This window comes from Alexandromys fortis, unplaced genomic scaffold, assembly GCF_014885135.2.
Source record: "Alexandromys fortis isolate MF-2015 unplaced genomic scaffold, M_Fortis_MF-2015_v1.1 scaffold_5, whole genome shotgun sequence".
Classification (NCBI taxonomy): domain Eukaryota; kingdom Metazoa; phylum Chordata; class Mammalia; order Rodentia; family Cricetidae; genus Alexandromys; species Alexandromys fortis.
Window position 1 is genome coordinate 30,978,239 of NW_026067924.1, and position 64,621 is coordinate 31,042,859.

Consider the following 64,621-nt stretch of genomic DNA (forward strand, 5'->3'; position numbering starts at 1 on the left):
TAAATAAATAAATTAATTAAAAAATTAAAATATTCTATTTTAAAAAAAAAAATAAAGAAAGAATATGGGACTACACCCTTCCTCCTTCAATTCTCAGTGTGTAGTTCAGTCATGCTCACTGGCCTAAGCATGTGGACCACTCTTCCCTCTTCTTCACTGCTACAACATTTTTTTTTATTTGCAGATCCTCGATCCAAAGGGTTGTGCCCAGATTTGTTACCAAACTGAGGTCTTGGCTGTTTGCTGTTTGAAAGCCAAAATTTGGGATCCTAAAGTTAGTCAGAGTAATCCTGCTTGTACAAGGACAGAATTTTTGATAAATGAGTGGCCACCTATCTCAGATATTGTGGAATTATGGGCACAATGGGTTTGAGCAGAGAACAAGGCAGAGTGAGACAATGGCAAGGAAAGTTAGACTGGGGCAACCAGAAGTGAATGTCTTTCTGCTGCCTTCTCTCTCAACTCTTTCCAGAACATTATAATAGAGCTCAACCACCCTGAGCTATTTATTGCATTTTATTAAGACTAACATATGCTGGTGACACAGCCAGTCCAGCATTAAACAATATGGCAGAAAATGTCCATTATCCTAGCATTCAGGAGATGGAGGCAGGAGACTCCTTTCCCGGAGTTTTGTGCTTTACCAGGTCACTGCCCAGCGTTAAATCAAATCAGTTAAATTTCTCTGAACTTCAAATATTTATACAAATCTAGAATCACTTTCCTGTTTCAATAGGGAACAAACATACATACGGTGGGGGGGTTGGAGGGAGAGATACATGATTGATTTTCCTCACTATTTTCCCTTGAAATAATTGTTTTTGGACTGAACTTCAAAGAAAAACTTGTTAATCATTTGCTGCTCAGACAATTCCTTATTGTTCCCTCTCTCTCTTTCTCTCTCTCCCCCCTCTCTTCTAACCTCTCCTCTCCCTCTTCTCTTCCTTCCGGTAGTTGAATGTTTTTCTCTGTCCCCCTGGAGAATTTTCTTTCCCATTTGTGCTTGTGGCTTTTCACAGTCATTTATGAAATAACTCTCTGAGACTTAATATCAATTACAATTGTTTGGATCAAGCATATTACTGGCAAGCTCTCACAATTAACCTATTTCTATTAATCTGTGTTTTGCCACAAGGCTGTGGCTTACTGGCATGTTACTCTTTCAATAACTACATGGCATCTCCCTGACTCTGCCTTCCTTCTCTCTGCATCTTTCATTGAGGGGATTTCCACCTAGGTATATTTTTCCTGACCATTGGCTGAAGAAACTTTATTCATCAACCAATAAAAGCAATACATATTGGTAGCATACAAAAAGACATCCCACATTACCTTCTTCCTCATCAATTACTTGCTCTCTCCTCCTTCACTCTGATTATTGTGTGTACAAATATCTATGCAAATGTGTAACTCTATGGAAGCCAGAAGAGAGCATGGGGCATTCACCTCTATTACTCCTCATCCTGGTCTTTGAGGCAGGGTCTATCTTTGAACATTGTGCCTTGTTCAGATGTCTTTTGTTGTCTAAATATGTCTTTATTGAATATCTGTAATCATTTTCTGACCAGGAGCACCTTTTTAAAAAAAAATGCTAAGTGGGTATGAGTAGGACCAATTCCATGGCCCTGCCTGTTTTCTCCACCCATTCCAACATGGCAGAGGCATGTTCACTGCCTCTGCTAGCCATGCTCACTGCCACAGTTCCAGGGATTCAGTGGGTTTATGTCACCATTAAGCAATTTTAAGATGCTGCCCACAGACCCCATTTTAGTGCAAGACCCCCAGAAAGAGCCAGAGTTTGTTCTGCCAGCATGAACCAGGAAGCCAGATCTTAAAGAATCCCTAAAATTTTTTGTCTTTAACACTGAGTCAGGAAGACTTCTCCTAAAGGAGCTGTGCCCCTTGCTTGCCACCAGCAAACAGAGTTAATCTGAAAAAATGTTGCTACAAAGAAGCCATGCTTAACTCTGCTCTTTTGTGTCTAGAATTCTTTTCCAAGCTCTCTCAGTTTTTATGTGGGTGTAGTTGCCTCACATTGGTGCCATTTTGTAAGCAGAAACTGTTCACTCAGACCTGAATAATCACACAGATACTATATTAATTACAACTGTTTAGCCAACAACTCGGGCATATTTCTAGCTAGCTCTTATGTCTTAAATTAACCCATTTTTATCATTTTGTATTTTACCATGAGGTTCATGGTTTGTTACCTCTTATTTCTTGGGCAGCTACATGGTGTCAGCTTCCTTCTACAACTACATGGCATCTCCCTGACTCTGCCTACTCTCTCTGTATATTTCTGTTTGAATTCCGTGCCTTTCTGTATTCTGCCCTACCATAGGCCCCAAACAGATTCCTAATCAAACAATGGTATTCATAGCACACAGAAGGGAATTCCACATGTGACTGTATCAGTGAGGAAACAAATCCAGACACTTACTTGTGCAAGGTTTGTCTAGGACCATCCCAGAGGCAGTACCCTACAATTGGCAGTAGGACAAGAGTAGAAAATAGGACAAATGAATAGACTGAGAATATAAATATAATTTGTAAGGTCAAGTACTTGTGGATTCGTGATTTTCTGGGAAAGTCTTACTGGAACTTATAAGTCCTAGAAGGATTTGAAATGCAGGCATTAATGCTTTCCAGAATGTGTTTGGGATTTTGTTCTTTTCTTACCTCTTGCTTGTTAACTGATTATCTCGCTTTGATTCCCACCACCCATCAAAACACTCTCCTGTACTTTAGGATCATAGTTTACCCATATCATTATTACTACCTAGAGCCTAGGAGAAAGGCAAGCCCCCACTGTGGCACATCCAGAAGACTACTGCCATCCATCTGTGAAAGATGATTCATAGCACAAAACAAAGGATGTAGATTTACTAACCTTTGTCACATTGGGGAGAACAGCAGATAAAGGGATCTAGCAAACCCAAATCTGGTTTCTGGGTACTGACACATAGATTTAGAATTAAATAGAGGAAGAGCTTCAGCGGTTGGTGAGAGGTAGATGTAATAAACAGTCTTGATCAAAGTGTGATTAATCAATTATTACATTAGTTCTGGTTAGCCAGGCTTCTGAAGGAATTACCATTGTCATCTATTGTGTGATACTGTACTCTTTTGTCATTGCACGGGCACACAGTCCAGCTCACAGATAAATCACACATGGATATTTATTCTTAGCTGTGAACATCTGGCCTTAGCTTGGCTTGTTTTGAGTCTACTTTTCTTAAATTATCAGGACTACCTTTAGCCTCTGGGCCTTTTCATTTTACTTCTCTATATCTTACCTTCACTCTTACTCTGTGGACGACAGGGTAACTGGAAAGTTAGCCCCTGATGTTCTCCAGTCCTTGTTGTCTTGCTCCTCTGCCTTAGCTCTCTTTCTATTTATACTCTCTAGGTAGAGACTGCCTTGCTATAGATCATCAGTCTCTTTACTAGGATTATTCTCTTTAGATAGACAAAGAAACACACCTTCACAATTAATCGAATGCAGCATAAACAAAAGTTAAAGATAATTTTCTACAAGTCATAGCTGTGGAAACTCCTTCAGTTAATGGCCTTTGAGATTCTGGACCAGGATGGATGTGGCCTTGAGTACCAACAATGCATGCCCTTGCTCACTCACTCTCTCTCTCTCTTGGCTGCTGGTTTCGATTCCTGTTCCCTGCTCATGCAGAGTACTGTGATCTGTGAGTCTGCCTCCTAAATAAAGAATCCTTTATTATACTAAATTCTGAGCTAGTGTGGGACTACTCTATCCACATTCATCTACAAGTTGAAAGCTTTTTCTTGGAGAAGAGCAAGCTGTGGTGCGGGAGAATTGTCTGTATTCTGTCAATCATGTTATAAATAAATGCTGATTGGCCAGGCAGGAAGTATAGGTGGAAAAACCAGACAGAAAGTAAAAATGATGTAATGAGAACAGAAAAATTCTAGAAAGGAGGAAGTTGATTCCTCCCACTTCTGCCCAGACCACCAAAGCAGCAGGATGTAATCTGCCCCCACTGAAAAAAGGTACTAAGCCACATTACTAACATAGATTAAAAAGAGGGGGGTTAATCAAGATATGAGAGTTAGCCAATGAGAGGCTAGAGCTAAAGGGCCAATCAGCTTATAATTTATAGAGACTTATGTGTGGCTTTCATAACACACATAAACAATTATGGGGTACTGGGTGGGACAAAAAAACACAACAACAAGCCAGCCCCTCATGTTACAGGCTGTTCTGGAAATATACAACTAATTAAGCAAAGGCAATATTCCTGAGATTGGTCTGTGCTACTAATATAGTTTTCTTGAATAGAAATTGTTAAAGAAACAAAATAAAGAGTATCTGAATTTTGAATAAATCCTTAAGAAAGGGAAAAAGATAATTAGATAACTAAATTTAAAATGAATATTCCAAAGGAATTTTGTTGTCTGTGTGCTTGGGTTCAACTATCAAGCTTTGTTTGAGAAAGTATTTTCATAAGATTTATAAAACAAATAAAAGGTAATGAAATTTTAAAAGTTCTGTGGTGGAAATCATGTTTTGAAATGAACACCCTGATGATCGTTTTGCATTTTATTTTATTTTTTTAGCAGAATTTTTAGCTTTATTGGGGAGACATTTCAGAGCAAGAGGGAGAGAGGAACTGATGTGTTTTTTTTTCTTCACAGGATATTTTTCCCCTTCTTTTTCACCTTTTTTATTTTTATTATTTATTTATTATTAAAGATTTCTGTCTCTTCCCCACCACTGCCTTCCATATCCCTCCCCCTCCCCCAATCGAACCCAAAGAAAAACATGTAGGCATCCTCCTGGATATTAACCTTCATCAGGCGATGAAAGGAGACAGAGTCCCACATTGGAGCACCAGACTACAACCCCAAGGTCCAAATCAGGAGCAAAAGGAGAGAGAACACGAGCAAGGAACTCAGGGCCATGAGGGGTGCACCCACACACTGAGACAATGGGGATTTTCTTTCGGGAACTCACCAAGGCCAGCTGGACTGGGTCTGAAAAAGCATGGGATAAAACCGGACTCGCTGAACATAGCGGACAATGAGGACTACTGAGAACTCAAGAACAATGGCACTGGGTTTTTGATCCTACTGCACGTACTGGCTTTGTGGGAGTCTAGGCTGTTTGGATGCTCACCTTTCTAGACCTGGAAGGAGGTGGGAGGTCCTTGGACTCCCCACAGGATAGGGAACCCTTTCTGCTCTTCGTTTTGCATTTTATAAAGTCTGTCTGATGTAATTATCAGGGGCAGATTGTCACAGCTAGATCTTCTGTTTAGGAGCTGAAAATCCAACACTTTCTAATACATAAACTTTCTGGGTATATTTCCTATAAGATATTCTTATAGAGACATGAAGGGGTTGATTATAAGAAAGCCTATGGACTCACTGCAGCTTTGGAGCCTTTGTAATATTGGCCCTGCCTATCATGACAGAAATAAATAATGCTGGAGCTTTGCCTTTTATTCAGTTCAGGTTAGTCAGGAAAGAAGGACAAGAGTCAGACTTTTTGGTCTATGGACATCATAGATCTCAAACAAAGACAAACTTTTTAAAAATTTCTATGAAAATCCACAATCATTTCATTCATGTTAGTGCTGAAGAATTGCATGACATAAAGTAGCAGTGGGAATGAGATCACACTTCTTACTAAACACATTTTGTACCCATCCAACGGATCATTGTAGTGAACTGAAAGGGTCTAACTCTACTTGCAGTTAATAGAAGCTTTGGGGTGACTATGTGACTTTCACAACAAAATAGAGACATTTGAAGCATATATGGGAAGTTGTTAATATGACAATGATGATGACTATGATGATGATGATTAAAACAAAGTTTCATGTATTCCAGGCTGTCCTTCAACTCACCATGTACATAAGGATGCCCTTCACCTTCAGGTCTTCCTGTCTAACCATCTCCCAAGTGCTAGGATTGTAGGTATGGGATACCCTATCCACTTCCAATACTTTCTTGTGTAATGACTGTCTTCTCTACTTCTTCTCAGTAACCTCATAAAGGAGGGGAATCCAGTCCTTTTGTACATAGAAAAATATCCAGTACTCTAGAGCCTAACATAGTATTGGACAAAATTAAGGCACTCAGTAAATGCTTACTGCATACGTGTTGAATGCCAGGATCTGAAAACTGAAGACAATAAAAGAATCCTCAGTGAACTGAAGAGTGTATTTCAGTAGAAATTGAGAATGAGGGGTTATAGTGTTGATAGAGGTTTCTCTCCCACCTGGTCCCACAGTTGTTCAGTCCCAAAGAAATACACAGAAGCCTACATTAATTATAAACTGATTGGCCTATTAGCTCAGGCTTTCTTTTTAATTTATTTATTTATTAAAGATTTCTGCCTCCTCCCCGCTACTGCCTCCCATTTCCCTCCCCCTACCCCCCACCAAGTCCCCCTCCCCCGATCAAGTCCCCCTCCTCATCAGCTCAAAGAGCAATCAGGGTTCCCTGACCTATGGGAAGTCCAAGGACCACCCACCTCAATCCAGGTCTAGTAAGGTGAGCATCCAAACTGCCTAGGCCTCATAAAGCCAGTACGTGCAATAGGATCAAAAACCCATTGCCATTGTTCTTGAGTTCTCAGTAGTTCTCATTGTCCGCTATGTTCAGCAAGTCCGGTTTTATCCCATGCTTTTTCAGACCCAGTCCAGCTGGCCTTGGTGAGTTCTCGATAGAACATCCCCATTGTCTCAGTGTGTGGGTGCACCCCTCGCGGTCCTAGCTCAGACCTTATATCTTAGAGTAACCCATAATTCTTTTCTGTGTTAGCCATGTGGCTTGGTACCTTTTATCAGTGAGGCATTCTCATCTTGCTTCCTCTGTGTCTGGGTAATGAGTACAGACTGATCATTTCCTATTCCCAGAACTCTCTTGTTCTCATCACCCCACCTGTACTTCCTACCTGGCTACTGGCTGATCAGCATTTTATTAAACCAGTACAAGTGACAAATCTTTACAAGTTACAAGACAATTGTCCCACAGCATAATAGGAGCTCATTTTCGGATATTACTGCACATATACCTATGTGTCTGTACAACTGTCCTATCTACTGAGTGCCTTAGAATTTTTCTACCAATATTCAGCTTTCCTGCGAGATAGTTCCTTCCAACTGATCTTTATTGAATGAAATTGAATCTCCATGATTCATATGAATTCCACATCACTAATTTTATTCAGTCAAGATTTAGAAGTTAGGTTTTGTTTGTTTGTTTGTTTTTGGTTCCCAGATGGTTTATATCATCAAACAAGATCAATCATGGATTTGGCAGCAACTTGGAAAAAATTCTACAAAGAAATAAATCACTTTTTTTTCTAAGTTGGTCACATACCCAACTTTTCCTACTCTTGTTTCAAAGATCCCCAAGAGCAAGACTACTGAGGTCACCAAATTGGCAACAATGTAACTTTCATTTATATACAGGCCCTTTGAAACAAGATGGCAGATGGAACTGTCATGAAGAAAGATTTATTCTACACTGCCAAAGTGAACACTTGTGACCAGAATGGTTGGAAATCATTATGAATTCTGATTTGTTACTGGGTAAGGAGACACCATCCCTTTGGTCTCAGTTTGAATCATGCAAAGTTAAATAGAATAGTTAAGTGATTAACTCTGCATGAAATCTGAGAGACCCCACAGGCAAGACTTCTTAAAATGCTCATCCTCCAGTCTTCAGGAGATTGAAGTTCAAGGATTTCACTGTCTTCTATTGGCCAGAGTACTCCAGGTTGTGGAGATTTCTGAGACTCCAGTGGGAGTCTCCATCTCTGTAGAGCATGTTCTCATCTATTTCTATCTGTCACCCTAGGACACAAGAGTCTGAATTTAGTAATGGACAATTGGGCTTGGGCTCCTTTGAGCCTCATGGTTTCTTTTTCTTATCATGGTACATGTTTGCTGATCACATCTGAAAGATTCATTAACTCAGAAGTGAGTCATCATAAAGTGGAACAAAAATTCATGATTAATAGAGACAGGGAACCTTGATTGCTCTTTGGGCTGACGAGGGAGGGGTACTTTATTGGGGGAGGGGGAGGGAAATGAGAAGTTGGTGGCAGGGAAGAGACAGAAATCTTTAATAAATAAATAAATAAAAAGCCAGCCTGGTCTACAGAGTAAGTCCCAGGACAACCAAGGCTACACAGAGAAACTCTGTCTCAATAAATAAATAAATAAAATCAATAAAAATCATTTTGTTACTACTTAAAAAAAATAGTTACTGTTCTATCCTTTACATTATTCTGTCATTGGGATGTGAAATAAATTCCCACTGGAAGAGCCCTCCTAATTGGTGAAATTTAATGCTTCATTGGGGTCTATGGGGAAAGATGTTCTGGTATAGTCCTTTGGATAATTTTTGTTTTCCTTATCCTGAGTCTCCCTTTAAAGACACATGTGCATGTACGTCTGTGTGTGCACATACTCAATCACACAGAGTGATTAACACAATATCCTGAATTTTGGACGAATTAGCTCATTAGGCACTAGACATTGACTATTAGAGAAAGTTTTGTTAAGTTCTCTTTTCTCTGCATTCTAGCCTGGAGAGGAACTTCTTCCAAAGGATGCCAGTGGAAAAATTATTTTCGATGTAGTGGATATTCATGATACATGAGAGGTATATACTGCCACAGATACCATAAGCACTGTGTGGCAAGAGAGGAAGCAATTAATGAAGAATTACAAGAGATAGGTTTTGCTTCATTAATTCATTAATTAGCAAGGCTAAGGCATAGCATAATGACTAGTCTTGTAGTGACTTAATATGCCTTATTCAATTGATATCTCTCAGAAGCCTGCTCATTTCTGTAGGAAAGTGAAGAAGGAGTGGGTGTGGAGCAGAGGGGATATGGGGAAAAGGAAGTGGGAGGAGTAGAGGGTGGGGGAGCTATGGTTGGGATATTGTCGGGGTCCTGCCTTAACCGGGTTCACATATTCCAGGGTAGGGGCATGTTGATTAGAAATCTTAGGCAGAAGGAACAGAGATACAAAAGAAAAAGACAAAGACACAGAATAGAATTGGGAGGGCAATCCAGTGAATACTGAATTCACCCATCTTTATTTCTTAATATATTTAAATTTCACAATCCAAAAGACAAGAAAAAAGAAAAATACTTTTTTATCATAATACAAGAAACAAACAAAGTTATTAGCATCTTAATACCCAAAACACCAAATAACCACATCATAGGTAAGGATATCTTTGTTAGTAGCCACACCTTAAACCAAATCTCTTGTCAATAACCTTGAAGGTGAAAGAATAGACCTGAACTCTCTGACCTCCAGTCAAAGTGGGACAGGCCCACTTATGTGGGCTCCCACATATTCCTCTCTTTTTAATTTATGTATAAGAGACTGTGCATCTGCTATAGAACAGATGACTCTGCTCTGTAACAGATGTCTTAGGCTTTTTTATTCCACTTTTAAGATTTACCCATCATCAGTACATACACTACATCATGCAAGCTCTGTCTTAGTTTACCCGGAGGGAAAAAGATCTTACCTGTCATTGACTATGAGCATCTGTTAATAAAGGGTTAAGGAAAGGTGTGTAGCTAGGCACTGTGCACCTCTGAGCTAACTTTTCATTGAGAGGGTTCACAAACACCTAGCTATTCATAAGCAAGCAGATAGTGTTTTACAATACACATGCTCCTATAGCCACAATATCTCCAAATAAAGGAGTGGAGGATGACAAAAATTAAATGGTCTTTTTAAATTGGCCTAGGATGTCTTTAACAGCTTTTAGCTGCATCAAAATTGAAACTAGTCTTATTAAGCATACCAAATCATAGAAATTATTGGCATCATATCAAATTTTTCTCAGATACGTTCTAACCATTTTCTAGCCATAAACATCTCCATAGTGAACCAAAGTAGTTACAAATATTAACTGGTCAATACCATAATTCTTGTATGAAAATTAACAATAAACACACAATTTGTCAAATCACAGTTTTCTTAAATATGTTCTAATAAAAAGACAAGAAATGGTTTCTTTGATGGCTGAACTATGAGTCCTTTTTCTCTTCTATAGTCCAGTTGCAAATCTGTTTCTAACTTTTAAAGATAAGTTTAAACTGTCCCAGTCTCTGAGTAGCAGCCAAAAAATGTTATGCCGTTCCTCCTCATTTTCTGAGGAAGGCCTTCAGTCACACATTGCCTCCATAATGTTAATGTGGAGTTAGTGCCTCCACAGTGTTCCATTGTCCTAACAAGTCTCCTCCAGAAGAGAAACTTCTGAGGTCTTAGTTTTTGTCTTCTGTTTCAACAGCTGATTGAACACTATACTGGCAAAAATGTGTTCTGTATGGACAGATGGTAAAACATTCAGTCAGCATTCTTGGGCTGGTTTCAAAGTAAACAGGATTCTCTTAGGTCTGGAAATTTGTGCAGTAGATCTATCAGAAAGTTGAGAATCAACAACCATCACTACCATTTCCTTATTTTCTCAGACTGTAGCATGATGCCACCAGAGAGTCAGGAAAACAGGTTCACAATCTCACTCCAATTCCTCTGAGAAGGCTTCATTCAGCAGCTACTGTGTCATCAGGGTTAGCAAACTTCTGCTTCACATACCAGACCAGATGTTCAGAAAATCACTGAACCTCATTCTCATCCTCTGATAAAGCATAAACATGCCCTTGACCTCATATTAAAATGGGCTTAGGTCCTTTCCTTAATCCAGTGCAAGAGTCTTTCCATTTTGCTTTAGCAAAGGTCACTCTGGTGGCATCATGGCAAAATCTGTCTGTGGGAGATTGTTCATGGATAACCACATCCAAGAAATTCAGAGTAGAAAGGACACGATGTAAGGTATTATGTAGTGACTAAAGATATAATTCCCCCATTTTTTTTTTATCTTTTGAAGTTGTGTTTTCAAGCAGTGATGGGCATGCTCCACAACTTCTTGTCCTTGAGGGTTGTAAGTAATGACTGTTTTATGGTCAAAATCCCATTGGACACAAAATTGCTAAAATGCTTTGCTAATATATCCAGGTACTTTATCTGTCCTTCTAGTTTTAGGAATTCCAATCTATGAAAACCAGTTTAAGCACTGAGTTGTCACATGATTAGTGGCTTCTATGGTCTGTGCAGTAGCCATTAAGAAGCCTGCATATTTATTATTGCATCAACATATCTTAATGTGCTAGATTCTACAATACAAGTAATATCCATTTGGCATAGGTGATTAGGAAGCAGGCCTCGAGGATTTACTCCTTGATGAAGTACAGGTAAATATTGTAGGCATATGTAACAATGAACAACAATCTAATGAGCAATCTCTCTTGCTAATCCAAATTGTTTTCTTAAACTTTTACTATTTTGATGATGTAAAGTTTGTGGTTGCTGAGCAAGCTCAACCTGAGATAAAGTGATCAATTGAGTAAGTTTATCAGATAAAGCATTTCCTTCGGGCTATGGACCAGGAAGATTCTAATGTGCTCTAATACAGCCCACAAAGCCTGTAAATTTTCTTTGATGAAATGGCATCTTGAATTTGCTGGAACAGTATTTTAACTAGATTATTACTAGTTTTAATACAGGGAACTGTTTTTATTACCTGAAGAGCTTTAAAAATGTAATGACTGTCACTATTAAATTAAACGTCTTATTTGAAAAAAATCTAGAATACAGCAGTAACAGCTCACAACTCAACTGTTGCTGAGTTGAGGCCAGGTGTGTGTGCAATCCAGACTGTAAAGTTCTCATTAGTTTCATGGTCTAATTAACTTCTCTAGAATCTTGTGTCAATTTCCATTTCCCTGATTTATTTTGAATCACAAAAATAGGAGAACTCTGGGGACTTGGAGGACATACTGTGACCATTATTCAGCTGTTCCTGCACTAACTGCTGGGCAACTTGTAAATTTTCTTCTGTTAGAGGTCACCAATTTATTCATATAGGCTTGTCACTATAATTGGGTCTGCATGGAGTGCAAGCTTTTCAGTGACCTCACCTTAAAATACCCTAAGCCTGCTCTGGGAGGCCTTTTACTTAGATCTGATAGGATCAGTCCGTCTCTCATTCTCCTTGCCCAGCCCTTGATTGGGTAACAACCCTTGTTGGAACATTTGATTAGCAATAACTGTGTTGGGGCTATATAAATATACCCCATTCAGGCTATAATATCTTGACACCATAAATTTACAGGTAAGTAAGGAACAATGTAAGGCCAAACATTCCTTCATGATCCTCTTCATCTCTCTAGGAAAGTTCATTGTTACTTTGTTCAGGATTTTGAGTTTGACTAATCCCTTGTAACTATGTAATAATCTCCATTTTAGGCCACCTTGAAAGCCATTGACTAGCAGTTATAACAGAAATATCTCCACCAGTATCCAGAAGAAAAAAAAAAAAAAAAAAAAAAAAAAAAAAAAAAAAAANAAAAAAAAAAAAAAAAAAAAAAAAAAAAAAAAAAAAAAAAAAAAAAAAAAGCTTTTTCTATTTGTAAACAAATTGAGTTCTGGTACTGTAGAACCACGACTTGTAGAAATAGATAACAGAGGAACCAAATTCAGTCTATCCTCTCTCACCTCTTTTAACTTGATTTCTAGTTTGCATTTGAGGAAATAAAATTAATTGTGCAAGCCTCTGACCTGTTTTTTACCACAGAAATTACATTAGGTAATTTTCAAAATCAGCATCAATCACTCCAGGAGCAACAAAAATGCCTTGCATTACTATGCTACTTCTCCCCTATGATAATCACGCAGTGCCTTCTGGTAAAAGTTCATAAGCCCCAGTGGGGAGTTACATCCCCATTTCATGAGTTAAAACTGTGTAAATGGAAGAACTGAGACAGAGCCCTGCACTGCCTGGTGTTGCTCTGCAAAGGTCCTGAATGGAAGTCCTTGTGGGTGAATAGGCAGCAGTCTACTAGGTTAGGGCAGCCAGCTGCAGTCTCTGCCACTTGGCCATCCTGCCTGGAACCAGGGACCACGGATCCTAGATGACTGTTGGGCCATGCAGGATGCAGCTGCATTCTTCATGGCTCAGTGGTCATGCTGCACACTGGAGACAACATGGGGGTGGTCACCTCTGCGGTGACTCCAAGGCCGCAGTGACTGAAGGCCTGGCCACCTGGGAGCTTAGACAGAGAGAGACAAACCGCTTTTACTTTTATGAGTCCAGGAGCAGACCGAAAGCGTTGGTGGTTCCTGGAGGCCATGGCATGGAGCCCTCACAGGCCATGCACCACATGCTACCTTTGCTCCTCTGCATGCACAGTGGTAGCAGCAGCTGTGGCATAGAGGAGGCTGCACCTTTGCCTGCCCAAGTCCTGGGGCAGTCCAAAAATGAAAGTGGCTGTGCTGTCAGCATGAGAAACATGGGGGGGGGGGACATGGAAATTTTACAATATCTACAAACTCTAAAATTAACTCCATTTGTTTCTGCTCCACCTCAGCTCCTCTGGCTATCAAATTGTCTGCTCCTTCCTTGGACTATATCTACAATTATATACAATCTTTACTCCCTATATTTCCCCAACACTTTTATACTTTTGTTTATTATTTATCTGAACTCTAATTTTTTTTACCTCTATACCTGCAGTGTGATATTTATGCATGGGGTCCATCACATTTTCCACCTTTACAACTGGCCATACTTCTGATCAGCATCCCAGGATTGAGCAACATAAGTTGGGGTCCTGCCTTGATGGGGTTTGTATATTTCAGGGTAGATGCATGTGGATTAGAAATTTTAGGCAAAATTAACAGAGATATGAAAGAAAAAGACAAAGACACAGAATGCAATCAGGAGACTATCCAATGAATACTGAATTCATCTTTTTTATTTCTTATATTCTTTAAATTTCACAACCCAAAAGAGGGGAAGAAAGCAAAAGACTTTTTTACCATGTTCCAAAGAACAAACAAAGTGATTACAATCTTCATACACAACACCAAGTAACCACACCCTAGGTCAAGATGTCCTGTTAGTAGCTACACCTTAAGTCAAATCTCCGGTCAATAACTTTGAAGGAGCAGGAATAGGCCTGAACTCTCTGACCTTAGTGAAAGTTGAACTTCTGTGGGCCTTCTTAATACCCAAAACATCAGGTAACCACATTATAGGTCAAGATATCTTTGTCAGTAGTCACATCTTAAGTCAAACCACTTGTCAATACTGTTGAAGGAGCAAGAATAGGACTGAACTTGCTGACCTCCAGTCAAGCTATACTAGAGAATGAAACCTATCTTTATATAACCTATGTCGTATATAGTTTTTCAACATTATAGAAAATAATAACAATATGCTTTTACCTAGAACAAGATCTTAGAATTCTTTGTTTTTGACTATGATGGCATTTATTGAAGAACCATTGTAAGCCTGGCATCACAACAGATGCCACTGACGAGGGTGGGGAAGGTAAGGGGAGACTTCTATGTACTTGCTGTTCTCAATGTGCATGTAAATGAATGAGCAGACAAATGTGTATTCATTGCAAGTGAGTGCCTTAGGCAAGGCTGTATTCAACTGTCAAAATTATTTCGAAATTGTGACCAAAATTCTGTAAGTAAATGGTATTATTATGTGAGTAACTGAAATTATCATTTAAGTGTTCAAAAAAAAAACCAAGGAGAATCTCCAAGGGCAGAGCACAAATAGGATTAACTACATACCTTCTTCCTCCCCAGGCACTGGAGAAGTGTAAAGACTTAGGTTTAACCAAGTCCATCGGGGTGTCCAATTTCAACCACAAACAGCTGGAATTGATTCTGAACAAACCAAGGCTAAAATACAAGCCCACTTGCAATCAGATGAGCTCTAGTTCACCTGGGCTGTGCCTTACCTTCTGTTCTTCAAAAACTGCTTCCTTACTCGATACTCCCCAAATCTCTGTTTTGAACCAACTATTTAGGTTATAGCTATTTTCACTGAGACAGGAAACATCCATGACGGCTCAGGTTGGCTAGAGTGGGAAGAACAGGACAGGGGAAGGCAGTTTGACTAAAATCACTGCTCTTCATAGAAGGAATACCACTGCTCAGTAACACTCACAATGTGTGCTGTGTTGGAAATCATATAAAATCTTAAAAACAAAAACTTGATTGAAATAATGCATAGCAAAATTGTCTTGCTGTTGTATTGTTCTCGTGGCACCCTAGGTATTTTGTGGTGGTTTCTTTCCTAAATTTAGATGGAAAATACTTTTTAATAACTTTCAAAATTATAACCTTTGCAGAATTTAAACCTACAAGAGGCACTGAGAATTGGGTAACTATAACTTCCTTCACCAGTACCCATCAACACATTCAAGCAATAATTTCTCTTTTCTACAAATTTATATATGTATATAAATTAAATATATATTTAATTTTACATAAATATAAATGCATAAATATATAAATGTAAATTCCAGGATGGTAAAGGAAGAAAAGTTTAACAAATTTTGGTGAGGTTAAATCTAGTATTTCATCTACATTGAAAATTAATTTGGGAGTTACCTTTTCCCTGTTTTACTTAAGAATAGAGATTGATGAGTCTTTTGTGAAGTGGATCAAAGTAGGAAAGGAATGGCAAAGGAGGGGGCTGAAATGTACAGCCAAATGTTCTGAGATCTAGACCATCTGGAGGCCAATGGTAAATAAAATTCATCCCTGAAAGTCACATGTGTTGCTATCCCCTTTATATTTTCAGGCCAACTCAATAGTTTATTTATTTATTTATTTATTTATTTATTTATTTATTTATTTTTCTGTGAATCTCTCTTTCTATGTGTTTAGTCTTGAATGAGTCTAGTCAGAGGACAAGAAAGTGATTGAACACCTCCCCAGAAATTTTTCATATGCTAAAATGTCATTGAAAATAATGCCTCTAGACTGCTTTATAGGTTATTTGCTTTTTGTAACATGGAAGTGAGCCAGGAAGATGTTCTATAGTATCTAGGAAATGATCTATGTGTAGCCAAGTTTTTGCTTTTGAATGAGTGAATTTATTACAAATATATAAAACAATCAAAGTAAAATTATAAGTAGCAACAGATATAGATAGATATATAGATAGATGATAGATAGATAGATAGATAGATAGATAGATAGATAGATAGATAGATAGATAGATAGATAGATGCAAACATGATCAAAATATGCACTCAAAATATCCAGAAGTTGACAGAGAGAGCAACTTTAAAACAACGAGCCTGAGTTCTCAGTGCTGACAGAGCACAGGGTCTATTCAGGTGAGGCTTCTAAGTAAAAGGACACATGACAGCAGAAAGATTGTGTCATTAAACAACATCCAGCAGAAACCACATCGGGAAGTTGAGGCACGCAGCTATAGTTCCTTGTAACAGGAGGAGCAGGCTGCTTATCGTCCCGACCACCCAGCTAGCTTACACCTGAAATAATCACACAGAAACCCATTAGCTCTAACTTCTTATTGGCTAATTCTTAATTTAACCCATTTCTATTAATGTGTGTATTGCCACGTGACTGTGGCTTACCGGCAAAATTCTAACCAGCGTCCATCTCAGGCAGGAGATCCATGGCGTCCCTCACTCTGCCCTTCTTCCCAGCATTCCGTTCTGTCTACTCCGCCTACCTAAGTTCTGTCCTATCAACCAGGCCAAGGCAGTTTCTTTATTCATTATCCAATGAAAGCAACACATAAACAGAAGGAACTCCTACACCAGTTCCTAACAGACAGTCTTGAGTTAAAAAAAAAAAAAGTGAGCCCCTAGAGTAAGGATTCCAAGTAGAACAAACTGCAGAAGACAGAGATAACATTATCAAAATGGGTACTTACAACATCCTGCAGAAACTTGGGAAGATGTAGATTTACCAGTGATTGGTGGTGAGGAATTGAAGTCAAATTCAAGATTCTATTGAACCAGGGAATCTAGCTTATGTTGCTCAAGAATGACTTTACTGGCTTTCTAGGAAGCTTTCTTTATTCCAGACAGCTCAGAGTTTAAAGGAGGGAGAGAGAAATAATGAAAAACATTCATACTATTTCTTATGACTCTATATACTCAGGAGACAAAATATCTCTCAGTTGCACTGGAGCTGTCTGAATAAGGTCCTTGAGCACATTAAGTTGCATAGCTGAGAAGGGAGAGAACAGATCTTACCCTTGACATTCCTTGGCAGGGGGAGGCATTCTCCTCTTAGGATCAAAGAAAGTGCTGTGGGAACAGAGCTTACGCAGCAGGACAGTATATAAATGTCTATTACAGGCAGGTCAGAGGGGAAGATGAACTTCTGCCTTCTTGTCTTCCCATGGCAGGCACTTTATACTAGGGAAACCTCTCGCTGTTTTCAAAACCATGATGTTTTCACTCTTGGACTATTTTACTGCTTTTTCTTTCCCTGTCAGAGTATTTTTCTGGGGTAGGGCATGCATACCCCAGACAAATGGAAAAAAAAAACATAACTTAAGAAAGTAAAATTTTAAAGAAAAAAAAAAACTAAAGTGACCCTATTACAGGCAGGTCAGAGGGGAAAATGAACTTCTGCCTTCTTTGTCCAACCCTAGACAAGGGGCCTTGGAGGATACATTGAGACAAAAAATACTTTGGGTCTTAAATGTGGGAAGTGGCTACTCTGCTTCCAGAGACAGCTTTTCAGTGAGCTGAAACAACACGAGAGTATGAATACCATGTCATTACAGAAGACACACCTGATTTTCAGAATAGGTCTGAAAATCCCCATGAACCTCGGAAGTGAGAGAGATTTCTTCTGAAGTTCATGACATGCAGTAAGACTCAGGACCACCTCCATTTCAAAACTGCCCAAGCTGGGCCTATAGCTTAGTTGGTACAGTACATCCCAAGCACCACATAAAAACAGGCACAATACCTGAGAATACTAAGTTTACACATACACATGAGTGTATGAAAGTCTATTAGAAGAAGCAGGCTGCTAACAGAATTAAACTTGAAGCATTCAGTGAGAAATGGGGAGGGGTGCACCGAAAAGGGCTCAGAGGGGAAGAGTGTGTGCTGCTCTAGCAATGTGGACTCAGCACCCATGGCATCTCCCAACTGCCTGTAACTCCAGCTCAGGACATTTGAGTTCTTTTGGCCTCTTTGGTCGCATGAATTCATGTACACTGACCTGCCACTGCCCAGGATGTACACAAAATTGAAAAGTAAAAATAAAACTTAAGAAAGGAAATCAATAGGTATCTATTAGAAAACAATTCTGCTTGGTCACATTAGTTTTTTTCTTTAAAATTTTACTTTCTTAAGTTATGTTTATTTTTGGTTTTTTTTCTTCTTTTTCTTTTTTCTTTGAGTTTTCCTGGTTAATTATTTATCTTGTTCTCTATATCTATTTTTTTAAAAGTCAGTTCTTTGAGAATTTTATGTGCATTGTGCTCAGACTTACGCTCACCTCTTCTCAGACCCATTCCCCTTTCCTCCCCATCCAACTTTGCATTCTAAAAAAGTAACCAAACCAATCAACCTGGCAACTAAACAAATAAGCAAACAAAAAAACTCTCATGATCAATTTGCGCTGCCAAAATAAACTTGGATGTGTGGACTTCCACTGGAGTGTAGTCAGCATATAAAGGGATACACACTTAGAAGAAACTGTCACACGCACTTCTAACACTAACAATTAACATGTATTCTGTGCCTCGGGTAGGAACATATGAGTATCTGCCTGCAAGGACTTCCTATGTTGTTTCAACAGGTGATAAGTGGAGGGACTGGCTGTCTTTCATTCCACATTTATTCAAGAAGTTTTTATAATGAACAGTTTCAGTGTGTAGAGACAGTAGCTCCCTGAAAGGAAATATGACACATGTCTAAGGAAATAAACAGCCAACCTTCTTCTTGTTAAAGAGGCAGTTATGGTTACTGTCCATTGCACACAATATGGGTTCACAATACTCAAAGTTTTTCTGTTTTTACCCAACCTACTGAATGTTCACGTGCCATTGAATTATTTCACTTCGTGTTCTGGAAATGAGAAACGCAGAAACCAATGCATAAGTGACCTTATTCTGGCCACAGATATTGTCATGAGTAACAAACTCTCACTTGTCCCCTAATCCAGAGGATTCATCAGAGTTTCTACAAAACATTGCAAGCTCATTTACTACTTTGCAAGTAAGATTAAAATTTCAGATCTTCCATATTCTTGACAGTTATTGGCAGAAAATTCAGGAGGAGGAAGAATGGAGAGTTGAGGTGGAATGGGAGTATTAGGTGCTAGTTCTTTCCTTCCTTTCTTATTTTCTTCCTTCCTTTTCTTTTTGAAACAGGGTCTCTTTACAAAGCTGTGGCTGTTCTAGAACTCACTATGTAGTTCTAGAACATAGAGTTTGAGGCTGGACTCAAACTCACAGAGATCTGTCTCTGCTTTCTGAGAACTGAGTTAAAGTTGTGAGAAAATATGCTCTAATTTTTTTCATTTAACAATATTTTTTCATTGCTATTGTATATGTTTATCAGGTTAGGCATATATAATATATTATAATATAATATATAATATTAAATCATATATATCTCTCTCATACACATACATATATATTCTCAAACACTTAGCATTCCTTTTTTAAAATTATTTTTATTGAGCTATATATTTTTCTCTGTTCCCCTCCCTTTCTCTCCCCTCCCTTACTGCCCTCTCCCATAATCCCCATGCTCCCAATTTACTCAGGAGACCTTGTCTTTTTCTGTTTCCCATGTAGATTATATTCATGTATGTCTCTCTTAGGATCCTCATTGTTGTCTAGGTTCTCTGGGTTTGTGAATTGTAGGCTGGTTTTTCCTTGCTTTATGTCTATAAGCCACATATGAGTTAGTACATATTATATTTTTCTTTCTGGGTCTGAGTTATCTTATTCAGTATGATGTTTTCTAGCTCTGTCCATTTGCCCACAAATTTCAAGATATAATTTTTTTTCTGCTGTATAGTACTTCACTGGGCAAATACACCACATTTTCCTTATCCATTCTTTGGTTTAGGGGCATTTAGGTTGTTTTCAGGTTCTGGCTTTGACAAATAATGCTACTGTGAACATAGTTGAGCACATGTCCTTGTGGCATGATTGAGCATCCTTTGGGTATATACCCAAAAGTGGTATTGCTGGGTCTTGAGAAAGGTTGTTTCCTAATTTTCTGAGAAATCACCATGCTGACTTCCAAAGTAGCTCTACTCGTTTGCACTCCCACCAGCAATGCAGAAATGTTCCCTTTACCCCACAACCTCTCCAGCTTTAGTTGTCATCAGTGTTTTTGATCTTGGCCATTCTTACAGGTGTAAGATTGAATCTCAGAGTTGTTTTGATTTTCATTTTTCTGGTGGCTAAGGATATTGAGAATTGTCTTAAATGTCTTTCAGTCATTTTAGATTCATCTGTTGAAAATTCTCTGTTTAGGACTGTACCCCATATTTATTGGATTAGTTATTCTTTTGATGACCAATTTCTTGATTTCTTTGTATATTTTGGAGATCAGCCCTCTGTCCAATGTGAAGTTTGTGAAGATCTTTTCCCATTCTGTAGACTGCCGTTTGGTTTTGTTGACCATGTCCATTGCTTTAAAGAAGCGTTTCAGTTTCAGGAGTTCCCATTTATTAATTGTTTCTCTCAGTGTCTGTGCTATTGGGGTTATATTTAGGAAGTGTTCTCCTGTGCCAATACATTCAAGTTAATACAATATTTTTTATTAATTATTTAGGAGTGTCACAATGAATATTATGTACTGTGATAATATTTATTCCACTTCCAGTAACTCCTCCTATATGTATCCCAACCCCTCCCAACTTGCTCATGTAGCCCGGCTACATGTCCATCAGTTGATGAGTGGATAATGAAAATGTGTCACATTTACACAATGGAGTATTATCCAACTGTTAAGAAAATTTGAAGCAGGGCGGTGGTGGCGCACGCCTTTAATCCCAGCACTGGGGTGGGGGGGAACAGAGGCAGGCGGATCTCTGTGAATTCCAGACCAGCCTGGTCTACAGAGCTAGTTCCAGGACAGGCTCCAAAGCCACAGAGAAACCCTGTCTCGAAAAACCAAAAAAAAAAAAAAAAAGGCTAGGCTCACAACCAAAGGAGGTAGGCAGGAACCAGAAACTTCTGCGGGTCTGAGTGTGAGTCTGGGACCTCTGAAGGAGTAGGCCTGAGCCAGGTCCTCTGCGAGTCTGGGGGCACCCAAGTCTGGAAACTCTGCAGGAGTAGATACAGACCAGGGTTTACAGAAAGGGGTCTGAGGTGTTGACCTGAGCCAGAGTGGACCTGAGGCAATGAACTTCTCCTAAGGAAGCAGGTCTGAGTCAGTGACCTTGGGCTGGAACAGGCCTGAGGCAACAAATTCCACAGCAGTAGGACTGAGCCAGCATCCTGGCCTTTGAGGCAGTGATCTCCAGAGCAGGAGGGGGATTCAGACCAGGGTCATTTGTGGAAGCAGGACTGGGCCAGCAACCTAGGCTAGAGCAGGCCTGAGGCGGTGAGTTCCACAGGAGTGAGACTAAACCAGGTATGTAGGCCATAGGACTGAGTGGGCCTGATAAAACAAGCTCCACCACGGAAGCAGGTGTGGATCCAGACCAGGAACATTTGCGGAGGCAGGACTGAGCCAGCAACCTGGGCCAGAGCAGACTTGAGACAGCCCACTCCACAGGAACAGGTACCAGGGAGCAACCGCTGAGCAAGTAGGCCAGAAACAGAGACTGCTGTGGGTCCAGGAGTGAATCTGGGACTTTCAAGGGAGTAGACCTAAGCTAGGACCCCTGTGAGTCTAGGCGTGAGTCTAGGACTTCCAAGAAACTAGGCCTAAGCCAGGACCTCTACAGGTCTGGGTGTGAGTCTGAGACCTCTAAGGGAATAGGCCTGAGCCAGGTCTTCTGTGGGTTCAGGCATTGGTTTGGGACATCAATGGGAGTAGGCAGGAACCAGAAACCTCTGCAGGTCTGAGTGTGAGTTTGGGACCTCTGAGGGAGTAGGCCTGAGCCAGGTCCTCTGTGGATCGAGGTACAACCAAGCCTGGGAACACCTAGGGAGTAGATTGGAGCCAGAGTCCTTTACAGGACCAACCCCAAGCCAGGGACCTCTGTAGGAATGGATCCAGACCAGAGAGATTTACAGAAACATGTCTGAGCTGACAATCTAAGCTAGACCAGGCCTGAGACAGTGAACTCAAAGGGAGTGAAGCCTGGGAGCACTGAGTGACCTCCAGGAATATGGAGTGATCAATGGGGTAACTAGAACCATGGCACTGACTGTACCCATGAGGAACAATCATCTGAGCCTTGGATTGACTGGCACCTAGAAGATTAATCAGCAGAATCACAGACATCTTCAACCACAGCAATTAGAGGAAAAGATGGATAGAAAAGGTGTATATGCAAAAGAATCAGTCAGTATAATAAAAAATATCTATGCATCCATGCTTTTTAAAGGTACTTTTCAGAATGACCAATATATATAACCAGACTAGGTACAAATCAATGGATGAATTGACAAAGAAAACTTGGCATACATACATTGAAAGTGGAGTTTTACTTAGACCTAAGGAAGCACAAAATCATCTTATTTGCACCAAAACAGATGAGGTTAGGTAAAAATCAGATCATTAAACATAAAGTCCCAACTTAGAAATGCATATAGCTCATGAGTTCCCCATAGATAGTGTCTAGTTTTTGGAAAAGACATAAAAGCAGAAGGGAGACTATTTAGTCAGCCAGAGAGGGAACAGACAGGACCATGAAGCAGGTAAATATGATCAAGACACCATGTATTTGTGTGGCAAAGTTGCAATGAGAATCTTATTTTTTAGAAAGTAAAGGACAATAGATACCCTTTTCAAGTGAAAATCAAGAGCCCGTCATCACTTGTAGGTAACATATGACAGATCAGTTACTATCCACCAGTTTCCTTTTTAACAATTTAAAGAAGTAAATGAGGAGTGTGACAAGAATCTTTTCTTCTACAAGAATTTCATGGTTTCAGTTTCACTCTCCAGTAATTTATTGGACTTCACTTTCACACAAATGCAAACAGCCTCTAACTCTATACTCTGTGGACTATTGCTTTAAGCAGCTCCTCCCACATGCCACTGTTTAACTTTCCACTAGATATTTAAGGAGCTGTCACATTTGGCTGGACTGCACCCTGTGCAAGCAGAAGACTCAAGACCTGCTTAGTTGCCTGATTGACAAGCTATGAGTTCTGTGCCTCTGCGAATGAATCTGAATGATGGTCACTTCATCCCTGTACTGGGGTTTGGAACCACTGTGCCTGAGAAGGTAACAATTGTGTCTTGAGTATAAGGGTATATTTTAAAAAATCAAGGGTGTGTGGAAACTGAAGTGTACTTTCAGATTTGCTCCAGTTTAAAGCAGGCTCCCAGAATCTCCAGATTATGTTATCCATGTATTAGAGAAGGCAGTCTTGCTACTTGGAGATTTATCATGTGGACAGTACTGTTTATTCTAGACTCTGTTTTTCCTTTAGTTTCAGCCTGTTTGGCAATAAGTGGACAAAAGCTATCAGTGCTACTATTGTGTTTTGAGTTTGGTTGCAATGGGATTAGTGACATGGATTATTTCTGTGATTCAAGTAATTACCTCTCTCTGGTAGATGTGATCCAGATGAAATATTTTGATAGACTTGACTAGAGATATTTCTTATGAAAAATGATGAGCTCATTGCATTCTTCTGAGCAGCAGGGAATGAACACCACAGCAGAAATTCCAGACCTGTGGTGAAATAAGACTTGCTATCTATTTTCACTGTAGAAAAACTTACCAAATAAAAGTAAATATTAAACATTGTATGGGTATACTATACTTTAACAAAGCAACTCTAAAGTCATGCTCCATATTCTTATTTGAATTGAATCAAAATACTACAGGAGGTTCTCATGGGATAATGCTTACATTCTGGTTTTATCCTCTGGTTTTTCAGTGAGTGTCAAGGACAGCACTTAAAGCTTGAGTGGTAGTTTTCTCATGCAGAAGACATAATGGCAGAGATATCTTGATTTTTTGGGGTAGGAATTTTTACTTCATAGCATTCATAGCTTGATAGAGAAAGGTAAAGAGCAAAGATATCACAACAGCTGCAGTCTCAGTAAATCTGTAGAAGTCACTACAACTTAGAGGATGACAGGGCTGGGCTCAAGGGAGTCCAAAGGGACAACTTGGAGCAGGAAGAATTTCTCAGCAGATAAGAGCACTGGCTACTCTTGCAGAGGAATTGGGTCCCAAGCACCCTCATTGTACTTACAATTGTCTATAACTCCAGTTCCAGGGCATCCAACAACCTTTTCTTGCTCTTGCTAGTACCAGACAAGTGAGACATGGATATACATACAGACAGAACATTCACACATAAGATAAAAAAAATTCAAATGAAAAACTATCAAAGAAGAACATTATAATATTTTAGGAAAATTGACTACATTAGAGAAAACAATTCCTGGAAAATTATGTAGAGTCTCTGATGACTTCAGATTAATTGATCCCTAGAATCTATATGGTGTAAGGAGAGAACTGACTCTCACAGGTCTTCCTAGACCTCCAGATGTACAACACACACACACACACACACACACACACACGCACACAAGTAAGAAAAATTTTATAATTCATCTCCATTATTATTATCTTCTTTGTTAGTAAGATAAATCAGACTCTTGTATCATGGAAAACAAGCTCATTTTGATTATATTTTTCATAAGTATTTTTAAATTATGGAACATACATGTAAGTTGTGCATATAGAGCAATATCTAAAGTTCAGAATTATTCTTATCTCATTTTAAAAATAAAAAATGGTAAAGTTCAAGGTGACAGCTGCCACATTGAACAAAAAAGCATTATAAACAATTTTATACACTTGAGATGATATGTAGTATATTCCTAAGAATGTTTTATCTCACAATAGAACCATAACAAATATTTATGTAAATAGATATTTCTGTGTGACATTAGGGGGTTCATGTAACTGCTTTAATAACTAATAGCATTATTATTTTCTTTTATTTGTATTAAATACAACATTTTGTGTCCTACTTAGATTTAAATTAATATCATTTCTGGTATTTTTGAAAGATTTATTTAATTTTGATGTATATATGTATGTATGTCTGGGGGTAAAGGCATGATACCTCAAGGCTAGAAGAAGGTGAGTTATTCCATGGAGGTGGAGTTATAGACAGTTGTGGGCCACCTGACATGGGTGAAGGGAAACAGACTCAATGTTAATGAGATACAGCATCATTTCTGTGAATTATACAAAGGTATATGCAGGTCAAATTAATAGACAACATAGTATCTGCCTATATCTAGCTATTCCTGTCTTTCTATGCTGTGCAAATTTGGTAATAAAAAAATATACTGGTCAAGTTCTAATATGTCTCATTGTTTAGACTCCAGTAATGATCCAATGCAAAATGAATTGTAAACAACTACTAACCCCACACTGCATCATGAAATATTAGATGACAATGTACCTTGATGCATCTCTTAGAAAAACTAGGTTTGTTTAAGTTTCTGTTTGTGCAAGTCATTGATGAGATCAGTTTTCAACAGACTGTGGAAGCAACACGTTGAAAGACTGTTGTTCTCTCTCCTTTATTTTTTTTTCTGGTCCTGGATCAATACACAGAGAACTTTGACCATGACTCAAAGGTTTGGGCTTTCTGAATAAAGGGACATTTCAGTTAATCATTGTTACCAACTTGACCTCAGTGTTCAATAATTTTATGAGCTTTTAGCTCTTTTGTACTTGTTCAGTTATGGTTATTTCACTGTCCTCTTACAATTTATTCTACACGAAAGAGTCTTGGGTTAGAATGTAATATACTACCATAAAATTCCATAGGCCACTTGAACTCATTCATGTAGGTGTAATTGCAGAATGACTTTTGTAGGTTATATGGTTAAAAATAATTGCCTTGGAAAGAGAAAGAGGAGAGAAAGAGAGACAGAAGGCAAAAAGACATTATCACTGACAAAAATCTGAAATTATTACATAGGAAAGCATCTTTGTTTTTTCTTTATAACAATACCCGTGTGTGTGTGTGTGTGTGTGTCTATGCACATGCACATGTCTGTGTGCACATGGGTGTATGCATGAGGAGGTCAGAGATCAGCCTTGGGTGTTGTTCTGTTGCTATGCACATTGTTTTGGTTTTGTTTTTTTGAGGCTGAGTCTTCCAATGGCCTGGAGCTCTGCAAGCAGACTGAGTAGGCCTAGTTCGTCTGTTTGCCTCTGCTTCCTTAGTTCTGGGACTCAAATATGTACACCTACACCCCATGTTTTAACATGCGTTTGGGGGATTAACATCAGAATCTCATCTTGTGCAACACGCATTTTACCAACTGAGCTATTTGCCCAGTTCTAAAGCACACTTTAAAGTGTAGGTTTAAACATGGAATATTAAGAGCAAGAATAATATACACCCAAGTATGGGTGTGCACTCTTCATGGTAATGTCACATCTTTTTTATACTAGCCATATATACCATTTAAGTGGAGCTATTATCTTCAAAGGACTAAAAGGTATCTAAACGACTTCATGGAGTGGTTTCTGAAGGTCACAAAGCAGGATCACAATTGACAAAAAGATACTAGGTCACAGGGATAAAAGAAACTGGACATCTTTACCATACAAAAAGCTAACAATCTTGTTTGAGATGCCCAGAAATATGTCTCCAAGGTATAGGCATGCCAGAACTTAAATCAAGTTTATTGCCATTTAATACAAAATATCTGAATATGAAGAAATGCTGTAATATTGTAGCCATCACAGCACACATTGGTAACTGTGCTGGAATTCTTGATACTCAGCTGGTAAGAGGCTTCAACCAGACTCCAGGAGAGAGGCTCCATTTTCTTCCTGTATCCCATTCCTGTAAGTTTTCCTGTCTTTCTACACTGCCTCAATCAGGCCTCTGAGTCCTTTGATCAAATCACTGAGTTTGGAGATATGTTTTTCAGAATTTCCAGTACAGGGATGCACTGATTGCTCTGGACTGAACACATTTGGGAGACATCCACCACTCGTCCTGATTGTAAGAGATCCAGGAAAATTAGAATTGACTTACCATCACACATAGAGAGCAACTTCAAGAAGGAGAAGTTGATTCACTGGAAAGCCATTGCTTTTGTATGAAATGTCTTTCATTACACAGATACTATTTTTGCTTGCTCTTTTAGGTTCCTAAGGATGAACTTATCAAGGCTACCAAAATAGCTATAGATGCTGGGTTCCGGCATTTTGATTCTGCTTATTTGTATGGAATAGAAGAGGAAGCAGGACAAGCCATTAGAAGCAAGATTGCAGACGGCACTGTGAAGAGAGAAGATATATTCTATACATCAAAGGTATTTTGTGCATGGGATGCTTGTGAACCTTTTTAATGTGGCTGAGCTGAGGAGACAATTATGTGTTTTGGATCAATACCTGTTTCATACATCATTGCTTATTAATATACATTTTTTCACACATTCATGTAGTAAAGCTAGGATAAAAAAAAGATAAAGATGTCTTTGTTCTCACTATGGAGTTAAAATTTATGTATGTATACTGTTCTGAATCTCAAGTCAAAGCAGTGTGGTTCACCATGAAATGTAGAATCAGATAGAGCTTGACCATGACTCAGCAATGAGCACTGCTGAAGAATTGAAGTGGAATTTGCGATTCAACAGAACCAGGGGCCTGTAGGCTATGCTGCTCTAGAGTCTTTACTGATATTCTGAGGTGTTTTTATTCCAAGTAAATCAGGGAGGCCAACAACGAAAGTCAGAACATTTCTCTTCACCATCACCAATGCGCTCAGAGGACAGAAAGTCATGGACAACAGGGGCTGTTTCACAATGCCCTTGAATTCACTAAGCTTTATTGTTGAGGAGGGGCAGAAAGAGAACACATCTTGCCAGAAACATTTCTTGGGCAGGTAGAAGCCTTTGTCCCAGGCTAGTAAACAGTTTTATGGGGTCGGAGTTCACACAGAAGGATAATATATAATATATGAAATTCTATTATAATCAGAATATAGGGTTTTAAGAACCTAGTATTAAAGCAAATAGGAGTTTATTTTTGAGTAGTCATTACTTAGGAACACAGATTTAGCCTAGCTCAAATTCTACTCCCCAACATGGTAGCATTTTCATGAAGGTTTTTTTTGCACGTTTAAAATACATTGGTGAGTACACCAGGGAGGCAGGTAGAATGAGATGAGGGATCTTTTTTTTTAGGTTTCACATGCTATTGGTTTTGAAATCGTGGAAGCTAGTATTCAAATAAGTTAATATAGTCTCAACTATTTTAATCCATTGCTACAATATCTTAGTTCTGACACAGAGGTGCACAGCAATGGCTGTTCCCAGATGACTTGTCAAAGGTAAGATAATTAGCCTCTCAACCCGCAGCATTCCAACATCACCACATACTGAAGTTCCAATCAGTCAATCAGACTCTGCAGACACAGTATTTTTTCAGGAGTTTTGTTCACAAAAGGCATAGCTAAAGTACATTCAGTTAAGTTCAGCACACACTAACATGTCCCCAAAGGGTTTTTCTACAACCTTCAATTATGTATATTGAATGAGTACTGATTCTGCCTGTGTACTTGAATGGATGAGTGATTTCGACCAATCCTGAGTGTTATTTTGTAAACTCAATGTTATTATTAGAGAAGACAACCTTTCTCTTTAAATATTCCATTCCATGTTTAGTAGATAAACTGATAATAGCCAAGCATGCAATGATGTTCACGTTACATAGCTCAGTGGCAGGCACTAGACTGTACACACAATGGAGTTTGTATGTGAAAAAGAAAAGCAGGGAGAGTGTTTCCAGCTGTAGGAAAATGTCTCTTTGTTAAATAAAGAAATTGAGCAAAAGTGAACAAACTCTGAGTTTAAAATTTCGTTCTTTAATATTGGCAGCTTTGGAGCACTTTCCATAGACCAGAATTGGTTCAATCTTGCTTGGAAGCATCACTGAAGAAAGCTCAATTGGACTATGTCGATCTGTATATTATTCATTTCCCAATGGCTTTGCAGGTGAGCAATCACTGTGCCTACCATTATTTCACTAGTGGTGGCCGTATAACTAACAGTTATGTGACAATTTATGATTTATATTATTGGGTGAATGTATGGATTATTCTGATGAAAATCCTAAACAATAATTTTCAAATTCCATTTCATTGAGATATTTTTTGAACCTTGAAACAGTGTTTCCTGATTGCGAAAGAAAGCAATTTAAGCCAGGCGATGGTGACACACGTTTTTAATCCTAGCACTCAGGAAGCAGAGACAAGTGGATGGATCTCTGTGAGTTCATAGCAAGCCTGATTTACAAGAGCTGGTTCCAGGACAGGCTCCAAAACTACAAAGAAACCCTCTCTCAAAAAATTAAAATATAATAATAATAATAATAATAATAATAATAATAATAATAATAATAATTTAGTGGTCCTCTTACTAGAAACTTGGGGGGAAAAAAAAACAAAAAAATATTCAAGGCATAGTTACAATTTTTGTCCCTGTAAGTTTGTATCTTTTTTTGCTGTGTATGTTTGCATATGTGTTCACATATATGCAAGTGGACATGTTTGTAGTTGCACGTGCATGCGTGTGCATATTCATGTGAAAGACAGAAAATAGATGCTGGTGTTGTTCTTTAGATGCCATCCACAATTTATTTGATATTAGGTCTTTCATTGGCCTAGAATTCTGAACAGTCTAGACTGATTGGACAATTAGCCCCAGGAATCTCCATGTCTCCATCTTCCCAGTCCTAGGACTGCAAACTTGTACAACCACACCTGGCTTTAAATTTTGTTTCCTGTTTGCTGTTTTACATGAGTTCTGAAGGTCAAACTCATGTCCTTAGGTTTTCAAGTCCAATGCTTTTCCCACTAGGCCATGTCCTCAGTTCCCCTTAGTCTTTTGAAGGTGTTTACATGCAGATTGCATGGAGATTAATAAAACTGCCACACATATGCTTCACAATGAGGTTCCAACATCTTTCATAATTACACTTTGAAAGCAGATCTGGTGGTACTCAGTCTGTGTTGGTGTCCTGATTAGTTTTAGCTCTCAACTTGACAGGGCCCAAAGTCATCTGAGGGAGTCTCAGTTAAGGAACAGATTTGCCTGAGGTCATGTCTTTGAGGAAGTATGTTGACTATGGACTGATGTGAGTTGGTCCACCCCACTGTGGAAAGTGCCATCCCTCTGCAGGTGGACCTGGCCTGTAGTAGGAAGCTAGCTGATGAATGAGGAAGGGAATGAACCCTGGAGCAGCATTCCTCCATGTTTTCTGCTTCAGTTTCTGCTCAAGTCCCTGCCCTCAATGATAGACTGTGTTCTGAAAGTGTAAGACATTAAATAAACCCTTTCCTTCCCAGCTGTTTATAATGGCAGGAGAAAGCCAAGCAGTGCATCTGGTTCTCATACTACCTGCCCTTGGAGAGTTAGCGATTGGAGATTATTTGTCTTGATAGTTCATGGTGGTGGGGTTTTGTAGATGGCATTTAGCCATTAATAACAGTATTATGCAGATTTCTTGCTATAAAATTATGTGGAAAACTTAGGCTAGTTTGTGCAATGGAGGCTATTATATTACATAAGTCTGAACCATGACTACATTTAAAGATATGAATAGCATTAGCTTCAGACATATTTTCTCCATTCCTTATCTCTACATCTTGTCTATTTAATTGGGGGCTGTCATTTGCTATTGACAGAATTGTCATGGCAGTTCAAAATTTATGATTGGTAAAACTGGAGAGTTACTCTGGCTTTCTAATCCACATTAATCCTGAAAAGAAAGTCTGACTGATGACCCAGTTTAATTGTGCATATCCTTACACAATCATCTGTCCACTGTGATAAGGAACTGTTTTGCTCACGTCATAGTCTGTTATTGCCAGAGACCAAGATCATATAGTTACTGCATTCACCAAAAAGATAGAGGCATTTTTCTGTAGGGAAATGTAGGGGCTGAAATAATAACAAAAGCAATGCAAGACACCATTAGGACTTTGAAGAAAGCACTATTTAAGCATAAGGAAAATATAAAAGATTAGGGGATGCCAATCTTTAAAGTTTTATCCTTTGTCACTCCAATTGCAAAGTATCTAAAATAATGTCCTACTTATTTGGGAAGGTTTCACGGCCCAGACTCTGAGAGACTTGGCAGTGTGACCAAATGTGGTAACATGAGTGTGGTAAAGTCTTTAAAATGGATGATTCAATTCCAGCCTGGAGCTAAGCTATTTCCAAGAGATGAAGATGGAAATCTGTTGGTGGACCCGGTGAATCTCTGTGACACATGGGAGGTGAGTTCTTAGAGGGGAGAATATGGAGGGAATATAATGAGAATCTGAGTCAGGTATTACCTTCACCTGTGAGAAAAGAATGTACCTGGCTCAGTCTAGAAATTTGTAGCTTTAGTAAGAAAGGTTTTGATGGAATTAGCAGAGGAATTCATTATTGGAAAATAATAGGAATGGATAAGACCGGAGGGCAGGGGTTTAGGGATCTCTTTAAACAAATGTTGAATTCCACAATTTCTTATTTATTTGTTGGTTAGTTTGCTTTACATCCCAGCTACAGTTACCCCTCCCTCGTCTCCCCTCTGTCTTCCCTCCTCCATGAACTCTTTCTCTACTTCTATTCAAAAAAGTACATGCCTCCCATAGACATTATCAAAACACGGCATAACAAGTTGCAATAAGATAAACCATTGTAACACACCTCACTATGTATTAAGACTGGGCAAGGCAACTCAATTTGAGGAGTAGGGGCCTCAAAAGCCAACAATACAGTCAGAGATAGTCCCTGCTTCCACTGTTAGAAGTCCTACAAGAAAACCAAGTTATATAACTGTCATACATATGCAGAGGGCATAAGTCAGTTCCATGCAGGTTCCCTGATTGTTGGTTCAGTGTCTGTGAGCTCCTATGAGCCCAGGTTAGTTGATTCTGTGGGTTTTCTTGTGATGTCCTTGACCTCTTTGGCTGCTATAATCTGTCCTTCATCTCTTCAGCAGGATTTCCCAAGCCCAGTGTAAACTTTGATTGTGGGTCTCTGCATCTGTTCTCGCCAGTTGCTGGATGAGGCCTCTCTGATGACTATTGGATTAGGCACTAATCTATGAGTGCAGGAGAATAGCATTAGGCATCAATACATTGACTTTAACTTGCTCCAGTCATGTTTAGTTCTATCCTAGGTCTCTGGGTCATCCGGTCTCTGGGTCATGGTGTTCCAAGCAGTTCAGGGGTGGCTCACTCTCAATATGCTGGCATGGGTCTCAGGCTGAACCAGTCGTTGGTTGGCCACTCCAATAACCTGCATCACCCTTACACCAGCATATCCCTTAGGTCAGCAGGCAGGTTATGTGGCTGGGTCCCTCCACTGGTAGTCTTGTCTGGTCATTGGAGGTGGCCAGTTCAAAGTACATACCCCCTTTGTTAGGAGTCTTAGTTGATGTCTTCCTTGTACATTCCTGAAAGTTCCCCTTGCACCAGGTTTTTACCTGACCTTGAAATGATCCCTCTGAAGTCCACTCTTTCAGTATTCTTCTCCTACCCTGCCCCCACCTGATCCTTCATGTTCTCATCCCTACCTACCCTGAGACCACCCAAATCTCTTGCCTTTCCTCTTCCCAGGGATGTTGGGAACAGTGACCCCCAGATCCTGAATTTCTTGTAAACAACTTGTTTTCCTCTGCTCTGAGACAGCCTGCAGCTGCTCTGAGCATGAGACCTTCAGGAGTTCCTGATGGTAGGGGAGTGATTTCTGGTGGGTTTGACTGGGGCATGGCTATCCCTATATAAGCTGCTCCTGAACACAATAAAGGAGGCATTCTTGGGGCATTCCTGTTTCAAGGATGACCCGTGTCTCTATCTGTGTGTCTTTGTGTGTTTAAATCTCCAGGTCCTTCCCCAGCTCACGAATGGTCATGTAGGGCAGGTGTACCGCAATACAGGACCAGTACAGTACTGTCACATAGTACAGGCAGGCGGTACACAGGGAGATCCAGGAAATCCTTTGAGCCCTCATTGTTATCTAGATTCCCTGGGTCTGTGAATTGTAGCATTATTATTTACTTTACAGATAAAATCAACTTACAAATATAAATGAGTACATACCATGTTTGTCTTTCTGGGTGTGGGTTATCTCACTCAGGATGATTGTTTTGTAATTCCATCCACTTGCCTTCAAATTTCAAAGTTTCATTGGTTGTTTTTAACAGCTGAATAATACTCCATTGTGTAAATGTACCCCATTTTCTTTATCCATTCCTTGGTTGAGGGATATCTAGATTTTTTTTCCAGGTTCTGGGAATTGTGAATAAAGCTGCTATGAACATAGCTGAGCAAGTATCTTTATTGTATGATTGAGAATCCTCTGGGCATATGCCCAAGGACGATATAGCTGAGTCTTGTGGGAGACTGATTTTCAATTTTTGGAAAAACTACCTCGTTGATTTCCAAAGTGGCCTTATGAGTTTACACTCCTGTGAGCAATGGAGGAGTGTTCGTTCCCTTTGCTCCAAGTTCTCTCCAGCATAAGCTGTCCTCAGTGTTCTTGATCTTAGCCTTTCTGACAGGTGTAAGGTGGAATCTCAGAGTCATTTTTATTTGCATTTCCCTGATGACTAAGGATGTTGAGCACCTTGTTCATTGTTTTGCAGCCATTTGATATTCTTCTTTTGAGAATTCTGTGTTTAGATCTTTAACACATTTTAAAATTGAATGATTTGGTTTTTTTGATGTCTAGTTTTTTGGGTTCTTTATATATTTTGGAAATCAGTGCTCTTTCAGATGTTGCTATGGTGAAGATCTTTTCTCATTCTGCAGACTGCTGTTTTGTTCTATTGACAGTATCCTTTACCTTACATAACCTTTTCAGTTTTATGAGGTCTTACTTATTAATTTTGGGGTTTAGTGTCTCCTATATTGTTGTTCTTCAGGAAGTTGTTTTCTCTCCCAAAGGGTTCAAGGTTATTCTCCATTCTTCAGTGTAGCTGGATTTATGTTGAGGTCTTTGATCCATTTGGACTTGAGTTTTGTGCTGGATGATATATAATGATCTTTTTTATACTTCTACATATGAACATCCAATTATGGCAGCACCATTTGTTAAAGGTGCTTTTTTTCCTGTATTATTTTGGCTTCTTTGTAAAAAACCAGGTGTCCATAGGTATGTGGATTTATGTCTAGGGCTTCAATTTGATTCCATTGATCCACCTATCTGTTTTTATGCCAATACTATGCTGCTTTTGTTACTATAGCCTTATGTAGTAGAGTTTGAGATCAGGAATGACAAAACCTCTAGAAGTTCTTTTATGGTGCATGATTGTTTTAGCTATCCTGTTTTTTTTCCATATGAAGTATTGTTCTTTCAAGGGCTGTAAAGAATTGCATTGGGATTTTTTATTGATATATTGAGCTATATACTTTTCTCTGCTCCCCTCTCTGACCCTCCCCTGCCCTTCAACCCTCTCCTATGGTCCCTATGCTTCAAATTTACTCCGGAGATCTTGTTTTTCACTACTTCCCATGTAGATTAGATCCATGTATTTCTCTTTTAGGGTCTTCATTCATTGTTGTCTAGGTTCTCTAGGGATTGTGAATTATAGGCTGGTTTTCTTTGTTTTGTGTTTCAAAAGCACTTATGAGTGAGTACATATGATGATTGTCTTTCTTGATCTGCATTACCTCACTCAATAAGATGTTTTCTAGCTCCATCCATTGGTCTACAAATTTCAAAATGTCATTATTTTTCTCTGCTTTGTAATACTCCATTGTGTAAATGTACCACATTTTTCTTATCTAGTCTTCAGTCAAGGGGCATTTAGGTTGTTTCCAGCTTCTGGCTATGACAAACAATGCTGCTATGAGCATAGTTGAGCACATGTCCTTGTGGTATGATCAAGCATCCTTTGGATATATAACTAAAAGTGGTATTGCTGGGTCTTGAGAAAGGTTGTTTCCTAATTTTCTGAGAAATCACCATATATATATATATATATCTGTTGGAGGAGGGCCACTTGTTGGTTCCCAGATACAAATTAATCACACAGATCATATGGCTAACACTTATATTAATTTAACACATTTCTGTTAATCTGTATATTGCCACGTAGCTATGTCTTACTGGGTAAAGTTCCCAGTGTCTATCTGTGGTGGGTCTATGGCTTTGCTTTGACTTTACCTCCTTTCTCCCAGCATTCTGTTTTGTTTCCCCTGCCTAGATCTGTTCCCCTATAGCTCTGCTATCAGCCCAAAGAAGTTCCTTTATTAACCAATGATATTCACAGCATACAGAGGGAAATCTCATATCACCTCCTCTTTTCTGTTTAAATGAAAAGGAAGGTTTTAACTTTAACATAGTAAAATTACATATAACAAAACAGGTATCAAGCAAGAGTTACAGTTACAATATCTATATCTGTTATTTTATTTTATTTATTTATTTATTAAAATTTCCACATCCTCCCATTTCTCTCCCACTTCCCCCACTCCCCTTCCCCCTCGCTCTTCAGTCCTAAGAGAAGTTAGGGTGCCCTGCCCTGTGAAAAGTCCAAGCCCCCCCCCCCCGCTTTCATCCAGGTCTAGGAAAGTGAGCATCCAAACAGACTAGGCTCCCCAAAAGCCAGTACATGCAGTAGAATCAAAATCCGGTGTCATCATCATTGTCTTCTCAGTTCGCCCTCATTGTCAGCCACATTCAGAGAGTCCAGTTTGATCACATGCTCGTTTGGTTTTATCTTTTATTATGACTAAGAAAAACTGTATATATAAAATTCTTCAACTCCATCAAAGACTCCAGAAGGATACACTATTACCTAAGTAAACAGGAAGTGCATTGTAAGCAACTTCCAAAACTTGAGAATTAACAGAGACATCTCACTGTCTGGACAGTTACCCAAAGTTCTTCTGTACTGTTGGTGCATCCATCTTCAGCCTACTGGCCCATACATAGTATCCAGCAGACTTTTCTATAAAATAGGAAAATTCAAAGACAGTTCAACCTATATTGGCAGTTTGTCAGTCACTTCTTCTGTGTCCTGTAGAATGTCTGGCAGATTTTTTCATGTAGCAGGAACCCCAAAGGACCATCTTATTCCTTCCTTGACTCAGTGTTAATTCAGTAAAGGGCTGTTCAGTTTCCATCAAATTGTGGGTTTTCTGTTGTTGTAATCCAACTTTAATCCATGATAATTTATTAGGATACAGGGGATTGTTTCAATTTTCTTGTGTCTGTTGAGATTTGCTTTGTGATCGAGTATGTGGTCAATTTTGGACAAGGTTCTATGAAGTGCTGAGATAGGTTTTTTCTGTTTTGACGAAACATTCTATAGACGTGTTAAGTTAATTTGCATCCTAGTACTTAGGACTATTATTTCTCTGTTCAGTTTCCAATATTTCTCTGTTTATTTTCTATCTGGATGACCTGCCCATTGGAGAAAGTGGAGTGTTGAAGACTCCTAGTATCAATATGTAGGATTCTATGTGTGGTTTAAAATTTAGTAATTTCTTTTACAAATCTGGGTACCCTTGGATCTGAGACATAATCTTGGTGGCTTTTTCTTTGACAAGTATAAGATATCTTTCTCCATCTCTTTTGATTAATTTTGGTCTGAAGTCTATTTTGTTAGGTATTATGATTGCTACACTCAAATGCTTGTTAGGGCAATTTGATTGGAAGCCATTTACTCTGAGTAATTTCTATTTTTGATGTTGAGGTGTAATTCTTGTATGCAGAAGTATGTATTCTGTTTTTTTACTCCATTCTTTTAGCCTATTCTTTTTATTGGTGAATTGAGTCCATTGATAGTGAGAGAGCTTAATGACCACTGACTATTTGTTTCTATTATGTTATTGTTGTCAGTAATGCCTGTGTGTGTGTGTGTGTGTGTGTGTGTGTCTGTGTTTCCCTTCTTTGGCTTTTGTTGGTGTGAGATTATCTATAGTCTGTGTTTATGTGAGTGCAGTTAACTTCCTCGGACCTGAGTTTTCCTTATAGTACTTTCTATAGGACTGAATTTGTGGATAGATATTGTTAAAATTTGACTTTGTCATGAAATGTCTTCTTTTCTCCATCTATAATGATTGAAAGTTTTGCTAGGTATATTTGTCTGGGCTGGCATTAGCGGTTTCTCAGAGTCTGTAAAATATCTGTCCAGGCACTTCTGGCTTTTAACGTCTCTGTTGAGAAGCTGGGTGTAATTCTTATAGGTCTGCTTATACTTTACTTGGCCTTTTTCCTTTGCAGTTTTTAATATTCTTTCTTTGTTCTGTGTATTTAGTGTTTTAATTAGTATGTGACACAGGGAATTTCTTTTCTGTTCCCATCTGTTTGGTGTTCAGTAAGCTTCTCCTACTTTTATAGGTATATCCTTCTTTAGGTTAAGAAAATTTTCTTCTATGGTTTTGTTAAATATATTTTCTAGCTTTTTTGAGCTTGGATTCTTCTATTCCTATTATCCTTAGATTTGGATTTTTCTTGGTGTCCCAGGTTTCCTGAATGTTTTGTGTTCAGATTTTTTTTTAGCTCTACCATATTCTTTGACTGATGAATCTATTTCTTCTATTGTATCTTCAACATCTGAGACTCTCTTTTTTATCTTTTGAATTCTGTTGGTGATGCTTGCATCTGTATTTCCTTTGCTTACTTTGATTTTCCATTCCCTGAATTCCCTCCGTTTGTGCTATTTTTATTGTTTCTATTTTGTTTTTAATGTATTGAGTCTTGAATAATTTTGCCAACCTACTTGTTTGCTTCTTCTGAACTTTCTTGTCATTCTTTAAGGAATTTGCTGATTTCCTCTAATACTTTGGTTAAAACATAAATTTAAAAAAAATCTTTTCTAATTTTACATATCAATTCCTGTTCCTTCTTCCTCCAGCCTTCCTTCTCTCTCAATCTTCCACACATCTCACCACCCATCCACACTTCAGAGTTGATGATGCTTCCTTTCATGTGGAGTCAAGAAAATCTGGAACAACACTTTGAGACAGGACCAAGGGCCTACTCCTTATATCTAGGCTGAGCATGGCATTCCTCCAATGGGAGTAGGCTCCAAAAAAATCCAGTTCAAGCACTAGTGATAAATCCTGGTCCCAATGTCAGTAGCCCCACAGACTACCCCAGACATACAACTGTCACCCACATTCGGAGGTACTAGTTTGGGCCTATACAGGTTCCCATATTGTCAGTCTGAAGTCAGTGATCTCTCACTACCTCAGGTCAGGTTTTTCTGTGGCCATCCCCATCATGGTCTTGATCCCTTTGCTCATAATATCACTCTGCCTTCTCTTTGTTTGAACTCTCTGAGCTTTGCCTGTTGTTAGCTGTGGATCTCTGCATCTGCTTCCATAAGTTGCTGGATGAAGGTTCTGTCATGACAGGGTAGTCATCAATCTGATTACAGAAGAAGAGCAGTTCAGGCACCCTCTCTACTATTGCTTAGGGTATTAGCTGGGGTCATCTTTGTAGATTTTTGGAAATTTTCCTAGTGCCAGATTTCTTTCTAACCCATAATGACTCCCTCAATCAAGAAATTTCTTTCCTTGCTCTCCTTCTCTGTTTTTCCCCATATCAACCATCTCATTCCCTCATGTTCTCCTTCCCCTTTCCCTTCTCTCCTACCCTCTTCTTCCTCCCTCCCTTCCACCCCCATGCCCTCAGTTTTCTCAGGAGCACTTCTCTATTTCCCCTTCCCAGGGGCATTTATGTATCTCTCTCTTAGGGTTCTCCTTGTTACCTAGCTTGTCATAGAATATAGGCTGGTTATTCTTTACTTTATGTCTAATCTGTGACTAAGTACATACTGTGTTTTTCTTTCTGGGTCTGGGTTGCCTCACTCCAGATGATTTTTTTCTACTTCCATCCATTTGTTTGCAAATTTCAAGATGTCACTTTTTTTTACCATTGAGTAGTACTCCATTGTCTAAATGCATCATATTTTCTTTATCCATTCTTTGGTTAAGGAGCATCTAGGTTGTTTCCAGGTTCTCGCTATTATGAATAATGCTGCTATGAATGTAGTTAATCAAGTGTCCTTGTGATATGGCTGTGTATCCTTTAGGTATATACCCAAGAGTGGTATTTCTGGGTCTTGAGGTAGATTGATTCCTAATTTTCTGAGAAACTGTCATACTGATTTCAAATTGACTATACATATTTGCATTCTCACTATCAGTGAAGGAGTGTTCCCCTTATTCTGTTTCCTCACTGATCTTTTGGATCCCATGGTTTACCCACTTTGAGGGCTGGACTTCTAATATTCTGAATGACCTCTGGTCCAGCAGAGGGATGCTGATAAGCTTGAGGTTAGCTTTCTAGTTATATATGTGCATGACTACTGATCTGGCCAAGAGTCCTCTGGGATTCAGATACTGGCCTCGCTTCTAGTGAAGTAGAAGGCTTCTGCCTGATTTTCAGAATATGAGCTTGGTCCTTTGGGTTCAGGATGCTGGCCTGGCCTCTGATGGGTGGAAGACTTCACCAGAGGTATGGACAAGGATATGGTGATAAGGAGAAGAGGGGCAATTGGAGGTATGGTGGTCAAGCACAGCTGGGATGGGGGGCAGTATTACATAGGGTTCAGTGTGCTGGACATGCCTCTGGGGAATGAAAGGATTCAGCCAGAGTTTTGGGCTAGTAAGTGGTAATGAGGAGAGGTTGGGTGGTTGGGGTTATGCTGGGAAGGAGGGGTGGGTGGAGGGAGATTCAGGATGCTGCCCTGCCTCTTGAGAATGGATGGTTTAAGCCAGATTTGTAGACACAGATAAGGTGGCAAAAAGAGGATGGGCATGTGGGCTTATGCTGGGTTTGGCAGGGGCAAATTGGCTGGGGTAGTGGGTTGCCTGCTTTTTAGGAAGCTGGACTGGCTTCTGATGGGGTGGAAGGCTTCTGCAAGAGATGTGGTCTGGGATATGATGATGAAGAAAATTGGAGTTATGCTGTTGGTTTTCTGGAAGCTGGCCTGACTTCTCATGTTGCCTATTTCTTCAGGACATAGAATTGTTTCTTGCTTTCACTTCTTCTGCCCCTTATTTCTCTATCTCTAGACAGTCAAAACCAGCATTGCTTGGAAGCATCCCTTTTAAAACCAATTCTTGGAACAACTGCACAATTTATCCTTCACTATCTCTTCCACTACAGGCCATGGAGAAGTGTAAGGACGCAGGACTGGCCAAGTCCATTGGGGTGTCCAACTTTAACCGCAGGCAGCTGGAGATGATCCTGAACAAGCCAGGACTCAAGTACAAGCCTGTGTGCAACCAGGTGAGCCCTTTCCACTCCTTGCCCTTTTATGCCTTAATTTGTTCTTCCTGCACCACTGGCTCATATCCATTTGTTGTCTAGTCTTGTTCATTTTACCTTCATGGGATGGAAATTTTAAAAGTGGAGTCTCTCTGAAAGGACATAGAATTCTTTCACTAAAACTATGAGAAAGATAGCAGAACATTGGGGAAATCGGATATAAGAAATATATCACGGAAAGGCAATCAAAAAAGGCAGTAGTCATTGTGTGGCCACTGAGGAGAATATGTTCTTCTCTATCTATGAGAAGCAACTAGAGGAAGAAAGATGCTGTGGCGGAAACTGTGTACAGAAAGAAAGGTCCTGGAAAGAATGATGGAGCCAAAATAAAAGATGGTACAAACATGAATATTAGATGGTGGTGCTTTTGGTCCTGATTTCAAGTATATTAACCACAGTCATTGCTATAGGGAAGTTAACAGGAAGCTATCAAATTCATCTAGATTTATGAGATATCTTACTTGGTTATGGTGAAATCATGATGGGAATTTTGGCCAGAGCACTTTGAGCTGACCTTTTGCCTGACCACACACATCATAGTCTACTCCTTCCTGCTTTCTGACAGCAAGTCAGCTGTTTATACACACACACACACACACACACACACACACACAGTGGGTCACAGGAATTGAAATCAGGTCATCAGGCTTGCCAGCAAGTGCTAAGCCATTTCACCAGCCCATTTCAGTTTTCTTACATAATATTTTGATAGATTATTTAAACTTTTGATGCATCAGGATAAAAGTCAATTTTATATGAGGTAATAGTAATTATTTTACAAACTAATAGCACATATTAAAAGTTTCCCTTTGACTACCAATGTTCTAAACCCTCACAGTGAAAATCAGCATGAGCAAATGGATTTGTTTACCCTTTTTCTTTTCTCTCTGTATTATGATGGATTTATGGGTTTCCTACATTAATATGGATCCTATCAAACTGGTTATCATATGAATGTTGTCATAATACATTTCATCAAGAGCGTATAGCCAACCTTCATGAAGTGGAAAGATTATTTAGCATCCAAGAACAGGTCCATAGAATTATTTCTTCTCATATATATATATAACATATATGTGTTAGAAAAATCTTTCTATAAGAAAGAGTGATTATATCTACTTTATTAAACTGATTGTTATTTAATTTATTTTTTACTTCAAATTTTACATTATACTTTTAAAATTTTTCACATTCTTTCATTTTGATGTTTTCCTTTTGTGTTAATGCAAAGCTTCTTTTAATCTGATTATTTTCTATCAGGTAGAATGTCATGTTTATCTCAACCAGAGCAAAATGCTGGAGTATTGCAAGTCCAAGGACATCGCTCTGATTGCCTACTGTACGTTGGGAAGTTCACGAGACCCAATATGGTAGGTATCAAAAACAACAGAGAATCTCAAATATCATTGTTGAAATAGATTTAGTCCTTTAACAACTTTCTAGATCTAACTCTCAGCTGACTTAGATAAGATGGCATTTAAATTTCTGAGAAGACCTGAGGTGATATTGACTCTACTGGCCTAAGGAGAATAATTGCATATCTATGGTCTAGAGTATGTAAGAATTTTGGAAGCCTCCTATCCTTAAAATAATTTGAACTTCTGTAGTTTAGCATTTTACCTTCCCTTCCAGGGTGGACCAAAGCAGCCCCGTTCTTTTAGAAGATCCAGTTCTTTGTACCATGGCAAAGAAATACAACCAAACACCAGCCTTGGTTGCCCTTCGTTACCTGTTGCAGCGTGGGATTGTGACCCTGGCCAGGAGTTTCAATGAGAAGAGGATCAAAGAGATGATGCAGGTGATGTAGGCACTGAAACATCTGTGAAATATCCTTTCTTAGTTAGGGTTACTTATTGCTGTCATGAAGCGTCATGACCAAAAGCAACTTGAGTAGGAAAAGGTTTATTTGGCTTTGTTTCCACATCACAGTTCACCATCAAAGGAAGTTGGGATAAGAACTCAACCAGGAGAGGAACCTAGAAGCTATGACTGATGCTGAGGCCATGGATGGGCAGAGCTTACTGGCTTGCTCCTCGTGGTTGTTCAAACTGCTTTCTTATAAAACCCAGGGCCACCAGCCCAAGGATGGCTTCACCACAATGGGCCGCGCATCTCCCATCAATCAATAATTAAGAAAATACATTACATTTGGATATTATGGAGACATTTTCTTAATTGAAGTTCCCTGCTTTCAGATAACTCTAGCTTGTGTCAAGTTGACATAGACTAGTCAGCACATATCCTTAATGTGGGTCTTTTGTGATCTCTCAGAACATCTTTGTGCATATTAGGCTCCTTTAAAATTATATTCAATTATGTGTGTGTGTATGTGTGTGTGTGTGTGATGTGTGTGTGTGTGTTTGTTTGTGTTCATGCATGCAGGTGCCATGATGTGTATGTGGAGGCCAGGTGACAGCTTTTTAGGAGTTAGCTTTTCTTTCCACTATGGATTCCAGGGGTTGAATTCAGGCCTTCAGGGGTTGAATTCAGGTGCATGTGTGTGTGTGTGTGTGTGTGTGTGTGTGTTGTGTATATGGACAGAGTCTGATGTGTCTGGCTGTCAGAGAACAATCTTGGGTGTTAGCCGTCACTTTTTACTTTGACACAGAGTCCCTCTTGTACATAGCTGACACTGGGTGAACAGGATGTCCTAGTTAGTTTTCCTTTGCTGGCTTAAAACCATGACCAAAAGCAACCTGAGGGAGGAAAGGGCTTGTTTGGCTTACACTGCAACAGCACAGTCCACTCCACCTTTAAGAGCTTTATCAGCTGTTCAGATACTGATTTTCTCTTGTCTTCTACCACATTGTACAGTAGTACTATAGATTCATAAAATCATTATTCTGAATACACTGGGAGCTAGTGATGATAATTTTTATGTTAACTGATCTCTAATTTAGATAAGATCTTTGGAAACCAGTTCCTAGGCTATTTGCTGATGACTTCATTATCATTGGACAATTGATAAATTAAACTATATAAAACTTATTTTCTCATTTTTAATGGGATATAGGAGTCTTTGTCCATACATTTTACTAAACTCTGTTGTTAAAATTTAGTTTTTTAATGTTTTGTTCAGAATTCTAAGTTCATATGTCTCAATAACATCATCTCTATTTCTTTCCTAGACTTTCCTTGCTTTGTAGTTGTGTGATTCAATCTCTTATGTAAGAACATGGCTTCATTTCTTGTCTGCCTGTTGTTTCTTAATAGTGTGAATGTTGTGAATGATATCAAGAGATTTAGGCCATGTCTCCTGTATTTTTAATATTGCCTCTGTACCACTTTTTTGAATATGATTGGGTTTCTCAGACTGGCAATATGTAACATAAAAGTAATCAAATTTCTACTTCCGTGATAGGTTTTTGAATTCCAGCTGACTTCAGAGGACATGAAAATCATAGATGGTTTGAACAGAAATTTAAGATACAATTCTGGAGATTAGTAAGTTCCTTTGATCAATACATTTCTTCAGTTTGTTTTTTGAGTAGAAACGTAATGTGTTAAATATCACCTCGATATGCAGAAGACAAAAGCTAACGTGAGCTGGGGATGAGTTGCTTTGGGAGTTCTTACAGATTGTCTCTAGGGCTCTGTTCCATGGTGGAACCAGGGTCAGTTGACTTCCACGTGTGCCTTCTGCCCATCTCAAGCCACAGAACTTTCTGGATAATACAATACCATTGTTCAAACTGAAGCTCTGTGTAGGCTTCTGTTTTCTACAGCTGTGTCATGGCACATATACTTTACCATCTACCTGAGTTAAATACCTGAGCTTATACATCAGCTCCCACGTACCTCAGCATGTTTTCCTAACCAGATCAAAGATATCTTTTCAACACCATGGTCTTAGTTAGACCCTCATATCTACTCCATATGCAATTGTTAATTATACCTCTTCAATTCGATGTTTTAAATAAATCCAAGTCTCTCAATGTGCAATACCTTTTTCTAAACTCAGCCCTCAAATTCCACCTTTGCATAAAACCAGTTGTTCTTGGTGAGGTGAAGAGAAACTATTGTTTTGCATTTAAAGAAATACAGAGATCTCAGTGCAGAGGACAGAGATGTCTCAGATTAGTGAGCTAAGAACCAGAAGGAAGATCTTGGAGACATTCCCATTGTTAGATTTTTTTTTTCCTTTTTATCAAGACAGGGTTTCTCTGTGTAGCTTTGGAGCCTGTCCTGGACCTCACTTTGTAGACCAAGTTGGCCTCACACTCACAGAGATTTGCCTGCCTCCGCCTCTCAAGTGCTGGGGTTAAAGGTGTGTACCACCACCACCCGATAGCTGGGAGAAATTTGAAGCCTACAAATGGTCTCTAGTTTTCCTTCCATCTGTAAGACTGTATGAAGTGAGAAAAGACATACCCTATAAAAGAGTGTGGGCAGCAGTGTGTAATTTTTGTGCCAATGGGAATTTAAACTCACAATATAAATAATGGAATGGTGTATGAAATGAGAATAGTCCAATTCAAAATTATATGTGCTCAAGAAAATAACAGATACATCATTAATAATTTTTTCTATGTATAAAAAAATTAAGAATTAGAGGAAATAGTACAAAAATAGAGAGAATGGAAAGCATAGAGGTGTTATTGCTATACTTTATGTTTAACTATAAAAAAATAAAAGAATGATCTTTGTCAATTATATTTGTGTCACTAGTAAAGTATACAAATTACCAAATTTCAAAGCATACTTCTAGAATAAGGGTCTTAACATTGTTAAAGTGGGCATGGTGGCACACAACTATAGCCCCAACACTGGGAGATAGAGGCAGGAGGGTCAGAAGTTCCTAATCATTGTCAGCTATATAGTGAGTTTGAGGACAGCTTGGAATATGTGAGGCCCAGTCTAAAAAAAATGAAATTTTTTCTACAAACTTTGCTTTTAAATCATATGTGTTAGGGTTACCATTGCTATGAAGAAACAGCATGATCAAAACAACATGGGAAGGAAAGGTTTTATTTCTCTTACACTTACATATAATAGTTCCCTATGAAAAGCAGTGAAGGTAGGAACTCAAGCAAGGCAGGAACTTGTCTGCAGGAGCTGATGCGGCAGCCATGGAGAAGTTTTGCTTACTGGCTTTCTCTACATGATTTGCTCAGTCTGCTTTCCTATAAAACCCAGGACTACCAGCCAAGGAATGGCACCACCCACAGTGGACTGTGGCCTCCCACATCAATCACTAATTAAGGAAGTGCTCTATACTGGCTTGTCGGAAGCTGGATCTTATAGAAGCATTTTCTCAATTGAGGCTCTTTTCTCTCAGATGATTCTCGCTTGTGTCAAGTTGACATAAAACTAGCCAGTACAATATGTAACACCGTGTTTGATAGTAAAAAGAAAGTGAACTTGTTAGCAGTAACTAGTACACCTTAAACTAACCTTTAGTACTGACCAACATTTGGATTTATCCTTCTTCAAAACAAAGAAGAGTCAATTTCTTATATTAGGCATGTTTTTTTTCTAATTGTAGTTTTGATGGACATCCCAATCATCCATTTACTGATGAATATTAACATGGAGACCCTTGTCTGAATTCCTACCAGAAGATCTGTTTATGCATCATGATATGAGACAAGTCTTGGATACTGGTCATTGAACACATCACATCTTATCAGACCTCCTTGTCTTTGTCAATTCACAGTCAGCTAAAACTAAGTCCGCAGAGCTGTGTGAGAAGTTTGGAAGACAGCATCAAGATTAAAGATACCAAAATTTCTTAGATTTTGAAAGATTATTTTATTTTCTTTATATATATATATGTGTGTGTGTGTGTCCTACAAGTGTGTGGACCTTGTGAATACAGTGTCTATGGAGGGTGACAGATCACTTGGAACTGGAGTTACCAATGGTTATGAGTCACCATGTGGGTGTCGGAAGCTAAATCTTAGTCTTCTCTAAGAGCAGCAAGCCTTTAAACACTTTGCCAGTTCACCAGGTCCTGCCCTAAAGATTCTTGCCTGCTTCTATTTCTGTGACTTCAATGGTTTATTTCCTTCTGACACCAACCTGATTTGCCCAGAAGGCTTGGACTGAAGGCATGAGATGATGACCATCATTTAGTAGACATTTTTTGGGGTAGGAGCTGGAAGAAATTTTATCATTTAGGGAATTACCAGTGATAGATTATTGAGTCAATATTGCTCAAAATTTTTGAGAAAGAAGAAAGTACTCTTCTGTTAATTTGTTCTTGGTGTGGAGGTGAGGCACATCTGGCAAAAGTGACCAGGAGTCCCATGGCTTCCTTCACCAATCTAAGGACCAGAGCTGCAAGACCATGGAGATAAGATTTCCCCGGGGGAAGGTTGGGAGGTTGGGGGTTGGTAAGAAGAGAACTCAACTAAAATATCATGACACAGATATGGGGAGACAGAAGAAAGCTGAACACGTCTCTGCTTACTTGTTACAGGTAAAATGAAATCTACATATTTTATCCACGATAGAGATCTAGACTTGACATTTGTATTTTCGTGAGTTTCAGCAGTTGCCTTATTGAGCCATGGTAGGAAAAATTTTCCTAGATGTAAAAATTGATTTGTGAAATTTGATCTTATGTGTTTATAGGTAAACAATTTAGACTTATAAAATATCTACAAGGTATTAAATTGTGTTATCAACTTATTAAAAGGATGATTGATGAGACAAACTCTTTAAATTTTCAAAAATTATTTGAAATACTGTATTTGACTACCACAGTGTTTTAAGAATTGTTAAGTTTGGGCAATGTCTTTTTTGTTTGTTTGTTTGTTTTTCTTTTTATTTATTTATTTTTTATTTATTTCCATTAAAAAATTTACACTTCTTCCCCTTTTCCCATTTCCCTCCTGCTCCTTCACTCATCCTCTTCCATTACTCTCCCTCCTTAATAGAGGACAGGGAATCCTGCCCTGTGGGAAGTCCAAGGCCTTCCCCCCCCCATCCAGGCCTAGGAAGCTTTGCATCCAAATAGACTAGGGTCCCAAAAAGCCAGTACTTGCAATAGAAACAAGTCCCAGTGCCTTTATGAACGGCTTCTCAGTCAGCCCCCATTGTCAGCCACATTAAGTGAGTTCGGTTTGATCACATGCTCGTTCAGTCCTGGTCCAGCTGGCTTTGGTGAGCTCCCATTAGAACACGCACACTGTCTCAGTGGTTGGACCAACCCCTCCCTGTCCCTGACTTCCTTGCTCATCTTCTCCCTCCTTCTGCCTTTCAACTGGACCTTGGGAGCTCAGTCCGTTGCTCTGATGAGGGTCTCTGTCTCTATCTCCATCTGTCACCAGACGAAGATTCTTTGGTGATATTCGAGATAATCATCAGTGTGATAGTGGGGCAAGTTCAGGCACCCTCTGCTCTGCTGTCCAAGGACCTAGCTGGGGACATCCCCGTGGACACCTGGGATCCCCTCTAGAGCCAAGTCTCTTGCCAACCCGAAAATGGCTCCCTTAATGTAGATATCTTCTTCCCTGCTCCTATATCTGCCCTTCCTCCATCTCCACCCTCCCACTCCCCCAAGCTCTTGCCAGTCTTTCCTTTCTCCCTTCGCTCTCCCCCTCTCCCCTTCCCCCAACCCCACCCCCACCCCCATGCTCTCAACTGGCAATCTTGTTTGCTTCCAATTTCCAGGAGGATCTATATATGTTTTTCTTTGGGTTCACCTTGTTATTTGGCTTCTCTTGGCTTGCAAACTATAGGCCTAATGTCCTTGGTTTATGGCTAGAGTCCACTAATGAGTGAGTACATACCATATTCATCTTTTTGGGTCTGGGTTATCTCACTCAGGATAGTGTTTTCTATTTCCATCCATTTGCATGCAAAATTCAAAATGTCATTATTTTTACCACTGAGTAGTACTCTAATGTATATTATTCCACACTTTCTTTATCCATTCTTCCATTGATGGGCATCTAGGTTGTTTCCAGGTTCTGGCTATTACAAATAATGCTGCTATGAACATAGTTGAACAAATGCTTTTGTAGTATGATTGGGCATCTCTTGGGTATATTCCCAAGACTGGTATTGCTGGATCCTGAGGTAGATTGATTCCCAATTTCCTGAGAAACTGCCACACTGATTTCCAAAGTGGTTGAACAAGTTTGCATTCCCACCAGCAATGGATGAGTGTTCCCGTTACTCCACACCCTCTCCAGCATAGACTATCATTGGTGTTTTTGATTTTAGCCATTCTGACAGGTGTAAGATGGTATCTCAAAGTTGCTTTGATTTGCATTTCCCTAATCACTAAGGAGGTCAAATATGACCTTAAGTGTCTTTTGGCCATTTGAACTTTGTCTTATGAGAATACTCTTTTCAGTTCAGTACCCCATTTTTTAATTGGGTTAGTTAGAATTTTCATGTCCAGTTTCTTGAGTTCTTTATATATTTTGGAGATCAGACCTTTGTCTGATACGGGGATGGTGAAGATCTTCTCCCATTCAGTAGGATGCCTTTTTGTCTTAGTGACAGTGTCCTTTGCTTTACAGACGTTTCTCAGTTACAGGAGGTCCCATTTATTCACTGTTGCTCTTCTTGTCTATTTGTTTGTTTTTCGAGACAGGGTTTCTCTGTAGCTTTGGAGCCCGTCCTGGAACTAGCTCTTGTAGACCAGGTTGGCCTGGAACTCATAGAGATCCGCCTGCCTCTGCCTCCTAAGTGCTGGATTAAAGGCGTGCGCCACCACTACCCAGCTTAAGTTTGGGCTTAAGTTTTGCACAAGGAATATGTTTTTAAAAAAATCAGAGAGGAAAGGTGATCATGCTGTGCTCAGAGAAGTTCCAGAAGAATATCAAGGTAAATTTTAAAAAGAATATTATCTACTGAGTTTCAAGGACACACCTGGACTTATATATTTCTTTAATAGATATCTCAATTAAGAACTTTTTGAGACAGTTTTTCCTTATATACTCCATGCTGACCTGAAACTCACAGAGATCCACTCACCCCTCCTTCCTCTAGAATGCTGAGAAGAAAGACATAACACTATACCTATATATTTGAAGTCTCTTAAATAAAAGGAAAAAATATCAAAAATCAATAAAACTGCTACTTACATATTAATAAATTACATATTAATAAATAATATGAATCAATAACAAAATAAAATCCTATGAAATGTACCAATACAATGAAACTGTCATGTTCTTATTAATAATGGAAAAATTATATGTTCTAATGGGGAATGTGAAATTGCTTTCAGGAATTAAGCAACATGTAAAAACTAGACATTTCATGGCCCTCCCACAGCCAGAATCTCTGGTGATGTATGTGGCTCCTGATACCATTGAAGACCATGCTGATGCCAGGGTTCTGGGCTATTACTTGGAGCCATGGTCACATCTGAGCCTGGGCTGCTATTGGGGACCAAGTCTAGGTCCTTGGTCCTACCACAGTCAGTAACTGTGCTGATGTCTGTGACCCGTGGTGACACCAAAGGACACACAGGTGCCCAGGGGCTGGGCCACAACTGGTGGCCATGTTGGTGTCTGAGAGCTGTGCTGTCTCCAGGGCCAGGCCGATCTGGGTGGCCTGTACTGCCATATGGTGGCATGGTGTCATCAGGGCGCAGGCTTCTGTCACTGGTCATGTCTGGGTCTGTGGTCCAGCACTAGCCATGGTCTGGGTTGATGTCTGTGGCTCCTGCTGCCTCTAGGGGATGTGCAGATGTCTAGGGTCTAGACAGCAACCTGAGACCCTTTTGATGTCTGAGAACCTTGAGGCCACTGGAGCCGTACAGATCAAGGTGACTTATGCTCCCACTGGGGCCATGAAGACTTTCAGGCAGACCTGCTGCTATGGCCCTACCTGGATCTGTGGTCCTGCTACCACTGGTGTTTGTACAACACCGGGTCACAGGAGCAATGCATGTTGAATTCTGGGGGCTGTGCTGAGCAGTCCCCACCTTTCCCTGGCCCTAGGATAGAAGGCTGTGCTCCTAGATGAACACCGCAGCAAGAGATCTGGTCCCACCTCACATGGGAGAGCTGGCTGCAGCACTCAGAGAAATGGCCCCATCCCTCACCAGGGGCATGGGAGAGCTGCTCCTAGGGCATTGACCTAGGAGAGCTGGCTCTGTCCCTCACCTGAGGGGGGCAGTCCCAGTGGCCCAGACCAACCAGCTCAGCTACCACCAAGACACAAATTCTAAGCCTTTGGTTGGCCCACCCTAACATCTTCCCCATTCTACTGAAGTTTGTGAAGGGACAATAACTGCAGGATCTCCATGACTCACGGCAATAGCACGAGACCGAGAGGAGTGAGGGTCCAGTGATGACAGTGTGCCAGAAGCCTTGAACCAGACCACTCACCCGTATTTCTAGCACTTGGAAGGCAGAGAAAGGAAGATCAGGAGTTAAAAATCATCCTCAGCTACATGTTATGTTTAAGGGCAGCCTTTGAGTTACAGGAGAGACTATCTCAATACACACAAAACCCAAAACAAAGCAGAAATAAGCGGGTGTGACACACACCGAAATCCCAATAGTCAGGCGGCATAGGCAGGATGAACTACAAATTTGGTGCTAGGCTGGACTTCATAACTCGCCAGCTGAGTTTCATAGGAACCGATTTCAAAAACCAAACCAAAGTAACACACACACAAATGGTGGAAGTATTTGTTCATAAAGATATATCATGTAAAAATTAACATAGGATTTTTTGGAAAATATCTCGGTAAGTATTGCTGATGCTCTAAGAGGATTAATATTTAGAATATGTGAATTTTGTTGCTTGATCATAAAGACTTCAGTTTCAGAACTACATAGGTACTGTTGGCCCAGTAACTTTTCCCTGGTGGCTGTTTGCTCTGGCCGCGCCACGAGGGGGCGCTCATGTAGCACAGCCACGCAATCAACGGATGACCAGGGTATTCTGATGTCAGGTTCTCAGCAGCATAGCCTCATCTAGATTCTCCCTAGCCCTTTCTGGCGCTGCAAGTTCCATTGAGGACGAACAGTGGTAGGTTTCCTAAATGCCATCCTCTTAGCGGAGAAAGTGGCACGGCGGAGGTGGGGAGGGAGCGCAGGGTGGAGGGGAATCATAATCTGCTTAAGAAAACCACAGTCAGCTTTCTAGGTAGCACAGAACAAGGTGGGGTTTAACTCGGTCACTCACTTAGGGAGAGCTCTCTGTTAGGAATTTGACACTTTTGATACAGCTTGGGTTCTGCGAGTCGATCAGTCCCATTGGGGTCTTTGAGAGTGGCGGAGAAAGTCTGATCTAGGAGAGGCGGCCGGTGACAAGGACATATGGGAGCCAAGTAGCTAAGTCACAGTGGCCAGCGAAGGACATCATCACTAAGACTCCATACTGGGTCTTTGGGGTCTGAAAGCAACAGCTCACTCTTCCGCACTGGGAGGAGTTTCTCATCAGCCCCAAACTGCGCCAAGGTTGGCGCAGACTACAGATCCCAAAATGCACTGTGCGCACCTCTTTCAAACACAAAAAATGCCATTCTTGCCAGGACTTCTGCAACTGTGCAATTACCCGAGTTTCAGAATCTAGAACTTCACGTTCTGACTCGATGATACCTGCAGTGGTCCTATCCTACCTTTGTTTGCTTCCGTTGTTTTTCTGTTTGTTTTAATAAACTAGTATCCTATATTATCTTCAGTGCAATGCTAGCAAGATACATAATATTCCCACCTCCCCTAAAAGTCCTTCTGTATTCTTCCTGTGACTATGACTGTGCAGAAATGGCCGGCTACGCTTTGAATTGCTACTTATCTTAATTTATCTCATAAGAGACCATAGGAACCTTCTTATATTTTGGTTAACAATTGTACTAAATATACATTCTGTAGAACGGTGTAGAAGAGTTTCTCTATTTTTACTTATTTTAGAGTTTCGGGAGGCTGAAGGACACGATGGTGACAGGACACAGTTCTTATTAGGAACTCACGCCTGATGGCTCAGCATGGGAGAATCATATGCAGAGATTCCATCAACAGGTAAGAATGTAAAGAACAGCTGTGGACCAATGATGTAATTTCTTCTTAGAGATCACTACCAAAGATCTCAGTAAAACCTATATCGTCCCTGGGAGATAGTGCTTTCTTTGCTTTTCTTTGTGTCAGTTCTCAAGACAGAGAAGCAAAACCAGCAAGGCCAGCCCCCGACCAAAAACTCATGTTAGTCCCTGCCTAAACTTGTTCACAATGAAAGATTGAAAATGAAATAAATCCAGGATAAAGGTCACAGAAGGTGAGTGGACAGTGTGCTTGGAAGGATGCAGCTCAATTCCTTATGATGAAATAAATAAATCCTGTCTTGAAAAGAATGAGTGTTAGGCATGTTAGCACTCAGGAGGATAAGCAGTAAAGGAGGGTGAGTCTGGGGTCAGCCTGAACTCTGTAGTGAGTCTGAGGCTACTCTGGGCTGTATAACAAACATATGACTAAAATAAAGAATTAAGAAACAGAAAGAACTCCAAATCATAAAATATTCAAAGTCCTTAAAAGTGACTTTTAAAATATTAAATAACAAAGTAGCCACAGTCAACAGAGCTATGACATTTATTACCTATTTACTTTTAAATATGTTTCAACTGACAGGTATTTGTGTATATTTGTAGAATAAACTCCGAGACTTTGACATCTGCATGCATCATTGAAAGTGTCGATGTAGGTGGTAACATGCACAGATCAGCACCAACTTCTGTGACCATTATGAGAACAAAAGACTTGGACTTCTGGGCTCATGTGCAGAATCAGGGACAAAAAAGAAATATTTGGCCACTATAAGCTGTTTTGTGGGTTTGTCTCAAGTGCAGGCTGGAACTAGCATAAAAAAGGGCTCATGGATTAGGGGGAGGGTGTTGTGTGCATAGCCAATCTGAAGACTCCTCAAAGAAGTCTGGAATTGGACACAGGGTACCCTCTGTGCTTGACTCCAATTTAGAAAACTTTGTTATGAAGTTAGTTTGTGCCTGTGGCTATCAGGCACTGTCACCTCAAATGCCATGCTGTTTCTAGCTGTGTACACAGATTAAAGGCTGAGCTCAGAACAAAAAAAAACTTTGTGAAGTACTCTTTGTAGTGATGAGGCAAGCAGGCCTGCGTTTCGTCCCACCCGGCTCCCGCATGGCTAGCTTTACACCCGAAATAACAACACACAAATTGTATTCATTTAAACACTGCCTGGCCCATTAGTTCTAGCCTCTTATTGGCTAACTCTCACATCTTGATTAACCCATTTCTAATAATCTGTATAGTACCATGAAGTGGTGGCTTACCAGGAGAACTTCTAGCCTACATCTGTCTCGGGTCGAAGAATCATGGTGTCAGACTCACTTCCCTTCTTCCCAGCATTCTGTTCTGTCTACTCTACCCACCTATGTTCTGACCTATCAGGCAAAGCAGTTTCTTTATTAATTAACCAATGAAAGAAACACTTAGAAAAAAAGGCCTACATACATCAACTCTACGTTGTGATGAGGAAAGAATTTTGTGCTAAAGGGAAGAGAAGAGGAAGAAACCACAATAAACTTGGCCAATTCTGTCTTTATTATTTTATCTAAACATTTCTTGAGGCAGCATCTCACATTACCCAGAGTGTCTTCTACATTATAAGTAGCCAAGGTTTACCTTGAACTTCTGTTACCTGCATGCTAGGATTATAGGCATGAATTAGTATTTCTACTTCTCTAGTGGTAGAGATCAAATACAGGGTTTTGCACATGTGAGGACAGCACTAACCTAGATTCATCCCCAGCACCACTTCTGCCTTTAGGGGACCCAGATACATAGAAGGAAGGGCTGAACACAAGAGAGCTGACCTTCAATGTCTCTGGAGTTAGTTCTGATGGGACAGATACAGAATATGCTGAATAGTGCTCAGACTCAAAGTTCGAACCAGTTGTCTCTTTATATGTAGCATTTTCTGTAATGACTAACTATGGAATGGCTACCAACTTTGATCCCACATATGGTGCCTTCTTCCTCTTGAAGGAGTCACAGAACCAGTATCTGAGAGTACGCTTCAGCTATGAGGAAAATTATTCTTGGCCAAAGAATTGGAAAAGCAGGCACAAAAGGTCCACTGCAGAAGCCACAGTAAGTGAAAAGAAATGAAGGGAAGAAAAGGAAAAACATTAATGTTCAGGGTCACTGCTATACAAGTCAAGCATGGGCAGATTGGATTATGATGAAGTTGGCACTCGTCTGAACTCAGACTACTTGGGCTAACCTTACAAGTCTTTTGTCCTTTTGTTATTATTTCTTCACAAGTAAGCAAGATTTGGGTGTAGAAGAATCCAGCCAAATCACGAGTATGTAATCAGGGCAGGGCAGAATTGAGTGAGGTCATGCATGCAGTACAGATTAGAACATGCTGGAAAACAAAAACCCCTGTGGCTTCCTCAGTGTCAAGGGATGGTCCGTTTTTCTTCTTTGTCTGTGAGGCTTGGCAGAGTTGTCAAGGATTCAGTTCTGTCTTTGTACAATTGGTTGAACAACAAATGCTCATCTTAAGAGACTTAAGGAATTTTGAGTCTTACAGGAGAAGGGAAAAAGGATCCAAGGAAAGGACAAAGGAGGAGATAGGAAAGCAGGAACAGGAAGGAGAGCAGATGAGAGACTGATTACTTGAGTCTCAAGTAATACAACAATCCTGTATTTCAAATAATTAATAATTAATACTTTCTCTGATCTCATTCCTATAGAAGAGTTGTCGGACCTGCTTGGCAAGGTCTGAAGGCCTGGAAATATCTAGATTTACTACAGAGCAGAAGGGGCTTTGGCTTTATTTAAAACAATCCCTGTATGCAAAGCAATTTACTCTTGTGCACACTGGTCCTATATAGGTGCTATGAACGCAGGACAATAGGTGAAAATGGCAGGGGACCCCACACACACAGTAAATCTGTAGAGAGAGTGAGTGAGATATGATGACCTTTCATTTGACTGACGGTCTGAATCTAATGAAAATGGAAGAATGAGAAGAGGAAATGGGGCCCAATGATTACAGCTCTTATTGATTTCAGACCTCGATGAATTCAGACCTCGATGGATGGAGACTTAGTAGAAACCATAGAGCAAGAGGGCCCTTTAGTGTAGTGTTGAAATTTAGGTTTTCCTTGTGAATTAGTCACAAGCAGTAAACACATGGGTAGTTACCTGAAGTACATTTTAAGTATGAATTAACCTCCTAGGGAAGCTTGAGTTTCTGCACTAACAGTGAAAGGTGATATCAGCTTCTCCCTAGCAGAAATGTAGACTGAGAGAAGAGAATATGTAGCTAATATTTGGACTGAAAGGATGACTGAGTGTGCAAGGGTGCTTGTCATACCAGCCTGGAGTTCAAACCCTAGAATCCAATATATGTGTAGTGTGCTTTCAGTGTGTGTGTGTGTGTGTGTGTGTGTGTGTGTGTGTGATTTTAGTGAGTAAGTGAATGAGATTATATATGAGAAGATGAGTCAGTTTGTAGGAATGCATTTCCATATGTGGGTATGTGTGCTCTCTGTGTTTTAGTTGTCTATTGTGTGTATTTGTCATGTATTTTAGTATTCAGAGTGTATGACTATTATTTTATAAGTGTGCACTGTGTTATTGAGTGTTTATATAGATGAATGTCTGTAATTATAAGTGACTGTGTGAGCATGCCAGTGCACTATCATGTGTGTTTGAGTGTGTGCATTTGACTAGGTGCTAATGTGTGTGAAAGAGATGTGTCTGTTTAGTGTGTGTCTCGCTGACTGAAAGTAATTGTGTGCAACTGTATACATATGTGTACCAATGTGTGTATGTGTATGATGTATGTATGTGTGCATATGTGTGTGTTTGTGATGTATGCATGTGTACATGTGTCATGTGTGTGTACCCATTGTGTAGATGTGTTATATTTGCAGGTACATGTACTTGCATGCATATGTGTATTGTGAATACATGTGTGTTTGTTGTATGTTTAGTGGGGGGGTTATGTGTGTGTCATATATGCATGGATGGTATAAGAATATGTGTGGACCAGAAGCGAACAGAAATGTTCTCTTATTCTCTGCCTTACTTCCTCAACACAGAGTTTCTTGCTGGAGCTAGAACCAGACCAACTGTCAAGCATCCCAGTGAGCCTCATGTGTCTCTGTCTGGCAGCTCTGGGAATATAGGTATACACAGCCACACCCAGACTTTTATGTAGGTGCTGGAATCTGAGCTGGGTCCTCATCTTGTAGAGCAAGTGATCCTAGTCACTGAGCCATATACCTAACCACCTCCATTTCTTTAATTCTCTGAACGTGACTGTGTGTATGGTGTATGATAGCTTACTTTTTTTTTTTTTTTTTTTTGATTTTCGAGACAGGGTTTCTCCGTAGCTTTTGGTTGCTGTCCTGGAACTAGCTCTTCTAGACCAGGCTGGCCTCGAACTCACAGAGATCCACCTGCCTCTGCCTCCCACGTGCTGGGATTAAAGGCGTGCGCCACCACCGCCTGGCGAAAGCTTACTCTTTTTTAAAATTTATTTTTAATTAAAATTTTCCACCTCGGGGTTGGAGAGATGGCTCAGAGGTTAAGAGCACTGACTGCTCTTCCAGAGGTCCTGAGTTCAATCCCCAGCACCCACATGGTGGTTTATAGCCATCTGTAATAATTTCTGGTGCCCTCTTCTGGCCTGCAGGCATACATGCAGGCAGAACACTGTATATATAATTAAATAAATAAGTCATTAAAAAAATGACTACATTCATTTAAAAAAAAATTCCACCTCCTCGCATTTCTCTCCCCCTCCCTCCATCCCCTCCTCTTCCCCCTCCAGTCCAAAGAGCAGTCAGTGTTCCCTGCCCTGTGGGAAGTCCAAGGTCCTCCCCTCTCTGTCCAGGTCTAGGAAGGTGAGTATCCAAACAGACTAGTCTCCCACAAAGCCAGTACATGCAGTAGGATCAAAACCCAGTGCCATTGTCCTTGGCTTCTCAGTCAGCACTCCTTGTCCGCCACGTTCAGAGAGTCCGGTTTCATCACATGCTCCATCAGTCCCAGTCCAGCTGGCCTTGGTGAGCTCCCATTAGATCAGCCCCACCATCTCGGTGGGTGGGCGCACCCCTCATGGTCCTGACTTCCTTGCTCATGTTCTTCCTCCTCCTGCTCCTCATTTGAACCTTGGGAGCTCAGTCCAGTGCTCCAATGTGGGTCTCTGTCTCTAGCTTCATCCATCGCCAGATGAAGGTTCTATGGTGATATGCAAGATATTCATCAGTATGGCCATAGGATAGGGCCATTTCAGGCTCCCTCTCTTCAGCTGCCCAAGGATCTAGCTGGAGACATCTCCATGGACACCTGGGAACCCCTCTAGAGTCAAGTCTCTTTCCAACCCTGAAATAGCTCCCTTAATTAAGATATATACTTTCCTGCTCCCATATCCACCCTTGCTCCATCCCAGTCCCCCAAGCTCTCCCCATCCTCCCCTTCTCACTTTTCTCTCCCCATCTCTCCTTACCCCTACCCCACCCCCACCCCAATTTAGCTTACTCATTTTATAATGTATAACCAAGAAGGGGCTTCATCATGGCCAGAAAAACACAAGTCCAAACAAGGGAATAGAGGTAGAGAGGTTTTCAATGTAACAAATGGCCAATAATTGTTCAATTAATCTGTGATAAGAAAATTTGTGGGAAAATATAATAAGAAAATTTTTATAAAGACTAAATAATCTATCAGTATATAGTACTTTACTCTAGAATTATTTTTCTTACGAAATCATGGGGCTGGTTCCATTTCTCGGGAGCATGTGAGCTGTGTTAATGCCCTCCCCACACCCTGCTGTCTAAGGATTGGACAGGAAATGAGTAATGATTAACCTTGCCCCCCACACTTGTAGTGTATTTTCCTGTTACTCAGCACCCAGTAACATCAAGGAAAACAGAAGTGGAGCATTCCAGAATGAATCCCAAACTCTGTGCAGAGCTAAATGATGGCCACCACATTCCTGTTCTTGGTTTTGGAACCTATGCCCCAGAAGAGGTAAGGATGGCGGTTTTGGAGTTCAGAAGGAAGCAGACAGGTCTAGTGGGAGCTGAGAGTTTGACCACAAAGATAAGGGATATAATTCTTGGGTCTGCCATCATGTTCAGTTTTAAGTCTGAAACAAGCCTGTTTTTAGCTAGGTACAATAGAGAAAACTTAATAATAACCTTACTGCATAAAGGCTGGATACAATGGACATCTTGAACAGTTAATTGCTTTAACACTTTGATATCAAGTCATTAGCATTCTGTTGTTTAGGCAGTGAAGTTACCCTAGATCAAGTATCTTGAAGGCTCCACTCTCCAGGTAGCCTCATATTACAAAAGAAGTATCTGAAGTAGGCTTGCATATTCTGACCATCTATCAAGATGGAAGGGATTTACTTCTATGAGCCATTTTAACATCAAAAGAACCAAAGAAACACATCCTGAGTCAGGATGTGTAACTACCCTTGTCAACCATTTTGAGCAACCTCCAAACTCTCTGACAATCAGACAAGATGGCAATAGGCTCACATTTTGAACCTCCATGATTCCTTCCATTTTGTTAATTTTAATAAAGCCTGTGCTTTTGAAACAGGACAGATGATTGTGTCTGTCTTAGGTGAACACTTTCCCAATCCCAGATTTACCTGTCTTTGCTACATGCATTTTAATCATACATATCCATGTCTTAGGTGCCTAGGAGGAAAAGGCTCAAACCCATTTTTGACTGCAAAGGGTTAAGGGAGAAAGCACTATAGGCTGTGTATCTCTGAGCCAAGTTTCTATCAAGAGTTTATGTACAATTAGGTAATGCTTTGTGAATATAAATGCTCCTGTGGCTACAATCTCCTAATTAAAGAAGTGGAGGTTCACCAGGGCTGGGAATGCCCTGTTTTAATTGAACTAACTTTTAAAAAAAAATAATTTTAGCTGTATCAAAATCTAAATTTCTTATTAAATATGCCAAATCCAAGAACTCATCAGAAATGTCAAACTTTTCTTAACACCTTATGGTGAACTAAAACAATTACATACATTAGCAGGTCAATATCATAATTCTAGAGTAGAAATTAACAATAAACACACAATTTGTCAAATCACAGTTCTCTTAAATCCATTTTAATCAAAATAAAAAAGGGTTTTTCTGATGGGTAAGAATCCAACTACATTTCTGCTTTCAAGTAATCGTCTCAAGTCTCTGAACAGCAAAAACTTTTAGGCTACCCTCCCCATACTTGAAGAGGGGCTTCAGTCACTCCTTGTAATGAGTCTTTGTTTTTATGAGGGAAAAACTGAGATCTCAATTCTCAGGCCTTTTTAGTTTAAAGCAGATTGAATACCATACTGGCAAAATGAGTACTGTGTCCCAAAGTGTAAAATAATTAAATGTTCAGTCTACAATTTGGGGCTGACTCCAAGGTAAGCAGGACTCACTAGGTCTGCAAGTTTGAGTAGCAAGAATATCAAGGAGCTGGAAATCACAGTTGTCACCATGACCTTCTTTCCCTTCTCAGATTGAGGTGCGGTGGCCATTAAGAATCCTGAATATATATTGATTGTCACATGCACAAATCTTAATTTGCCAAACTATGTAATACTAGTAACATCCATTTGCCATAAATTAGTAGGAAGTAGTCCTTGGGGATTTATTCCCAGTTGGGGTTAAAGTAAACATTGGTAATAAGAACAGCAGAAGTTATTTCTAAGTCACAACTCTTCATTCTACAACAGTCAAGTTTCTGGAATCCACTCTCATTCAAGGTAGGGTTACATTTCATGTTTAACTTTAGAGTTTTCAATTGTACAAAAAGTTTAATAAATTAAGCAGTACATCTCTTACATAAATTTTCAGTCATTAAATAGTTGTATTTTATTATTTCTCTATAAGACTATTTCAGAATAACATCAATCAGTTATGAACCCATGTGTTAAAACTGTATTAGTTACCTCCAATAATTCTCCTATTTCTCTGTTAGGTTTCTGTCTGATTGACCTGTCCATTGGTGAGAGAGTGTGTTGAAGTCTCCTTCTATTAGTGTGTCTGGTTTGATGTCTGCCTTGAGTTCTAGTAATGTTTCTTTTATATAAGTGGGTGCTTTTATATTAGGGGCATATATATTCAGGATTGAGACTTCATCCTGATGAATTGTTCCTATTATGAGTATAAAATGTCCATCTCGATCTCTTCTGATTGATTTTAGTTTGAAGTCTGTTTTGTTAGAAATTAGTATGGCCACGCCTGCTTGTTTCTTAGGACCATTTGCTTGAAAAACCTTTTCCCAACCCTTTACTCTGAGTAGATGTCTGTCTTTGTGGTTGAGGCGTGTTTCTTGTAAACAGCAGAATGTTGGATCCTGTTTTTGTATCCAGTCTCTCAGTCTGTGCCTTTTTATAGGTGAGTTGAGTCCATTGACATTAAGTGATATTAATGACCAGTAGTTGTTGACTCTGGTTATTATTTTTTTTATAGTAGTGTTTGTGTGTTTCCCTTCTTTGAGTTGTGCTGGTGAAGGGTCGCTAGATGTCTGAGTTATTGTAGGTAGTGTTGGCAATGTTGGATTCCTTGGGTTGTGATTTTCCTTCTATTACTTTCTGTAAGACTGGAGGTAATGAATCAAATGGACTTAACAGACATCTATAGAACATTCCACCCAATAGGAAAGAATATACCTTCTTCTCTGCAGCTCATGGATTCTTCTCGAAAATTGATCACATACTCGGTAAAAAAGCAAACTTCCACAGATACAAAAAAATATTAGTAACCACCTGTGTCTTATCGGATCACCATGGATTAAAGTTAGAATTCAACAACAATGCTAATCCCCAGAAAGCCTACAAACTCGTGGAAACTGAACAGTCAACAACTGAACCACACCTGAGTCAAGGAAGAAATTAAGAAAGAAATTAAAGTCTTTCTTGAATTTAATGAAAATAAAGACACAACATACTCAAACCTATGGGATACTATGAAAGCAGTGCTAAGAGGAAAATTCATAGCACTAAGTGCCCACTTAAAGAAAATAGAGAAAGCATACATTGGGGACTTAATGGCACACCTGAAAGCTTTAGAAAAAAAAGAAGCAGAGGTGCCCAGAAGGAGTAGAAGACTGGAAATAATCAAACTGAGGGCAGAAATCAACAAAATAGAAACACAGAAAACAGTCCAAAGAATCAATGAAACAAAAAGTTGGTTCTTGGAGAAAATCAACAAGATCGACAAACCCCTATCCAAACTAACTAAACAACAGAGAGAGAACACGCAAATAAATAAAATCAGAAATGAAAGGGGGGACATAACCACAGACACAGAGGAAATCCAGAGAATCATTAGATCTTACTATAAAAGCCTGTATGCCACAAAACTGGAAAATGCAAAAGAAATGGACATTTTTTTAGATAAGTACCATATACCAAAGCTAAACCAAGACCAGGTGAATGATCTAAATAGACCTGTTAGTCGCGAAGAACTAGAAACTGTTATCAAAAATCTCCCTTCCAAAAAAAGCCCAGGACCAGATGGGTTCAACGCAGAATTCTACCAGAACTTCCAAGAAGAGCTAATACCTATACTCCTTAACGTATTTCACAATATAGAAACAGAAAAGTCATTGCCAAATTCCTTTTATGAAGCTACAGTTACCCTGATACCAAAACCACACAAAGACCCAACCAAGAAAGAGAATTACAGGCCTATCTCACTCATGAATATCGACGCAAAAATTCTCAATAAAATACTGGCAAACCGAATTCAAGAACACATCAGAAAAATTATCCATTATGATCAAGTAGGCTTCATCCCAGAGATGCAGGGCTGGTTCAACATACGCAAATCTATCAATGTAATCCACCATATAAATAGACTGAAAGAAAAAAACCATATGATCATTTCATTAGATGCGGAAAAAGCATTCGACAAAATTCAACACCCCTTTATGATAAAGGTCTTGGAGAGAATAGGGATACAAGGGTCATACCTAAATATAATAAAAGCTATCTACAGCAAACCGACAGCTAACATTAAATTAAATGGAGAAAAACTCAAAGCCATCCCACTAAAATCAGGAACAAGACAAGGATGTCCACTCTCTCCATACCTCTTCAATATAGTGCTTGAAGTTCTAGCAATAGCAATAAGACAACATAAGGGGATCAAGGGGATTCGTATTGGAAAGGAAGAAGTTAAGCTTTCGTTATTTGCAGATGACATGATAGTATACATAAGCGACCCCAAAAATTCTACCAAAGAACTCCTACAGCTGATAAACACCTTTAGTAGCGTGGCTGGATACAAGATCAACTCCAAAAAATCAGTTGCCTTCCTATACACTAAGGATAAGGAAACAGAGAGGGAAATCACAGAAGCATCACCTTTCACGATAGCCACAAAGAGCATAAAATATCTTGGGGTAACCCTGACCAAGGAAGTGAAAGATCTATTTGACAAGAACTTTAAGTCTTTGAAGAAAGAAATAGAAGAGGACACCAGAAAATGGAAGGATCTCCCTTGCTCTTGGATTGGGAGGATCAACATAGTAAAAATGGCAATTCTACCAAAAGCAATCTATAGATTCAATGCAATCCCCATCAAAATCCCATCAAAATTCTTCACAGATCTGGAGAAGACAATAATCAACTTTATATGGAAAAACAAAAAACCCAGGATAGCCAAAACAATCTTATACAATAAAGGATCGTCTGGAGGCATTACAATCCCTGACTTCAAACTCTATAACAGAGATACAGTATTGAAAACAGTTTGGAATTGGCATAAAAACAGAGAAGTCGACCAATGGAATCGAATAGAAGACCCTGACTTTAACCCACAAACATATGAACACCTGATTTTCGATAAAGGAGCTAAAAGTATACAATGGAAAAAAAGAGAGCATCTTCAACAAATTGTGCTGGGCAAAACTGGATGTCAATCTGTAGAAGAATGAAAATAGATCCATATCTATCACCATGCACAAAACTCAAGTCCAAATGGATTAAAGACCTCAATATCAGTCCGAACACACCAAACCTGATAGAAGAGAAAGTGGGAAGTACTCTACAACACGTGGGCACAGGAGACCACTTCCTACGTATAACCCTAGGAGCACAGACAGTAAGGGCCTCATTGAATAAATAGGACCTACTGAGACTGAGAAGCTTCTGTAAAGCAAGAGACACTGTCACTAAGACACAAAGTCAACCCACTGATTGGGAGAAGATCTTCACCAACCCTGCAACTGACAAAGGACTGATCTCCAAAATATATAAAGAACTCAAGAAACTAGACCATAAAAGGCTAATCAGCCCAATTACAAAATGGGGCACTGAGCTGAACAGAGAATTCTCAACAGAAGTTCAAATGGCCATAAGACACTTAAGGAAATGCTCAACTTCCATAGCGATCAGGGAAATGCAAATCGAGACAACTTTAAGATGCCTAATCTTACACCTGCCAGAATAGCTAAAATCAAAAACACCAATGATAGCCTTTTCTGGAGAGGTTGTGGAGAAAGGGATACACTCATCCATTTCTGGTGGGAATGCAAACTTGTGCAACCACTTTGGAAAGCAGTGTGGCGGTTTCTCAGGAAATTCGGGATCAACATACCCCTGGACCCAGCAATACCACTCTTGGGAATATACCCAAGAGATGCCCTATCGTACAACAAAAATATATGCTCAACAATGTTCATAACAGCATTGTTTGTAATAGCCAGAACCTGGAAACAACCTAGATGCCCATCAACGGAAGAATGGATGAAGAAAGTATGGAGTATATACATATTAGAGTACTACTCAGCAGTAAAAAACAAGGACTTCTTGAATTTTGCGTGCAAATGGATGGAAATAGAATACACTATCCTGAGTGAGGTAAGCCAGACCCAAAAAGAGGAACATGGGATGTACTCACTCATATTTGGTTTCTAGCCATAAATAAAAGTCATTGAGCCTATAATTAGTGATCCTATAGAAGCTAAATAAGTAGGAGAACCTAAAGAAAAACATACAGGCATCCTCCTGAATATTAACCTTCATCAGGCGATGAAAGGAGACAGAGACAGAGACAGAGACCCACATTGGAGCACCGGACAGAAATCTCAAGGTCCAAATCAGGAGCAGAAGGAGAGAGAGCACGAGGAAGGAACTCAGGACCGCGAGGGGTGCACCCACACACTGAGACAATGGGGATGTTCTATCAGGAACTCACCAAGGCCAGCTGACTTGGGTCTGAAAAAGCATGGGATAATACCGGACTCGCTGAACATAGCGGTCAACGAGGACTACTGAGAACTCAAGAACAATGACAATGGGTTTTTGATCCTACTGCACGTATTGGCTTTGTGGGAGCCTAGGCAGTTTGGATGCTCACCTTACTAGACCTGGATGGAGGTGGG

The 64,621-nt window shown here is 39.7% G+C and overlaps 1 protein-coding gene across 1 annotated transcript; it reads left to right on the plus strand.

The window, feature by feature from the left end:
- The first annotated feature begins 23,094 nt into the window (after positions 1 to 23,094).
- Positions 23,095 to 46,772, plus strand: LOC126501687 (3-alpha-hydroxysteroid dehydrogenase-like). The gene is made up of 9 exons (XM_050142506.1): positions 23,095 to 23,249; positions 27,167 to 27,334; positions 28,901 to 29,017; positions 31,225 to 31,302; positions 40,145 to 40,267; positions 41,567 to 41,676; positions 41,939 to 42,104; positions 43,668 to 43,750; positions 45,792 to 46,772. The coding sequence occupies exons 1-9, from the start codon at positions 23,166 to 23,168 to the stop codon at positions 45,832 to 45,834; spliced, it is 972 nt and encodes a 323-aa protein (XP_049998463.1). The 5' UTR covers positions 23,095 to 23,165; the 3' UTR covers positions 45,835 to 46,772.
- The last annotated feature ends 17,849 nt before the right edge of the window (positions 46,773 to 64,621 follow it).

Bases quoted from the DNA above. Each gene is read 5' to 3' on its own strand.
- LOC126501687 (XM_050142506.1), top strand. From the start codon at position 23,166: ATGAGTTCTGTGCCTCTGCGAATGAATCTGAATGATGGTCACTTCATC. The intron at 23,250-27,166 runs GTAACAATTGTG...TTGCTCTTTTAG, and splicing joins GAACCACTGTGCCTGAGAAG to GTTCCTAAGGATGAACTTAT. The intron at 41,677-41,938 runs GTAGGTATCAAA...CTTCCCTTCCAG, and splicing joins AGTTCACGAGACCCAATATG to GGTGGACCAAAGCAGCCCCG.